Source organism: Physeter macrocephalus, chromosome 11, assembly GCF_002837175.3.
Source record: "Physeter macrocephalus isolate SW-GA chromosome 11, ASM283717v5, whole genome shotgun sequence".
Taxonomy (NCBI): domain Eukaryota; kingdom Metazoa; phylum Chordata; class Mammalia; order Artiodactyla; family Physeteridae; genus Physeter; species Physeter macrocephalus.
In genome coordinates this window covers 29,173,505-29,243,359 of record NC_041224.1, presented here as the reverse complement: position 1 = coordinate 29,243,359, position 69,855 = coordinate 29,173,505, and the positions used below count along the sequence as shown (strand labels likewise).

Sequence of the window (69,855 nt, the reverse complement as noted above, 5' to 3'; positions counted from 1 at the left end):
CAGGTGGAGTGTCGGTAAATATTTTTGTGATGAAAAATATATGAAGCTTCCCCTCCCTCCCTGTTTTTAGTACTAACATGTAAAATGTTCAGGCTTTTTGTGAAATACCTTATATTTTTTAAGAAAAAGGTTTCTATCATGTCCTGTTGGCTTTTGTGCAAATTATTTCTGTTGACTCTCACCTATTTTCTGTCTCTGTTGCCTCCCGACTTTGCCCATTTCTCTAAACTGCTGGTGTTCTTCTCACAGCTTATCCATTTCATCAACTTGTATAAAAACTCTTCAGACCAGAAGATCTCCCCTAATGTAAATAATAAATATTTATGAAGTAGTTATTTTAAAAAATTTTTTTATCGTGTTTAATTCTGGCTTTCTCTGAAATCTGCTGTGATTTCAGCCATGTCTGTAATTATTGCTGTACATAAGCAAAGAAGGCTAGAAAAAAAGAGCCACGCATAGTTCAAAGTTACCTACCTTGAGCTGAACCCATGCAGTACCCAAAACACTGGGGGAAAGGACCCGAGCAGTTGGAAGGAAAACAAGGCAATTTAAATCTATGGTTTATGATTTGAAATTGTTTTGTTATCTCTTGTTTCTGTAAATTTCTTTGACTTCCTTTTGTTTCAAAGGACATGTAGATTCCCCGAAAGTTAAAAAAAAAAAGAAATATATATATATATATATATATATATATATATATATATATACTGTAGCATTTTGTGTTTATATTGTTTTATTTCTGCAAATCTGTTCATTGATATTGTGGTTTAAGGCTGAAATGAAGTATATTATGAAATTTTTTTTTAAAGAAAACTCATCAAATTTCAGGGTATCACAAAACTTTATTATATTACTATACTGCCCACTATTTATTATATGTTATAGATGTCTGAGAGATAAACCAAATATTTTATTTTTAATGTAAAACATCAAATTTAATTTTATTAGCATATTTTAGCAACTTTGGAATAAATATGGACTTTTACTTGATTTTGAAGTAATCCCAACTTGGGCCAGTGTAATGGATATCTTGAATACTAGAATATGGGCTTTGAACCTAATACAAATATATTAATAGAAATTTGTGATTTATTTTAATGGCAAGTAAATTGATTAGTGTATGAATCATATTTTAAAACGTATTATGTGGTTAGAGAAATGAGGCTTTCTGCCATGAATGTTAAATTGCAAATCAGTGGAAATGGAGTCACCCTTTCAAGACTGCAGTATTTCATTGCCCTCCTTGTTCTAGAAGTCAAAGTTTTTCTATCCCTACAAAGAAACAAAGCATCTATGTTGAGACACGTGTTTTTTGTTCTATTAATTTGAGATCACCCTAAATACTTTATACAATATTTTCACATGCACAAATCTACCCATTAGTGCTTTTTGGAGAGGGATGGGGGTGGGGAAGTGCAAAATAAAGATTATTGGCTATTTCATAGTTTGCTTTTCCATTTTCTTTATTTAGGATTTAGTTCCTCGAGGCATGGTCAGTGTATCTGACGTTGCCATGTCTAAGTGACCTGGTCATGCCACTGAAATAAGAATGGAGGTGCCGATATATAACCTTCCCCCAATCCTACTGTCTGAGAGACTTCAGCCCAAATGACATTGAAGGAATTTCAATCAGTTTGTTGTCCCTTGCTATTTCATGGTTGCTTTCCTAAATCCAGTTCATGATTTTATAAATGGCCTTTGCAATAATAAAACCAAAGAATCATTTTCAGGGGGCTGGAGAGCTCAAGGGATTAGTAATGGAATACAGAGCCTTTCACCTCTAGGTCAGTGAGTTGAATCCAGTTCAGGTCACCAGAGACCCAAAGTTGTTACCATCTTCTGACTGTTCAGTGGCCTGTATGAAACGGGCTGGTGGTCTCAGTCCCTACTGGATGCCTGTCCGTACACCAACCAAAGGAAGTCCGAGAAACTGCAAAAGGAAATGTGGATTAGAAAATGAAACCCTGGTGTTCCAAAGCAAAGTTAGAAAGTTGGGCAGAATCATCCTCCATAAAGTCACACTGAAGAAAAAGAGAGTAATCACAGATGCCACAGACATCACAAAGAGACTGGAGATCAATTCACTTGGCCTAATGAAGTTGAACTAAACAGGGAAAGGAGAAACCTGTATTGGACCAGAGGGGAGAGGGTTACATTGGGAAAGATGACAGTCTAATTGGGAGAAAACCTTGAGGGGACCCACGCAAGAAGAAGAAAGTGGGTTTTGACTTTTGAGGGAGAAGGAAATCATAGAGCAGCAGACATTTGAGGAGCTACCGGAACTGAGAAAATTCGATGCAGAGGCACCAGGAGAGTATTTCCCTAGGGAGCATGAGGAGTCTCCCAGGGGTCGGGAGGCTGGTGGACCATTGTCATTTATGCCAGCACTACCATCTGACCTCAGCACTGATGATGCTTCATGAAGAGAAGTAGTCTGGAAAAAAATTGGCCAGGCTAGCGATTTAATTGGAGGGGTTGGTATTGAAGAGAGAGAGAGAGACCCCTCCCTCCCAGGAACCCCATTCCTCGGGTGAGCTGATCTGCCCGCGGAGCCCTGACGAGCTGGCCAAGCGCGATTTCTGTGACTGGCACACTGTTTGTCTTCTAAAAGGTGTCTGCACTGAAGCACAGTGAGGGGCTCTATCCTCCAGCTGATTTGTGGCTCCAAATGTCCTGCAGAAAATCAGAGGGCATCAGAGCATTCTGGCTCTGTCGGGCTTTTTGCAAAGATAAAATATAGTGCCTTGCCCTACTGTGTCACCTAAACCTCCTTTGTTCTCCTTTGAATAGGACGATTCAACAAAGACCTGGTAACCAAACTAAAGTATAAAATGAACACAGATATGGAAACCTGGCCAGTGAGAATGCTAATGAATTAAGTTCACTAAAGGCACACGGGCTAAGTTTTCAATACAAATAGTTTTATGGCCAATCTCTTCAGATCATAGCCGTTTTCTTTAGAAGTTCAAGTCTAGAAGTAGATAGTCGCCCCCCAACTGAAGAATGAAACAGATAATGTTCTGAATAACGTTCTCTCCACAATAGTATCAGTCATTCTCTTAGGAAACCGTTTCTTTGAGAATCTTGCATTCGTTGTGGCCTAAAAAGTCTAAAGTAACTATTAATCCCCGCGTGCCGGCCAGTGGTGACACTGGAGATGAGATATTTAGGTGGACAGCTGAACGTTTTCTTCTTCCTATCAGGGAAACATAACATTTAGTTTATGTGCGAAGTATTAAAACCACTGCTGGTTACCTTTTTCATCCCGGACAACTCAGCTTTTAGTTTAGTTTATAGAAGGACAGTTTTAAAACACTTTGATTCGTTCATTCAACGTTGGCTGGACACACTGCATGAAAATGGCAAAAGTGCATTAGCTCCAAGTTGAGTTTTCCTGCAGTCTGGCCTCCACCGTTTTGTACTTGTTCCCACCGTATTCTGGTATGAATGTGCATTTCATCGAAATCTAAGCCCCTTCCTTACTAGTTTCTTCTCCATTTTTCTCCACACCATCTTTCTATCCACCTTAGACTGCAGTGGTTTTTAATGTGGATATAGCTTTATATAGTTGAAGGGTTTATATTTACAACAAAATATTGAAAAGCTTAGCGAACGGTTACATTAACTATCCTGGGAAGTAGCAGAGTTGACAGTATATGAAAAAATGCATTTATACGTAAACGGATGGATGCCACAAGATGTAAATGTGCTGGGCTTTCAGAACAGAAGTATATTGGGACTTCCCTGGTGGTCCAATGGTTAAGACTCCATGCTTCCACTGCAGGGGGCACAGGTTCGATCTCTGGTCAGGGAGCTAAGATCCCACATCCTGCATGCCGCACGGCATGGCCAAAAAATAAAAATAAAAAAGAACAGAAGCATATTTTAGGTACTCTGTCCTAAGCAATCATCTCCTACTGTATCCTTGGAACCTAGTCAGGATTTTGTTAACCTTCTGAAGTTTTGTGGGAATTTTTTTTTTCTTTGTGGTTTTTTTTTTTGGCTCGGTCTTGTATTTGATTAGTGAGACGCTTCGGATGGGATCATCTTAAGCGAAACAACACAAAACTGAACACTGTCATGTTACTGTTCTTCATGAGTTAACTATTGCCCAGTTCAATGGTTTGAAGCAAATGTCTGTGCTGCTTCTAGGACCTCATTTAAACCTCTAATAAAAGTAGTCATCAGAGGGAGTTCAAATCATCCAAAAATATCATCAGGTTATATTCTGATTATTTCTTTTCTTATGCCATTTGGAACGTTGACTAAGCTTTTTTGGCTAGCTTTTAAAAAGTGAATTCTCTAGAAGAAGCTTTCTAAATGCCCAATTCCTCTTCTCTCCACTTCATTCTATTACTTTTTGACATGGCTAATTTACAACATTCACAAAAACAAAGAAGAGGCCCAGAATGTTCTGCACTTAACCACATCCACGCGCTTCCCAAAAAAACCATTAGGCATCTTCCCAGGCCACGGGGATGCAAAGATGACCTGAGACACGTCCCCAGTGTCACAGAGAGATGACAGAGAATGACATGAGAGACGTCCACATCTCAGAATGGATCCAAGCCAGAGTGCATGGAAAGATGATCAGTTCTGACTCCTGTCTGACCAGTTTTCAATGTTAGGTCCATGAGACCAAGGGACAGCTTACCACAAAACGCTGTAAACCAATACAGACATCAGAATATATGTAGTTTGATTCCTTGTATATAAAGTCCAAAAAGGGCAAAACTACACCACGTGTTTCAGGATGCATACAAAGGTGGGAAAGCAAGGAGGGACCCTCATAAAAGTAAGGATGGCGGCTTCCTCTGTGGGGAGAGAGGGGAGCGTGGATGTGAAAGACGCAGCATAAGCAAGCTCGGGCTGCTTCCAGGTACAGGCAAAGTCCGATTTCCTGACCTGGGAGGTGGTTATACAGACACCACTTGATAGCCATTTGTTTAAACTGTATATATAAGTTTTAGCTATTTTTGTGCTTGTTCTTTCCTACAATTAAATCTTAATTTCTTTAAAAAAAGCAGTAAGTTGACAAAATTGTAACATTCCCAGGAAGAAAGATTGGATCTGAAACTGAATAAAATCAAAAAATTGAGCCTTTCTAGAAAGATCAATCTACTGAAATAAATGTATTCCTGATGCAATAGGTGTAAATCAAATTTTTGTTAATCCTGTCATGTTAAATGCCAGAGGAGAGTTTTGCTTAAAGGAAAAATATGGTGAATTCTCACTAAGGAAGTAAGGTAAGAGGGGAAAAAGCATTTATAAACACCTGTAGGTTTAAAAAAAAAAAGTATGAGGAAAAACTTTTATTTTACTCTGAAGGCTCAGTGAGGCCATCAGAGCTTCCCAGGAAGGCTGCTGCGGAACACGACCTTCTAGAAGCTCAGCTGACACCCTCTCAAACGTCATTTTCCACAAAGACCCCACAGGGAAAAAGGCCTGTGGGTGAAGTTGCTTTGTTGTTTGGTTTCATTTTGGGGAGAGTGTAGCACAGGGCTGTAAAAATTTTGAATCTGAAAACCTCTAGGCAGACCACACGGTGGCCTTCCTTGTGACACGGGTGGGTTACCTGCCTGACTCCTAGGGTTGCTGTGCCCAGGAATCACGCCCGCTTCCAGTAAGTGCGCGTCAAGCCAAATATTGTTTGAAGTGTGATAAAAATATTTTTGGCTTACCATATTCTCACCAATTAAAAAAAAATTGAATTGGCCAGACCTAGGCCCCCGTTAAAGTGCATACAGGGCGTTTGATGAGCTTCATGCATTAGATTGATATTTTCTGCTTTATAGGTCTTCTTTTCACATTGCATTTAGATCTTTAACTAAATTTTAAGGAATCTAGACAGCAAGATAGTAGCCAAGAGCACACTTTCTTTTAGTCACAACCTGGATCTGACTCCTGACTGTGTCGCTCAACTGCTGAATGAACTTCAATACAGAATTTAATTTCTCTAAATCTCAGCTTCCTTCTCTGTAAAAGGAGAATAGGACTGTCTTCTTTGGGTAATTGTAAAAATTGAATAAGATCATATGTAAAGCATTTAACACATGGTAGGAGCTCAACAAATGGGAGCCATAGTATCTATTGTGGTTTTTTTTTTTTTTTACTTTAATTTGTTAATAGGTACTATCTTGCTCTTCCAATAATTTTTCAGTGCTCTATAAATTCTGAATTTTCTATGAGACTCAGATTCTGGATTTCGACACCCCATCAAAACAGCGACCTTGGCCAGCAATCCCACTCCTGGGTATATATCCTAAAAGGTTGAAGGCTCTAATTCAAAAAGATACATGCACCCCAGTGTTCATAGCAGCACTATTTACAACAGCCAAGACATGGAAGCAACCTAAATGTCCACTGACAGATGACTAGATGAAGAAGATGTATATATATACAATGGAATACTACTCAGCCATAAAAAAGGAATGAAGTAATGCCATTGCAGCAACATAGATGGACCTAGAGATTATCATACTATATGAAGTAAGTCAGAGAAAGATAAATATATAATATCACTTATATGTGGAGTCTAAAAAATAGTACAGACGAACTTGTTTACAAAACAGAAACAGACAAACATAGAAAACAAATTTATGGTTACCAAAGGAGAGGGGAGGGGAGGACTAAAATAGGAATTTGGGAGTAACATATACACACTACTATATATATAAAATAAACAACAAGGACCTACTATATAGCACAGGGAAATCTACTGAATATCCTGTAATAAACTACAATGGAAATTGTAAAAAAGAATCTAGATAAATACATGTATATGTATAACTGAATCACTTTGCTGTACACCTGAAACTAACACAATATTGTAAATCAACTATACTTCAATTAAAAAAATGTTTTTTCATTTAAAAATGAGCAATGCTCTTTTGATGCTACAGTCGAGGCTGGAAAGATGGACAAGACATTAGCCAGGCGATTTTATTATCAGGCTATTTGATTACTGGACACAGAAGGTCACCAGGAGAAAGACTTCCTCCCAGTGCCTATTTTCTCCAGCTCAATTTTACATCCGTCTGTATGGTACCCAATGGTGGAGAGTGGAGGGAGAGGTATGCCGCCGTCAGCAGGCCTGGATGACCGATGTTAATATGCAGCAAGTCGAAGTGCAATGGATTTGACATTGGCACTTTCTGATTCTTATGCTGAACAATCTCAGACAACTAGATGAAACAGTAAATCATGGAGGGCAAGCCCTTGCTGGGCTTCACCCACATTCAGCAGGCACATGGTTGCCTGTCCATTCCTGAACAACCTCAGGCCTCAGTGCAGGAAAGGGATCAGATAAAGGAAGGAAACCTAATTTACGCTTAAAACAAGGAGGAATTTCTCAAAGCCTTCTGAATGTAGTCCAGCTGGAGGGATGCACTGGAGTCTAGAGCACCCCCTAGTGGAGGAGCTGCCACTGCACCACCACCCCTTCCCTATGTGCTTAGGAATCCCTTCCACACACAAGCCTGTGTGCTCTGGAGTCACTGCATTCATCTCTGGGCTCAGGCCATGAGGATGGAAATGTCCCGTCACTTCTGCTCCGGCCAATACCGGGGCCACGGCCACATGGACTATGGAGCACTTGAGATGCGGCTACTGCAGCTAAGAAGCTGAATTTTAAATTTTGTTTTTTAACTAACTGAAAAATTTTTTTAAATAGTAATTTAAACTAATTGAAAATGTTAAAAATGATAATTTTAACTAATTGAAATGTAAATATCCACAGGTGGCTAGTAGCTAGCACATCATTGCAGTTCTAGGACAGACACAACTGTAGATGTTCTTTGCTCCTTCGCTGTAGCTCTGACCAGGAAGCACTGACATCACAGCCTCACTTCCTAACTGTCTGCCCAACTCTCCCAAGGGCCTCAGCCCCTTCGTTTTGAAACAAAGAGGTCCCATGAGATCTACATGCTTCTTGTAGCTCTCACATTCTGTGCGCGAGACTTCAAACGTTATAAATAAATTAGTTCCGTTTCAGAGGTAGCGACACGTCAAATCTATCCGATGCCTGTTAGGATGTCAGGTCCATAGGTGAAGGGATATGTGTGTGTTGTGTGAAAGGAACCCAATCAGAAATGACTCACCCTCAACATTTTTAAAGCATGGATTTCATTGAAAATAACGTTAAAAAATAGGCTTAAAGTTAAAAAATTGAAATAAAATCAGGATACGAAAAGTAGGCACATCCTTTTCCGGTTGTTTACCTCTTGTAAGAGCACATTTTTAGGAAGAACAGCAGAAAGGCATCTCTCCACCAGGTACAATGTCTGTAGCAGTGGTGGGGTGGCGGAGAGCTGCTGACGGGGTTGATACATTCCCTAACATTTCCTGCATGGGAGGGTATCTTTAACAGCATAGAGGCATTTATATTGCCTTATTGTCAATAGATGGAAGAAGGCAAGAAAACACAAAGAGTTTAATGTTTTCAACTTACTAACAGTTTTTCATTAAGTCCACATTTTGTATATCCAGGAGTCTGCCCCTATCAGTTATCAGTGGTTTGTATGAGATTGTAGTGAAATTTTTCGACTGCACTGATTCAACCATTAATAGGAACACACGATGTACTCGTTCATATACATACACTGAATCTATGGACTTGTGAACCGCTTCCATGCCTTTTCTAGCATCTTGGATATAATATAAACCCTTTCAACATCTGCTTCATTTCTTGGATGGTTAGTTATTTGTTCAAATGTTTTTATAGACAAATCATTGTCACTGAACTTTGTTTCAAATCACTAAAAACAACAGAGAAGCTCTGCTTATTGATTACAAAATACCAAGCCCTTACTGGAGGGCTTCAAATTACCAGACCGCCCAAACTAAGCTAGCCCACGTTTCAGTTTGTAGTCACGGACAATACAGCAATTTAATGCAGCAGAAATCCTGACCGAATTCAAAAGATGGTATTTCTGCCAGAAGAAGTGTATTCACCTCCTTTCCCAAGCAACTGGTTAACGCTGACATCTGACCGTGGCCCACTTTGTCTCTGAGAAGTTTGTGGACACAGATTCAGCTGAAGGATGTTTATATAAAAATACATGGTGTAATCAAGACCTTCAGCTCACAGCATTCCCTAAGTATATGTTCATGTATAATTTGTGCAGTTATGCAGTTTACAGACACAAAAGTCACATCACATGGCTATTATTTTTAATACGTATCATGCACTTAGAAACAAGAATCTGGCTTCATTTAAGCTGTTAATCATGTTTCATTGGTGCTCAAAGATCAGAAGGAAAACAGAAGGTTTGGAGAAATAGTAAGGAAGGGCCCAGGTGAGCTGTCTCTGCCCCAGTCACTGCTCAGGTGTGATGACAGCCCATGTCGCTAAGACAAACAAACCTCAACCCTGCCGTTCGATGGTCTTGGCTGGCATTGTCTGAATTTTTTTTTTTCCCCACAAGAAAAGCTGGTCTTTCATATTAAGTGGAGTCATGTCAGAAATTGGACAAACAGTATATTCAGAGCTCAAGTGGAGACAGTGCCCTTTATGTAAAGAAGCGGCGCAAGGTTTAAAAAGCGTGCTAGGGTTTCAGTAACTTGATTGTTTAGACTCAGGTGAGAGCACCGACGCTTTGAGCCAAAAAAAAAACAAAAAAAAGGAAAGAAAGAAAGATTAATCACGTTGTACCTAAGCCAATCCACTAATCACGAATACAAAATATGGTGCTAAGATATGAAGGCGCTACAGACATGCCACCAAGAGCTGGATGTGAAAGTAAACATTCCTAATTCCCTACCGCCCCCCACCCCCCACAGCTAATCTGATGGAGCCACCCAATGGCTTTCCACCAGGGTAAAGGGAGCCGGCTGCCTCTGAGTCTAGGCAGGCTTTGAAATGGCCATCTATTAGAAACCCGGTAGAAGCATCTCCTGGGATTGCTGCGGTGCTCGGTTGCCGTCCGTCAGGTCGCCGCAGCCACCCCGCAGCAAAGCCCATGGAAATGGAAAGCACCACGTGACTACCCAGGTCCACCCCCGTCTCTGTTTTCAAGGTCTTTCCTGAAAGTTGGCCACACAGATAACCTGGTTTCCATGCTATTTATTGCCCAGGAAGGAGGAAGGGTTGAGCCCAACCCCTTGGAGATGTGAACTTGCGGTTCCAGGGAGTCTAGGGGATCAAATCTGATGCTTTCAGGACTGAGCTGCCCCAGAGAGTGAATCCAACCGCAGCTTTCTCTTAGAACCAAAAGGGGAACCGAATTACAATAGCTCTTTCTTATTTGTGACACATGGTGGTGGGGGGGGCGGGGAAGAAAAGAAAAGAAAAGAAAGCTTTCGCTAGTACTTTAGGACATATGTAACCTGTGGCTTTTGCAAATAGTCGTTTTCCTACATTGAGAATGAATTCCTCTTAAAGTTCTTTTTATTAACGGAAACATCATTTCACCCTAGATCCCCACTTACTGGTGGCAAATCTGGGTCACTTTAGAGACCCAGGATCACTTCTCCCATCAAAATTACTTAGTCTGCCAGTTAGGGAAGATTCTATGCTTGGGTCAAACTCCTGTCCTCCTCCTTAGCGTTTTAGCAAAGATAAAATTCAGATGATGTTTTTAGTAAAAAATGATTGCCTTCTTGTAAAAGATTGCACTAAAGACAACAGCGGAATGATCTTTTTTTTTTTTTCCAGCAGCGCACAAATTTGGTCTTTGGAACTGGATTTATGAAACAGCTGCCTTTGATGTACTTTGAGGCTTTCGTTTTGGGTGAGTTCTGGACATAGCCTGACCTGGGGACCCATCTAGGTAAAGGATGATGTATCTCACCAGGCAAGACATCGGTAAAGACAGTGAAAAACTAACCTCCTCAGCTTTGAAAAATAAACGTTTATTCAGCCATCAGTTTTGGATAAGACTCTGCAACTTCCAACATGTTGACGGGTTGGTCATCTCTGGCCACCGTATTCCTCACAAGTACTGAAAAGCACATTTTTACCTGTTTGCAGCCGCTCAAAAGATGTTTGTGTTGCTTCTCCAAGGTTCTGCCACTCTTCTGAAGACAAGATTTCACTCTGTAAAATCCAGTTCCTCAGACCTGCTCGGCTTTTGTGTGGTTGGAACAGCACACCCTGAAAAAGTATCGAGGGTCAGCTTGGTTCAGATGTTCGGCTGACGGTTTAAAGTTATTTAGAGAAAATCGGGCACTGATGTGCTATGCCATAGATGTACTCACACACAGAAAATACCTCCTCCTCATTCAAAGGAGCTAAAAATGTAGGCCCCATTTCTGGCACGTTAAATAAAGTTCCCTGTTGCAGGATTATTTATCATGGTTAGAGGTTGCCATCAGTCATGAAAAGTTAACGAAGACCTATTGGGTTTATCTATAGGCAGCTAAACAAACATATCTTGCTCTTCTGTTATCTTCTTGTTAACAAAGCCCTATCAGGGTGTTCTCAACATCAGCATTTACTGCACAGGGGCCCTTTATCTGGGATGATATATAGGGAGACCATCAATTAGTGTGAGAGTTTGTAGATACCTGCCATATATTCATGAGGGCGCGCGGCTTCCCCGTCTCTTGCTGTCACAGGCACGGCACGGTGCAGCGCGGTTTTCTAGGTGGTGTCACTGCTCGCCTTCTGGGCTTTGGCTGATTCCTGTCGCGGCCATGAAACTGTCAGAGTGCCTTTGGTCCAGGCAGAGCTGTGACTGCAGCAGAGCCAGCGACCACGGCTGCTGTTCTCAACACACTCTCAACACACAAGCCCAGAGGACCAAGGTCCCATGCAGCGATAGTGAGAAAACACACAGAGAAACAGGAGCCTTGGTGTAAGTGTTGCTTTCGCCTAAGCAATTTTAAAAAACTGTTATTACCCAGTCGCTTGATACAATTGGAAGTGTTGAAGCAGACACTTTAGTTCTGGGTGTGTAGCTGAGGGAAAAGGGGAGACTGGTCACCTGAATGGCATCTAGAATCTCTAACTTCACTCATTCTGACCCCGCTGTTCCTCTGCATAAAGACCATCGCTGGTTCCCCAGTGCCCACAGGACAAGGCCACGTAGCTTGACTCCATGACACTTCACTGCCCTGTGTCCCTACCTCTCCCACTCCGCCCCTGCTCGGGGAACTGCCTTTCTCATCCTTTATCGAACTCTCCGGACCCTTTCCCCACCCCAGTGCCATCGAACTTGCCTGTTCACTTCTGGAATACCTCTTGCCCCCTGCACCACTCTGTGAGCTCATAAGCATCTGGAGAGTCAGATCAAGCTTCACAATCTGGTAAACATTCGAAGACACTCCCAAGCATTCTGTCCTCTGGGCTCACACAGCAGGCATTTCACAGAGTGTTTATTGCATCTGAATGATTTATTTGTTTGTCCTTCTCCCCATTCTACCTGTGCACAGAGACAGCTTCCTCCTTTGTGGTCTCAGAGCTTAGCAGGGTGCCCATTATGGGGACACAGTGTTAAAGGAAGGAAGGAGGGATGAATGAAGAAATAGAAATGCCGGGTAACCTCACTGATAATCCGCAGCGCACACTGAGGTCTTCTGGAAGGAAAGAAGTCCCAGGAGCAGGGATGAGGGCTGGTCACGGCCAGACAGGATGCGTCACCTGTAAAACAGGGATAAACCTATCTTACAGGGTGTTCTGAGTTTAATGAGCATTATCCTGTGACTGATATATTTTATGATGGATGCAGTCACTGTTATAATATAACCAGGTTGTTATTGTTACGGCCTTTGGTGTAAGTGCCCCAGCTTCCTGTAACCTGGACGGCCCTTTCCTTAGAACAGCGTTTCATCAGTTTGGTTTCCCCAAGATAACTCAGCTGCCTGATGAGTTGTGTGACACGTGGTGCCCTACAACACAGGGATGGCAGATTGTCACACCTAAAGCTGACCCTCAGCAAAGACTCCCAGGGCCACCGAGTGTGCTAGTACTATTGTCACCTCCACTTACCAGCCCGATTGCACAGGGAGCAGGCCCCTGAGGCCCCCTGCGGCCTTTCTCCTCCCATTCCTCGGATGCCCCCGAAACCACGGTCAGCCCCCCACCCCGAGCCAGGCGTGTTCCCGAGGCGGCAGGCCGTGTCACCTCCGTGGCTGAGCAAAGCACCCCTCGCTCTGGGGACAGGAAGGAGCAGGGGTCACCCGAGCAAACGGCATCCCCTCTGGCCTTCAGTATCGCCGGTGGGGTCGTGACAGGCCGTGGGCAATTCCGGGCGCGGGGAGGGAAGTTGACCCCTCGCAGCCCCCTGGAGCACCTACACCTGCTGACCTGAGAGCCCCCGACCTTTGCCCCGCCGCTGCACGGCTCTGCGTCCCGCTGGCGTCTTCAGAGCAGCGAGCCATCTCAGGCCTGGTCCTGACGGGAGGGGGCGGAAGGGGGGAACGCGACAGGCCGCAGTGGGGGCGACCCTGGCTGTGGGTGAGGCAAGCGCGTCCCCGGGGGTCCCCAGGGTGCAGGGGTGGCGAAGGCAGGGCCTGGGGCCTGGGGCTGGTGGAGGCCAGGTATTCCCGGGTCAAGGTCACAGAGACCGCTCCGGAGCCCGAGACTCACTCCCTGAGGCCCCAGGGGGTCCTCCCATGAAAAACAAAGACTGGGAGGGGCGAAAGGGAAGAAAAAGTTAGGAAGGAAGGGAGGGAGGAACTGGGAGAAGATGGGAAATAGAGGCCACGCCGTCCTAGGCCCTCACAACCGCCCTTGGCTTGGGGGGCCTTGCAGGCTGCGAAGACAGATGTTTGCCGTGCTTGCTCTAACGGAGACCGTTCTCGGGGTCGTGTTCTTGACTCACCGCCCCAGACGGTCGGGTGCTTCCACTCCCCACCTGCCAGCCCCAGCCCCAGGCCGCCGCCGCCGCCGCCGCCGGAAGCCTGGGGACCAAATCCATCCATCTCCGAGCCTGCGCCCCCCTCTGGCCCTTTTCCCGGCCAAACTGGGAACCGAAACCTAAGACCCGTGCGCTCCCGGCAGGTGGCTTCTCGGGAGCCAGGGCGGCCAGCGCGCCCGGAGGGGCCGGCGGGCTCAGGTCCCCAGCAGGGGAGGAGAAAAGGGGTGTCGCCGAGGGAACACTCCGAGAGAGGGGACAGCGGGTGACTATACATAGGAGGGTAGACAACGAAGGGGCCTGGAAAGCCGGTTCCCCTCTGCACTCAGATGCTGCCCCCGCTTCCTATCCCCGAGGTCCCAGAGGTAGCGTCACAGAAGACCTCAAAGGGCAGATGGGGAAGGGGGGGGACCTCTGGCCCCCGCGCGACGGTGGAGGGTGAGGCGTGTCCGCGCGGGGCCCACGCACCTGAGAGCAGTTAGCGCCAACACGGAGCAGGCCGACGATTCCCCCCCCCCACCCCCGTACAAGTGCAAACTAGTTTCTGTGTTGGGGGAAAAAAGCGAATAAAAGTTTAATAAACGTGTGCTGTGTTGTGAACGACTTTGTGACGACCTCTGTTGCCAATGGCCTATGCACGCGGAATAATGGTCTCCTTGCAGAGAGGGAAATAGCTTAGCGCTATCATCGTTGCCTCGGTAACCATCAGAGTCCCCATCTAGCAAGAGAGAAATGAGTTATGAAAAGGCTTGAGTGAAGAAGGGATTAACACATGATCCCAGGGACAGTATGTCAATCAAAATCAACTGAGAAATTACACTGCTCTATTTGAGAATTTCTCCGGAACCCGCACGGTAGTGGAGTTGGGTGCGTATTTTCTCTCTCTCTCTCTTTTTTTTTTTTTTAATTTGAGAAAGAAGGGGGAAAGTAGCCTCGCGATTAGTCTTCGCGACTATCGCTGAGAATTACAGAGGAGAGGGAAAGACTCACCAAAAGGAGGGTTAAGTAGGCCCCCCCCGCCAGCCCACCCGGCACGTCCGGGCACCTGGCTCGTGTGTTCCGGCCCCCGCGCTCCTCCTGTACGCGGCACTCACCCCCCACTCCGCAGGCACCGGACCGGAAGGCTAGAAGCCCGCGGGCCAGGCGCTCGGCCTCGGACGGACCCCGAGCTGCGCCCGGGGAGGCGGGGGTGGGGAGCGGGGGACTGGGAGGGGCAGGGCAGGAAAGACAGTGCGGACCTGGCTCCCGGTCCTGGAGCCTGAGCGGCAGCCTCCGAAGCACCCTCTTGCCGGCTGCCGACTGGCTCGACTTGATTTTCGACTCAGCGTTCGGCGAAATGAATCGTCGAGTCTGGTGCACACACCACCACCACCCCCCTCGCCGACCCGTCCGGTAGCCGCCAGCCCTCAGCTCCCACCCCCAACCCCCCAGCTCCTGAGGCTGGCGGCTGAGACGCCCACAGATCAGGGCGCGTGCAAACACAACCCCCCCCACCTTGCTTGCGCACAGGGACCTGGGTCTCAAAAATTAAAAAAAAAAAAAAAAAAAAAAAAAAAAAAGACACCGTGAAGTCCTAAGGAGCGGCCTTGGGTTAATCGAGTTCTAACCCCGCGCGCGGTGCGCCTGCAGCTCCGCTTCGCGCCCAAAGGCTGCGTCCGCTTGGGCTTCCGCTCTGGCTCCGGAGTCGGGAATTTTGAAGGAAACCTCAATCCGCACCCCCTCCCCTCCCCAAAAGAGGATGCTCTCTTTGGGAAACACTTGAGAGGCACAAGACTGCGGGAGAGAGAGCGCCTAAAGAGTCTGGGTGGGCTGGAGCAGGGCACGCGGGACTTCCCTAGACGGCGACCCCGAGAATAATCGAGAATAACCGCCGTTGCTCCTGGAGGCCGAGCCCGGGGCGGGGCAGGGGTGCGGAGGGGGAGAACCCTGCAGGCTGGACTGGGGGAGTTTGAAGCTCTCGCTGCTGGAAGTCTGGCCAGCGCCTGTGGCCCAGATCGGGGTGTGGGGGGGTACCGGGATCCCCAGGGCGCATTTCGGCTGCAGAGCTGGTCACCTCGGGGACGTCCCCCTCCTTATAAACCGCTCTGGGCCCGCAGCCTGCTTTTTCCGCAAGAAGAAGGGACCTTGGCCATCCTCTGGTCCTACGCCCTCAATTAGCAGGTGGGGAAACTGAAGCCTTGAGGCAATACAATGACAAAAGGTACCCGTTGAAGCGCTGGAGAAGCGCCCAATTTCTTACCTTCGCTTTAGAAAATTGGCCTCATTATATAAAAATAAAAGTTTTAAGGAACTTTCCTCCAACTGAGAGCCTTGCTTTGCCCTGCGGGGGCGAGGAGGTGCGTGGAGGCGCTCTCAGCCCACGTGTGTCTGGGCGTTCATTCCTCATTCATTCATTCATGCATCATTCATTCACTGGCCTTTCCTCCACCCGCCTTACTCCCCCGCGAGTCCCACACAAGTTTCAAGTCCCGAGCGCCCTGCGCGGTTAACTAAATCGCCTTGACCCCGGCGCTATTTGATATTTGCCTCCTTGACACTCATTTAGGGGCCTGGAGCAGCGACGCAGACATTGGACAACTCCAGCCTGAAACCGAAGCCTTACGGAAGGGGGGGACGGGGAGAACCTGATAGCTGGAAACTCGTTTTCTCCAAAGGCTTTCGGGACATTTTAGCCCGGCTCCAGGTCCTCGGAGCGCCAGGGCGCCGCCAGTGCGGGTGTAAACGTTAAATGTTAGCTATTTGTTCCGATGATTGGCATGGAAATCGACCCTTTCTTGTCTTCTTTTTTTCCTTCTTCTGCCTCTTTCCTTTCCTTTCTCTCTCTCCCCTCCGGATTCCCACAAATACTAATTCAACCAGTGGCTCCTCTAATCCGCCTTCCCTCCCGGCCCCGCCGCCACCCAAGTCAGAAGACTCCCGATTTGGGGAAAACTAACACAACAATAACAACCCAGGCGAGGCAAGGGGCCACTTTTCTGGTTTCGCTCCACTTCTGGAGGCGACACTATTCAGTGCGACGGACTCCTCGTCTCCTTTTTCTTAGTCCCTTGTATCTTTTTTTCTTCTCCTTTTTTTAAAAAAAAAAAATTTTTTTTGGCCTTTCATTTCTTTTAAACAGCGCTGGAGGGAATAAAGTGTTGGTGGCATATTAGAAATTCAGGAGCGCTGTGGTCTCTATTAACAGAGACAAACAGATGACCAGATAAGGGAGTCGCCTGGTTTCAAAACTTGCAGTTTCTGCTAGAAGGGAGCAACCCCACAGAGCATCTTACTCGGACCCCGACCCGGCAATGACCGGATGCCCAGAAAGGGAGGAAGGGCCACACAGTTGAGGCTGGGTGCCAACGGCGCTCCCCCAGCCCATCCACGTCCCAGATCTCAGCCCAATCCCCCCTACCCCACCCCCTAATTCTCTAAATAAACCCATTCATGCCAGACTGCCCCATTTCCAGAGGCTCGTCCTACCCCTCCCACCCCCTCCCCATCATAATTCTCCATTTCTCTTATTTGTTCTGTCACTACCTATACCTTCTGCCATCATAACCTTTTCAAACTCTGATTAGTGAGGCTTTATTCGCCTCACTCACCCTTTCCCCCCCGCACCCCTCTCTCCCCTTCTCCCTCCTTCTTAAAAGATTTTGGAGCTGAGAAGATAAGATATGCAATCCTCTATCGGGAATCCTGTAATATTAAAGATCAAACGTGACATCAATGGAAGACCAAATGCAGAGAGAAACAAAAGGGAGAGGCTAGGAGATGCTCATCAGCTAATTACAGCTGCAAATATTATGCAAATTTATCTTGGCACAGAAATGGAGAAAGCGAGTTTAAGTGTGGAGATAATGCCGGAAAATTGAATGTTCATCTGGGCATGGGAATTGGCCCAGCAGGCTCCATTGGTCTGTTTCATCTAGGGAAGCACCGTTTTTATACTCCTATCAGATCATCTGCTCTTCACCGGTTGGGGCTGAGAAATTAATATTACTTATAATTGATACTTGAAATTCTTGGAGTGATGTGTCCTAAAGAGCGGGAAAAGAGAGGAAAAGGGAGAGGGGGAAGGGATGAAAAGGAGGCGGGAAGGGAGAGAAAGAGAGGGGAAGGAGAGGCAAGTCCTACAATATTGGACCCAGAACTGGAACTAGACATCTTAAGTCCACTGAACTAAGGCCAAAGTGAACAGAAAGAGAAAATGTCCCAGAAAATCAGGTCTCTCTCTCTCTCTCTCTCTCGACCACCCCCTAACACCTGAAATAGCTTTATAATCAAGATTCAAGCTTTTAAAATCTATAATGATTTGGCTGCCTACTTGGCTTGAGAGAGTGAAGGCAGGATCAGGAGTGGAGACTTGAACTCCAGTTAGCTGGGAACCTACGGTGGTCTCAGGAGAGGCTGCAAGATGGGTAGAAGTGACCTAGTGGGACTCTTTGCAGATCTAAGCAGAGGGAGGAAAGTAGATCTGGCTCTATAGACCCTCACCCTTGCTTCTGCCCCAACTGTTCCGCCATTTCCTCCATCTTTACCGGCCTGTATTCAACTTTCTTCAACTTACTCAAAAACTGCCTGGGAAATTATATTCCCAGGAAACAAACTCCATATCCTTACACTTCATAAGTTAATGTTCTTAAGCGTAGGGGAGGAAGGGAGATAATAGAAACTACAGTGAACAGAAAAGAATTCTTAAAAAAAGAATCAAGTCCTCCTTCCCCCTCCCAGTACAAAGTCTACTACAACCTAGAGCAAACGTAGAGAATGTCAGATGAGCATTATTCGGGTGCAAGCCATCCAATTACCAAGAAATTATGATCTGACGTCAGGAGGAACAATTGGAGAGCGAATATGTATGAATCGCCTTTCACTGGTTTGCATATTTGCAACGATTGTTTAATCCACGCAACAAGAAAGAAATCAACAGGCACAAAAAGCTTGAAGAGCAAATTACTAGTGACTCCTGCCCCTTCTATTTCCTGAAGCCAGGAGGTGGCTAGTGCTGTCAGGGGTAGGGAGGGGACTACAGGTGTAGCCTTGGATTCTGAAATCCACCCTGAAAGAGGCAGAGAGGAAAGCCTGTTGCGTTTAGATGACTTTTGTTCCATGGGCGTTAGGGCAAAAGACAAAAGAAACAAAAATGCCAATTATTGTAACTAATTAACCATTAAATGAGATGTGTGTCCTCTTCTCTCTAACTCTAAAGGAGGGAAGATGATGAGGGTAGGTGGGTGGGGGGCTCTGGGAGAACAGGCGGATCCACCCACCACTCTGCTCTGGGGGAAGGAAACCTGTACAATTCTGCATGTGTTAATAGACAAAGCCAGAGGAGCTGAATATATATAAAAATATATACACTTTAAAAAAGAGAGCAATGAATACCAAAGAGGAACCTGGAATTGATTTTTTTTTTTTCTTGTGTACTTGGAATGGGGCTGGAGTGGGCAGCCGGCAGGGTGGGAGCTGTGTTGGGGCAGGAGATGGTGAGGAGAGAAGAAATCTCAGAAAAATTAACATTATTGGTATCTTTCTATATAAAGATGCAAATGGCATTTTATCTCAACTTGGCTCTGTGCTTTCGTCAGTGTTTATGATTAATTATCTCTTTTTTCATAAAAATAAATCATGTTAAAAATTGGGATCTTGGTGCTGGGGAGAAACTAAGCGCTGGTTTCAGGTCGATCTTGTTAATTTCAGCCTGAAATTGACACACTAATTAAAGAGCAGAGCGGTAAAGCACGAGCAGGCAAGATTATACCCAGCTCTTTTTTTTTTTTTTATCAGATCTACCTTATATTTTCCCAATTAAAAACTGCAAAAAGCAGTTTCATTGCCCCGGGATAAAAAATAAGGGCCCCCTTTCACAACGTTGGCCATCACTTTCTACCATCAGATTCATTGTGATGTATTAGATGCAATAAATTATCCCATGTAACAAAACATTGGGAGCTGAAAGGCAGATAATCTGGAAAGCGGAGATAAGGATTCATTATTCCAAATCATTATGAATCCAACGTTGCCTCTGACTTCTTTCTTAATCAGCTCCTCTGATCCTGGATATGTGAGCAGTACAGATAAGGAGAGAGTCGTTTATAATTCTCCACCTCGTCTAATATTTTAAAATAAAGTCAGAGGCAAGAAAACGCCATAAAACACTGGTGAGCAGGCAAGCGCCGAATGAAAAATCACTTCCATGTTATTATATCCACAGTAAGATTTAATTAAAATTCTCCACGTCCACGTGCTTTATTTTCAGATAGGATTTTTTCCCATCACGTAATAATTGATAGGAATTTGCAAACGGGGCTACTTATTTAGGGCGCCTGGGTGGAATAGGTCTGATTTTTTTTTTTTTTTAATTTCCAGTCATTGCTTTGTGAAACTTTCATTTGAGACATCCATGGTTCCACACCACCCAGCCCCCCCCCGCCCCGCCCCCCGCCCCGCAGTTTTGGTTAGAGAAACACAGGCAAAGTACCAGACCAGAAACTTGAGTTTAATAAAAATGTTCTGTTAAAAAGAAAAAAAAAAAGAAAAATGAAAGAACTGTCCCCACCCTAGAGGGCCGTTTACTCCCTCTCAACACACCACCCCCCCTACACATTTATAATAAAATAAATCTCGGTGAGTGTGCTTGAAAGATTGGAACTTTTAAACCAAGGCTAATCTGAGTGTGCGTTTTCGTCTGGCAGAGAGTGAATTTAGACGAACTAAGCCAATCTGAGGGTATATAAAGGACGGTAGAAAAATGGACACGAGGAATGACGCTGTAGACCGATGCACAGGAGAAAAAAATATTACCTGTGTTTTACCGAAAACAAACGGGATGTGGGAAACCCGGAAGAATAAATAGACGGTTCCCCCCACCCCAGCCCTGCTTAGAACAACGCTAAGTGGCGGCACACTCTTAGTAAGATTGGAGATTCTGCCAGCGATTATTCCTTCCTACGGGGTCTCCTTTTTCTTTATCCAACAGGTGAAATTCCTATCTGCGCGGCCATCGCAGAGATCCAGGGACACCGTGTTTCTATTATTATCTGTTAGTCATTTACTGATCCATCTTCTACCTCACATGCCCAGCGACTTCCCTTTATAGTTAAAAGCCAATCAAACGCCTTAGCTTGTGGCACTGCGGTCAGACGCACCACGGGGTTGAAAGCAGTCGATGCTGGTGCCAATTAGGATGGTGTGGTTGCCTCCAGGAAGAACCCAAACCCAGCTCAGTCCCCAGGCCCTGGAGCCTCAGAACAGTCCTCTACGTGGTTCAGCCTCTGAATCCAACTCGGGGAAGGAGGATCGTCTGCCCAGGGTTAAGGCATTGAAAGGCCTGTGGTTGGTGCTGGGGGTGGGGATGGGGAGAGTCCGGGGTGTGGGAACAGGTGGGCCGCACCTGAGTGTCCTCCGTTGAGTGGTGGGGAGCTGGGTCCCTGCCTTCTGGCACTGGTGCTTCAGGCGCTCACCAAGCAAGGATTCCTCAATGAAAAGGCTCACTGGAGAGTCCTGAAACCTTGGGGGTGAAGTCACCCTCTCCCCGTCGGACTTGTTAGGACGGGGCAGCTCTGAGCACCCTGGAATCCGTGGCCCCTCAGCGTTTAACATAGTCGCCCCCGAATAAGAGAGGGTCTTTTTTTGCTGTCTCTCACGCTCAAGTACACACACGCGCACACACACGCGCAGGGACCTGAACCACGAATCAGCGAGCCAGGGTGGTAGCTTTTAAAATTCAGAAAGCGACTTGTAGCTTCATAAGTAGCTTCGTAAAAGCAACGTCTTTACCGTGTGCATGGGCCGGTGTCTGCGAATCTCGAATAAATCTTTGGCCCGTCTGGCTAAGCGACCAGCGTCTTTCCTTCACTTTGTTTACTTCTCAGGATAAATTCTCTCCTTTCTTCACCCCCCCTTCCCACCCCACCCCCCCCCATCAAATCTCCCCCAACCCTCCTGGGATAATTCGCTCCTGGACCCTAATTAGTAGCACTTTCCACCGCTAAGTCCATCAAGATAACAAGAAATGCCCAGCTGGCATTTCTTCTCTGAATCTTACCCCTTTCTGGCCATTAAATTCAAAATCAGTTATATTTTAATTAAGTCCTTTGGATTTTTTTTTTTTAAGCCCGAGTGTCTTTGGCAGTCGAATTTCCTTAACCTAAGCCTTCCTTTACTAAAGGTAGAATTGGGCGATGGGGGAGCTGCGTGCACGCGATCAGATTTCTCAGTCCCTTAACCAAGGAGTCACTTTAGACCCAGAGACAAGCAAGTGCCCGCGTCAGCAGAAAAGGAACGGGGACAGGGGCCGCCAGACCGGCCGGAACCGGGCGGAGGGTCGCGGGCGCGCGCTGGGGACAGGGTGGCGAGGGTGGTGGGGGGAGGGGTGGCGGAGAGGGAACCGGCCTGGGGTTCCAGGGGGTGCAGGGCAGGATCCTGATTCTACGGGGAAAGGGCTTTCAGGTTGGAGGTGACTCTGTGGTGGGGGAGGGAGGAGGGGGAGGGGGGGAGGGATGGGAACCTCCAAAGGGCCCAGAAGCCGGAGGGCAGCTGGAGAAAGAGGCAAATGGCCCCACGGGCCTGGTGGACCGCGAGGCGGGGGTACTGCTAATATCCAGTTGAAGGAGACAACTACCGCCATCTGGGTGATGGATGACCCCTCCCGGGCCCCGGGGTCCTACTCTCCACGAGGCAGCGAGCGAGGAGAAGCGAGGCAGCCTAGGGACCCCGAAAGGCCCGGAATCCCCGCGGCCCGACCCTTGGCGGCCCTCCCGGCACAGCCCACAGCTCCCCGAGATGCGCCAGGGCAACAGGTTGGGGGAAAACTGTCAAAAGAGTGACCTTCTCCCCTGAGATCTCGAAACGCGCGGCCCTGCGGACTCTGCGCCCTGGCGCCGAAGAACTTGGCTCTGCCACTTGGTGGCGGAAGGCGGGGGCAGAGGGCAGCAGGGCAGAGGAGGGGCTGAGTCGGAACGCGAGGTGGACTTTGGGGCTTCCTCGGGGGCAGGGAGACCCCCTTTCCTGTCCTGGCCAGGTCGGCAAACGATATAAGCCCCTTTCTCCAGCGGCTCTCGGCTTAAACCTGGACCTGGAGGATGCTGAGCAGGGCGCAAAGCTGTCGGTGCTGTGTCTGGGTTCAGGGGCCTTGAGCGGCTGCAGGCGGGCTGGGCTCCAGGGCGGGAGCAGCAACCCATCCCCGATCTGGATGCCCGCCACCTGGGCAGCGCTGGGTACCTGCTCTCCTCGACCCTCCCCCACTTCCCTCCGCGTCGCCGCCCCACCTCTGCCCACTCGCTCTGACCCCGCTGACCAATGGCCTCGTCCTCCCCCCAGGGGACAACCACCCCTGAACGCTTGGCACCGTCAAATCGGGCCACTCCTTCCTACCGAACTGGTTCCAGCACAAGAAACTTGTTGACTTCCTGGCGCAGCGTTGGACACATTTTATTTCTCCCCGAAGATTGATTTATTTTTAAAGTCAGTCTCCATATTCTTATTGTATAAATATTGTGAAGGGAAAACTCTACCTGTCAAAACAAATGGATGCTGACCTTTCTACCCCAATGTTTATGGAGTTTCATTTTACTCTTGCCAAATTTATTCATGGCAGAGTCCCTCCTTGAATTATTTTGACCTCCCACCAGCAGAAGTAGGGATGGTACAGGAGAGGGGGGTTTCGAAGGGGAGGGCTGGAGTTTGTTGGGTCCAGTGGGTAGAAGAATAGGATCATTTTCTTTCTGACATTTTATCTTCAGAGTGACCTCTGATTCTTGCTCCCTTATCTCGCTCTCCTAGAAGGTCAATTTCCCCTAGAAGTCTTCCTGAAAGAGCTTGGGAACCCTAGAGAGCCCATCCCCAAACCTCTACTTAGTGGGTGCACAGGTATCGCTACCTCCAAATGTTTTTATGGTGACCAGGAGGAGAGCCAAAGAGTAGCAAGCAAGCCCAGAGCTGTCACTGGCCACCCTACTTTTCCTAACTTTCACTGGCCAGCCGTGGATGCAAGTACCGGAAGGTAGCGTGTAATCATTTTTGAAGCGTCAGCATATACAGAAACGGGTGGAACAGTCAGATGGGGGGGAGGACCTGAGGGGCAGAGACCCTGCTAATGGTGGCCGAGAGTTTTATTTCTAGATGCTCCCACTGGGTCCCCACTTCCTCCCCAAATGGGAGGGAAACTCTGCAAAAGCTTTTATATCTATGGTAGCTAATGACCCAGTCAACATTACTGGTGACATTTATAGTGTTAATTCCAGCCCTGCTAGAGACAGTGGACTTTGTAGGTGCCAGGGGCCTGGTCACATTTCAGGCAGTCTTTCCCCATCCCTCAACTCTGCCAGTGTCACACACTCCTGATGTGCGGTTTGCCTGTTTGCAAAAAGGGGTGAAATTCATTCCTCCCTCAGTCTTCCTCCCTCCCTCCCTCCCTCCCTCCCTTTCCCCCTTCGCAACCCGGAAGAGCTCCGCTCTCTACAGTGAGCAGGCCGGGGAGGGTGTTCCTAGGAAGGATGCACATGACCCAGGTTTTACTTCTCGCTGGAAGCCCGCGTGAGATGCCGTAAGCAGCTGGGGCGGTGAGGACCGCAGCGGCGACAACAGTGGCTAAGTCTGCCTGTCATTTCTGCCTTCAGACCTCCAGCAAGTCAGGAAAAAATAAAAAACAGCTGGCCGCCGAGAGCAGGCTACCCAGGTCAGTGAATATCACTATCTTCTGTCTCTAACTCTGCAATGGCTTTCCCTGCTCCACGTGGAGAGAATTAAGAGGAGGTCTCCACTCCAGAGAGACAGCTGCCCCTGGAGGAAAGTGAACTAGACCCCAGTCCTTATTGTTCTTTCTGGTCCCTGGAAATCTTTGGCTTTCTGCAATGACCTTGGGCGGCGCGCGTGGTGTGTGCGTGTGTGTATGTCCTTGTTTGGAGGAAAGAGCCAGTAGAACTAGGCATGCAAAGAAAAACTAAACAGAAAAATAAGAGATGGTGGGAATGCTTGGGAAGGGCCGGACATACATTTTCCACTTCAGGGAGGGCAGAGGGTTGGGGAATAGAACCAGTTTGAAGGAGCATCTCAGCCTTCTCCCCATGGTGGCTGCAGGGTCCAGTGTCAATTTCATGTTTATTTCCCTCTGCCTACAAGTGACTGTTTAGGCTCATTGTCTCTGCATATAATTAAAGAAACAGCTGTGCACTGTGGGTTGAAAGTTGGAGCCCAGATGTGTGGGCATCTGGCATCCCATGGGGAGCTGGTGGCTGGCAGGCGCCTTTGCTTGCAGGAGCACCCTGAGGTGGGTGAGAAAACCGCAGCCTGGGAGGGAGGGTGTCCAGCATCCTGGGGAGTGGGAGGGGGACAGGAAACAAGAACTCTACTTTCTCCCGGGACATTGGACCAACAGACCTCCAAGAAGTCACTCAATGAGAAGCAGTTCCCAACAAAGACAGATAACACTAAAATGCAAGGGAAGTTGAGTGACTCTGAGTAGGAGAGTTGTTTTTACTCACCTTTCCTTCCTCTCAGACACCGCAGGGTGCTTTGAGGAAGTGGACATGAGTCTGTCCAGGGCAGGGGATGGAAAGGAGTCTAACTCGGAGGATCTCTCCTCTGCTTGGTTCCCAGTTCACCTGTGCTTTTCTCTTGCTCTGTCACCCACATTCACCAGGGCACTGGGGTTGTGGGTGGAGGATGAAGAAGTTTAAAGGGACAGATAATAATAAAGTAACATTTGCAGCCCTCCCATCCATTAGCGGTTGTGGTAGAAAAGGTGTGTATGTGGCGGGGGGGCTGTTGGTTGTGTGACAGGCTTGGGGCAGGGAGGTCCCAATCAGACTGGTAGAGTCAATCGAGGTGGAGTCCTGGATAGGAGATGCTTGCAGGGCCCCAGTGGCTGGTTGTGAGGAGGGGGCCTACCATTAAACCTTTGAAATGTGTGATTCTGAGGGAAGGACTTGCTGCCCATTTGAATCTGGGGTGGCATACGGCGGCATCCAGGTCAGACAAACCAAGACCCAGGTGGGTGTAGACCCAGGGTCTTAGGGGCTCCCATATCGATTTTGCCTGGGACCAGGCAGGAGGCCCAGCTCCCAGCAGAAGCCCTACCAGGCCTAAAGTTCCTGGCTGGAGAAGGCAGCTGGGGTCTGAGGAACCGGGTGAGTGTTGCTCCCTACACAAGCCCCGCACCCCACGGGCCCCCCTCCCTTCTACACAGAATCTCCACCCACCCCGCCCTCCCCCCCACCCCCGCGAATCAGGATCGGGGTTGGTCTTTCCTGCCAAAAGCCCGGAGACAGAGGAAGCTGCATTTTGCTTTATTTGTTATGTTCATCCTGCCTTTTTGCCAAGGATACAGGAGGTGGGGGTGAGTCGGGGGATGCAGTGAAGGGGTGGGAGTGGGCGCCCCTGGGTGGACGCCCAGCAGCGCCGGGCCACCCTGAGAGACTTGGGAAAAGGGCAGGTACGCGGGAGCCGGGTGGCTGAGGACCCCTCTTCTGAGGTTAAGGCAATTTGTGCCAGGAACCGAGGGAGGTAGCAGGGAATTAGAGATGCAGATAAGGTAGTGGGGGCAGAGTCCGAAGGCCCAGTGCTCTCTGGCAGCCGGTTATTCTAACCATTTCGGCTGCGCTCAGGTGTGGTCCCCTTCTCGGTGTTCCAGCCCTTTCGCATAGAAAAGTGCATTCCTTTTGTGGTGTGTCTTTGTGTGAGAACCAAATATTTCTGATCACCTCTTTTTCTTAATGGTGGGAGTAACCGAGCGAGCGGGCCAAGGAAACTCCGGATCTGGAGTCCGAAGCCCGCTTTTTGTTCCTGGCCGCTGGGCAGCCGGGACTAGAGGTGGTGACGGGGTGCGGCGGTTGGAAGGAGGAGAAAGAAACGTGGCCCAGGGCGCTCGAGCGGAGCTCTCCCTGGGTGTGCGTCGCTGCGGGTGTGCAGACACACGTGTGTGGTTGCTGTTTTGTTTTATATAACAAATTGCTTGGGGTCCGCGAGGTGGCAGGCGGCGGAGAGCCGGGCGCGAGCCGGGGCCGCCGGGGAGAGGCGGCGGCCGGGCGCAGTCCTGGAGGGAGGGAAGGGCGAAGGGTGGGCGCCTCGGAGCCGGGCAGATCCACGGATTTTACCGTGCGCTCTCCAGCGTGTCCAAGGAAGACACAAACACTTCGTGCCTCTGCTGTCTGCTGATCGGAACGGAATTACCTTCCCCCATTTCCCTCTCCCGGTCGTGAAGTCCCCTGCCCTCGAAGCTCACTGTCATTGTCCAGCAATCGACACCCCAGGTTTTCAGGCTACTCTAGAGGAGTAAAAACACAGTAGCCCCAAGAGAAAAGCCCTCCTTCTCCTGAAATGCCAAAATGAAGTGGCCGGCGGAGAGTCGGCCTCGGCGAGCGCTGGGGCTCGGGGCTGGCCAGGGGCCTCTAGAGGTGCGCGGCAGTGAGGCGGCGGGCGACGAGCCGGGGGCGCTGGGGGGCTAGGGGAGAGTGGAGCCGGTGCCCCACGTGCACCCCTCCTGCCCCCCAAACGCGAGGGCCTGTTGTTCACGTGGGTGAATCCCGCACTGCTGACTCCTTTCCTGGCTGCGGTGGCCGCTCCCTTCCCTGGGCGTCCCGGAGGCTTCAGCGGGGCGGCCTGAGGCCCCCCCAGGACGAGAGCCTGGGGTGAGGCGCGGCTAGCCGCTTCCTACGACAGTGGTGCCGCTGGGGCGGGACAGATGGCCTGTGGCCGCGGAGACGCCTCGGGGACCCGCTGGAGCACCTCCATCCCTTCCCTTCTCTCGCGGCTCCACCTGTCCCCCAGGCCCCCAAAGCCAGGAGGGAGGGAGAGCTCGGAGGGGCCCCCTTCCTCCAGGGTGACTCGCATTCCTTTCAACTGGCCCTCACGGGGAAATCTTTCTCCCCTATCCAACCCCGGGGCTCCCCCCATGGCCAACCCTCTGACATGTGCATTGTTAAACTCGAAAACAGAAATCCCCTGTCGTCTCCCTCCCCCTCCCTCTTTCCGCTATACCCTTACCTACCCAATTTTTATCTCGCTACCATCAGGGTTTTTCTCTACGGGGGAGAAAAGGGTAGCGGCAAAGGGAGGGCCAGGATCCCTTGATGCTGGCGGGCCCGGCCGGGCGGTAGGGGCGGATTGGGAGGGGGTAATCTCCGAGGGCATCTCCTCTCCGACGTCTCTCGCCGCTCTTCCTGGCCCGAGCGGGTTTCCTTCCGAGTTTTAACCGGTGATAGATGAATAAGCGAAAAAAAAAAAAAAAAAGTAAATCAAACCACATACCACCCCCAAAGTGCTGGCTCATTTTCCAGGGCAGGTGACCCTGGGCCTGGGCTGTTGGGCGTGGGAGCCGGGAGGGTCTGGGCGCGTGCCGAGAGCGCTTTTCGACTGAGTTCCCGCGGGTTTCCCCCTTGCCGTTTCCACCTCTAGCATCTTCCCTTTGCCTGTGAATTTTGGAGTCCCCTTTATTCTGCGTCACACCCCCCCCCCAAGTTCCCTGCTCGCTGTATTTCCTTTGAACAGAACAGTCAGCACTGCCCACTGCCTGCTTCTCTCTCCTCAGCTTGTGATTCCGCTCTCCATTTTCGGCATTTCAACTCATGAGGGAAAGAGAAAGGGGGCTTGGGTGGGAACTGCAGAGATACAGTAGAATATGTGTGTAGCCTGCGCTGTGCCGGGACGCCGCGCCCGAGCGGGATCCCCCGCCGTTTCGCTCGCGCAGCCGGGGCCTGGCGGTGGCGCCTCCGGCCGTGTCCCCGGCGTAACCCTCTCGCCCGGCTGCCAGCGAGCTGTTTATACAGCTTTACCTGTGCTATTCTCGTAGCCAGTAAAAATCCTCGCCCTGCCACGGTAACATAATCCGAGGGCCGAGGCAGAGGAGGGGGTAGCGAGGCTGGCTCGGTGGAGAGGGAGGTGTGTACGCGCCAGAAGGGGGTTCTCTCCTTTGCCCCTCCTCCCCCAATGGGAAAGGAAATCGGGACGGTTAGGGTGATCGAGGTGGGGGACCCAGGGCTAAGGAGGAAGGAGGCCGGTTTCCACGTCCCTGTCCTCTCTGCTTTTCTCCCTCTAACAGGCACTGGGGACCGGCGCGGTGGCCGCAGCTCGGACGCGTGCTGCCTGCAGGCGCGGCGGTTCCGGGGGCGCCCCGCGGGGCTAGCGAGGCCCAGGACGGGTTTCCCCCCCGTCCAGGACCAGGACCTGGTTGCTCTCACCCCGCTTTCAGCTTGCCCCTTGAGAACTCCCACACCTAAGACAAAACCGGCAAGGCAGGGATCCGACACTTAACCAGGTCCTCCCTCCCGGGCCAGCCACTTCTTCCAGAGCCTCCTCGTCCCGGCCGCAGCCGGCGCATGGAATCGAATTAAACGCTTCTTGGCGCTTATTGTCTCTCGCTAATTGCTCCAACAATGGCCACTATAAAAATGGAGACACCCAATTAAAGGCCCCGCCGGGCCGCGCTCTGCTCCCGGCGACTAACTGGCTGCCGGCCTGAGGCTTGCAGACCGCCCGCGCGCGAACCGGGCTGGTGCGGGGCGCCGGCGCCGGCCTCGGCACCTCTGGCCTCCACTTCCTCCCCAGACACACAGCGACCGCGGTCGGTTCACACCATTTTTATTGACCGATCGCAGCCAAGGAAGATTGATCGAGCTGGAATGGGAAGGGACTTCTCCTCCAGCCCCAGCTCGCCAGAGCCTCGGGGCCGCGCTCCAATTTCTGGCCTTTGCTGTGGCTCTGCGCCCTCCCCGCCCCCAGCCCCGCAGGTCCCTGGCTTCATTTCTGTCTTTAACTGCGCGGCCGGGTACGCCCAGGCCGGCGCCGCGGCTCCGGTGGGAGGGACGCGGCGGCGCGGCCCGGCTCCGCTTCTTTCTCCCGCCTGCAAATATTTGCTGCCTCGCTGGAAATCCGACTATTTCGCGCGCGCTCCGCTTGCAAAGTCCTTAAGTAAACACGCTCAAATGACCGCCCCAGGCGGCCCGAGGCACGCTCACTCCCCCTGCGCTGGATTAGTAACTTTATGACTTCGACCCCGAGGCTCGGCTTTTCTGGTTACCCTCGGCGGGCAGCGCGCGGGCGCCCGGGGCCGCTCTCCCGGCACCTCGGCCCCGCGGAGCTCGCCTGGACGCGTCTGTCGCCAGGCTCGGGTGGGTGACGCTGGCCGCGTGGATCTCCGCTCTCTGGGTCCTGAGACCCCAGGGGTGAGCCTGGGGGTACACTCCTCCCCTCTTCACCGCGGGCTCCGGTTCCTTTGCGGGACTGGGTTCCCCACTTGCATCCGAAGAGAGCGTCTGAGCTCCGGGGAGGGCGGGTGGGAGGGACCTGAACAGGGGGGCATGTGTTTGGGGTGTGTGTGTGTGGGTCCCAGCTTACCCCAACCCAGGAGAGAAAGTAAGGCTCCATTTCTTACCCTTTCCCCAAGAGGGCACACACACCCCGCTCAACTTGACGCCTGAAGCAGCCGCCTCGAGGCCTGGCGTTTCAGATAGGCCAACCCGCTCCCGCCGCCCCACGCACAGCCCAGGTACCAGCTCCAGGCGGCGGGGGATGGGCGGTGGCTGCGCTGTCGCCTGCTCGGCTCCGGGATGCTTGCCCCCAGGGTCCCAGGCATCCAGACCTCGGCCAGCCCCTTACCCTGGTGAGGGAGGCCTCGCACTCTGCAGGAGCCCGGGGCCCTGCAGCGGTGGTGGCGGCGGCGGCGGCGGCTGCGGCGGCGGCGGCATCCTCCCAGGTCTCCACCTCTCCTCCTCCACTGGAGCTCCGCCGGCCGCTCCCGGGGAGAAGAGGGGACTCGCTAGACCAGGCCCGGCCCGGGGTCCTGGGTAGGGGGCCCTTCAGGTCTGCAGGAGGGCGCTGAGGCGTCTCCGCAGGAGGCCAGGATTAGCTTTGCGAGCTAAGGCTGAGGGGGGCTCAGGACCACCTTTCCCCCCCTTTCGCCGGGCCTCGAGCCCCCTCCCCTCCCCCGCCCTCCCTCGGAGGAGGAAGCCCGGCCTGCATTCGCCGGCGAGGCGGGTCAGGCCGGCGCCTGGCCTGGCCCAGACCCCCGCGGCCAGGCTCTCAGCCTCAGGCCACGCGCCGCAGCCTCTCTCCGGCCTGGCTCCCTTCCCCCTTCCTTCCCCCTGGGTCCCGGGGCCGAGCTCGGCCCTCCCTCCCCGGTATCCCCCTCCTCTCCTTTTCCCTCCCCCCCTGCTCTGTGCTCCTGGCTCTGGGGCTGGGCCCGTGACGTCAAACCCAGTGTGGCGTCGGCGAGACTGGCCGGCGCGGGCCATCAAAAGAGCAACGTCCTCTTTCCCAATTACCCACTGTCAGTCCGGGAACAGGGGCGGACCGGCTGGGAATTAAATGTTAAATACCCCCTACAGGCTGGCTCTATTACATGGGGCATCCAGCCGCAGCCCCCCACCCTTCCCTGCCAGTTCCAAACCACCCAGACCAAGAAGGGCTTCGAGATCTTTTATTTTTCCAAGGGTTGGGGGTGAATCTTGAGCCTACTGCAGCCCGACTCGGCGCTTGCGATTTAATTAAAATGAATAATGCCCCCCCCCCAAAAAAAGTTTTGCGTGTTATCAGAGAGGCGCCGCTACACCGGAAGGCCTCCTTCTCATAGATATTTTTCTCTTTGTCTTTTAAAATCGGTCTTAGCCTCGGGAGTTAACATTTTCAAGTCCTGGCGTCAGCAGTTTCTCTCCGAAGCTGGGTCCCTTTTATTTCCCGGGCTTTCAGGTCTCGGCGTAGAGGACCAAAGAGCTACGTTTGGGATTTTCCGCGTGGCTTTGAACTGGGGTCCGGCTAGTGTTGCCTGGTTTTAGACCGACGCGTAAAGATGCTCTTTTATTTTTTTCGCCTCTGCTGCCATCCTTAATCTTAATCTCGGGGACTTTAGCAAAAATGTGTATGCGTTCGTCTGTCCTTGTTTATGGAGCGGTTTCCGGTGAATGTTAGAAACTAAATAATTAAAAGGTTTGCAGAGCGCCGTGAGCAGGAGAGGCTGGCAGCTTGACTGGCCCTAGAGAGACGTGGTCGGAATGAAGGAAAATCGATGCTCTTTTACTGGGCCGCCCTAATAAACAAGGACTAAACGGGCTCAGGAGAAACATGAGGGAGGGGGGTTAATTTAGGGATTTTCTTCCTGTTCCGTATCTAGAAACTCAACCCTGGTTTCTAACGAACATCAGATTTATGAAGACGGGAACTCAAGAGAAACTCCAATTCCAAGTTGGGAGAACCCAAGTTTCCACCATTTCTTCCAAATAAAATTTACTAGTCTTTCTACGAGGATTGTATATTAAAGCAGGACACACACCCCAGACCAAGTAAGGCTGAGTATTGATGTTTTTACTTCACCGCACGAAAGGAATCCTCCAGAACTTACTTTTAGGGACGGTCTCTTCTATGTCGACTTTTCTGTGTGTGTATTTGTAGGGAATTTTTATGGGGCAGAGAAGCGAAGAGGGAATAATGCCTTCAAATAAAACCCGAAATCAAGCTCTTAGTACCGTCCGTGGGAAAGCCTGCGGGAGAACCCACACTCTCTCCTCGCACACATTGCCCTGGGGTGAGCCACGGGTGGAACCTGAGTCTTCGCTTCCCGCCGGTCACTTGCACACCCGGGCCGCGCGTTCTGGGGCCGGGCGGCTGCAGGAGCCTGAGCGCCGCTAGGGGATGCAGTGGCTCAAAGCACCGAGAGAGGCCGGGGAGGTTGGAGCCTGCGGGGCCGACCAATCGCGGCCCGGCCGCAGCCTCGCGCGCTGATTGGCCCCTTCCCGGCCACGCCCCGTGCGCCCCGCCCCCCCTCGCGGGGCTGTCTCTGAGACCCGCTCCGTCCGCTCCGGGCTGCGGGGCCGGACCCGGCGAGTCCCGCGTTCACCGGGGCCCGGGGGAGGCCGCCGCTGTCCTGCCAGGCGGCCGGGGTGGGGGTCGGAGGAGGGGGCTGGGGAAAAACGCCGGGAGCGGGAGTAAGTAGGGCCCTGGGCGGGGAGAAGTGAAAAAGTTGGGTAACCGGAGTGAAGACCCGAGCGCTTTCTCCCCACCCGCTCTCTCTGTGCTGGGGGAGACAGAGCCTCTCGCCCCTTCTCCTTTTCATCCATCACTATTGTCACTCAAGTCAAAAAGCACACATTGATTACAAATATTAGGTCTGGAAAGGACAGCTGCAACAGCTGAAACATTCGAGAGGCTTGTTAACGCAAGAGGCTGGGATAATGTTGACCACGACCACCAAAGTATCACCGACATTTCAATCAAAGACAGATTTTTTTTCCCCCAATTTCTCAATCTCTTAGGTGAGAGAGGCACATCTCCAGGTACTTTGACATTACATTTTTTTTTCCAGATCACTTTTACTTGCACAGAGACCCCACATCAATAAACTACCCCATACCCTGGACTGAATGCAAAAAATGTTTGCTCATTTAAAAAGTCTGAAAAAGAAAGGCCCCCTGTAGAAATAAACTTTATGAATGGGGCAGGCCGGTTTCCTCGGCACGGAATAACCTACCGAGCCGGAATGAATTGGCAGGAGCTGGAGCCACATTTAAAGGGCCAGAGCGCGAATTCCCTCCTGCCCGCCCCCTCCGCCCCGAACCCGGGTGCGCCTCGCCCACCCGCCCAGCCGCCCCTCTGCCCTAGCCGCTCTCCGCGGCGCCCCTTTCCGGTCAGTGGAGGGGCGGGAGGAGAGGAGGGGGGGGCGGTGAAGTCCTGAGCGGGTTTGGGTTGCAGTTTCCTTGTGCTGGTGATCCTGTCCCCTCCTCGCCAGAGCCAGGCTCCTCCCCCGTCGGCGCGGATGACACTAGAACCTCCTTAAGTTCCGTCGCGCCACAGCTGTCTGCGAACACTGAGCTGCCTGGCGCCGTCTTGATACTTTCAGAAAGAATGCATTCCCTGTAAAAAAAAAAAAAAATACTGAGAGAGGGAGAGAGAGAGAGAGAGAGAGAGAGAGAGAGAGAGAGAGAGGAAAAGAGAGAGAGACGGAGAGAGCGCGAGACAGAGCGAGCCACGCAATCTGACCGGGCAGTTTCTGCTCTCCCAGGTCACACGCCTCCTCCTCCTCCTCTCTGCTCCTCGCTACCCAGGTTGGTACCGGCGACTTTTTTTTTTTTTAAAGTTTGATTTGTTTTATCTCTCCATTTGGGAGGACTTTAAAACATAGGAAACTCAACCCTCCTCTTGGAGAGTTTCTGGAGGCTGGAAAGTAGGTCCTGGGACCTGGGTCCCTGGAGGGAGGGAGTTGTCGTCCAAGTTGGAACCGCTCAGTCAATCCCGGGTTCCCGGGAGAGCCGGGCTGCTGGGGATGTATTTGGGAGTCATTCAGTCCCCCGCTGCCTCCCGGTTTTCCGACCTCCGGAGGGGGCGTGCGCGTGTGCGCGTCCTGTGTGCGTGTCCCGGGGGCGCGGGCGCGGGGACGGGCGGCTCGGGGGGAGGTGGTGCCACTTCATAAACTCAGGTGCTAAGCACTTAGGACCTCATCCAGGTCTCCCCTTCTCTCCTTTGCAGGTGACCCGGGAGAGAGACTCAGTCTTGGAGCCGCCGAGTAGCCCCCGGTGCAGAGGCGCCTCACTTGCAGAATTCCAGCCAGTCTTCGCCCCCCTTTTACAATTTGGTCCCCCTTTATACTTCCATACCTAATTTTTGGAATTTCTTTTTTCTTCCTCTTCTTTTCGCTGAACTACCCCGCAAAGATTAAAAAAAAATCTCATTTGCTCACCTTTCCTTCCTAGCTTTCCCATTTCCCAACTGAAAACAAATCTTTGAACGACCCCCGCCCCTCCGACGGCAGGAGCACCTGCAGAGCCTCGTAGCCCCCGACCTCCCAGCCCGACCGCCCTCCCTCTCAGCGCGCGGGTTCCGGGCCCGGCGAGAGGGCGAGAGCGCAGCCGGGGCCATGGAGGTGACGGCGGACCAGCCGCGCTGGGTGAGCCATCACCACCCCGCGGTCCTCAACGGGCAGCATCCGGACACGCACCACCCGGGCCTCGGCCACTCCTACATGGACCCGGCGCAGTACCCCCTGCCGGAGGAGGTGGATGTACTTTTTAACATCGACGGTCAAGGGAACCACGTTCCGTCCTACTACGGAAACTCGGTGAGGGCCACCGTGCAGAGGTACCCTCCGACCCACCACGGTGAGTCCGCCCCGGGTGCGGGGACCTCCGCCCAGCTGTCCCGGGTCTCTCGGGTCGGAGAGGCAGGGAGGGACCAGGGGGTGGGGATACCCGGCCAAAGCCCCCAAGTGCCGTTGCTGCTTCATTAAAAAAAAAACACACACACACAACAACAAAAAAAAAAACTGGGGATATAACAAATTGCTTGGGGTCCGCGAGGTGGCAGGCGGCGGAGAGCCGGGCGCGAGCCGGGGCCGCCGGGGAGAGGCGGCGGCCGGGCGCAGTCCTGGAGGGAGGGAAGGGCGAAGGGTGGGCGCCTCGGAGCCGGGCAGATCCACGGATTTTACCGTGCGCTCTCCAGCGTGTCCAAGGAAGACACAAACACTTCGTGCCTCTGCTGTCTGCTGATCGGAACGGAATTACCTTCCCCCATTTCCCTCTCCCGGTCGTGAAGTCCCCTGCCCTCGAAGCTCACTGTCATTGTCCAGCAATCGACACCCCAGGTTTTCAGGCTACTCTAGAGGAGTAAAAACACAGTAGCCCCAAGAGAAAAGCCCTCCTTCTCCTGAAATGCCAAAATGAAGTGGCCGGCGGAGAGTCGGCCTCGGCGAGCGCTGGGGCTCGGGGCTGGCCAGGGGCCTCTAGAGGTGCGCGGCAGTGAGGCGGCGGGCGGCGGGCCGGGGGCGCTGGGGGGCTGGGGGCGCGGGGCGCCGGTGCCCCACGTGCACCCCTCCTGCCCCCCAAACGCGAGGGCCTGTTGTTCACGTGGGTGAATCCCGCACTGCTGACTCCTTTCCTGGCTGCGGTGGCCGCTCCCTTCCCTGGGCGTCCCGGAGGCTTCAGCGGGGCGGCCTGAGGCCCCCCCAGGACGAGAGCCTGGGGTGAGGCGCGGCTAGCCGCTTCCTACGACAGTGGTGCCGCTGGGGCGGGACAGATGGCCTGTGGCCGCGGAGACGCCTCGGGGACCCGCTGGAGCACCTCCATCCCTTCCCTTCTCTCGCGGCTCCACCTGTCCCCCAGGCCCCCAAAGCCAGGAGGGAGGGAGAGCTCGGAGGGGCCCCCTTCCTCCAGGGTGACTCGCATTCCTTTCAACTGGCCCTCACGGGGAAATCTTTCTCCCCTATCCAACCCCGGGGCTCCCCCCATGGCCAACCCTCTGACATGTGCATTGTTAAACTCGAAAACAGAAATCCCCTGTCGTCTCCCTCCCCCTCCCTCTTTCCGCTATACCCTTACCTACCCAATTTTTATCTCGCTACCATCAGGGTTTTTCTCTACGGGGGAGAAAAGGGTAGCGGCAAAGGGAGGGCCAGGATCCCTTGATGCTGGCGGGCCCGGCCGGGCGGTAGGGGCGGATTGGGAGGGGGTAATCTCCGAGGGCATCTCCTCTCCGACGTCTCTCGCCGCTCTTCCTGGCCCGAGCGGGTTTCCTTCCGAGTTTTAACCGGTGATAGATGAATAAGCGAAAAAAAAAAAAAAAAAGTAAATCAAACCACATACCACCCCCAAAGTGCTGGCTCATTTTCCAGGGCAGGTGACCCTGGGCCTGGGCTGTTGGGCGTGGGAGCCGGGAGGGTCTGGGCGCGTGCCGAGAGCGCTTTTCGACTGAGTTCCCGCGGGTTTCCCCCTTGCCGTTTCCACCTCTAGCATCTTCCCTTTGCCTGTGAATTTTGGAGTCCCCTTTATTCTGCGTCACACCCCCCCCCCAAGTTCCCTGCTCGCTGTATTTCCTTTGAACAGAACAGTCAGCACTGCCCACTGCCTGCTTCTCTCTCCTCAGCTTGTGATTCCGCTCTCCATTTTCGGCATTTCAACTCATGAGGGAAAGAGAAAGGGGGCTTGGGTGGGAACTGCAGAGATACAGTAGAATATGTGTGTAGCCTGCGCTGTGCCGGGACGCCGCGCCCGAGCGGGATCCCCCGCCGTTTCGCTCGCGCAGCCGGGGCCTGGCGGTGGCGCCTCCGGCCGTGTCCCCGGCGTAACCCTCTCGCCCGGCTGCCAGCGAGCTGTTTATACAGCTTTACCTGTGCTATTCTCGTAGCCAGTAAAAATCCTCGCCCTGCCACGGTAACATAATCCGAGGGCCGAGGCAGAGGAGGGGGTAGCGAGGCTGGCTCGGTGGAGAGGGAGGTGTGTACGCGCCAGAAGGGGGTTCTCTCCTTTGCCCCTCCTCCCCCAATGGGAAAGGAAATCGGGACGGTTAGGGTGATCGAGGTGGGGGACCCAGGGCTAAGGAGGAAGGAGGCCGGTTTCCACGTCCCTGTCCTCTCTGCTTTTCTCCCTCTAACAGGCACTGGGGACCGGCGCGGTGGCCGCAGCTCGGACGCGTGCTGCCTGCAGGCGCGGCGGTTCCGGGGGCGCCCCGCGGGGCTAGCGAGGCCCAGGACGGGTTTCCCCCCCGTCCAGGACCAGGACCTGGTTGCTCTCACCCCGCTTTCAGCTTGCCCCTTGAGAACTCCCACACCTAAGACAAAACCGGCAAGGCAGGGATCCGACACTTAACCAGGTCCTCCCTCCCGGGCCAGCCACTTCTTCCAGAGCCTCCTCGTCCCGGCCGCAGCCGGCGCATGGAATCGAATTAAACGCTTCTTGGCGCTTATTGTCTCTCGCTAATTGCTCCAACAATGGCCACTATAAAAATGGAGACACCCAATTAAAGGCCCCGCCGGGCCGCGCTCTGCTCCCGGCGACTAACTGGCTGCCGGCCTGAGGCTTGCAGACCGCCCGCGCGCGAACCGGGCTGGTGCGGGGCGCCGGCGCCGGCCTCGGCACCTCTGGCCTCCACTTCCTCCCCAGACACACAGCGACCGCGGTCGGTTCACACCATTTTTATTGACCGATCGCAGCCAAGGAAGATTGATCGAGCTGGAATGGGAAGGGACTTCTCCTCCAGCCCCAGCTCGCCAGAGCCTCGGGGCCGCGCTCCAATTTCTGGCCTTTGCTGTGGCTCTGCGCCCTCCCCGCCCCCAGCCCCGCAGGTCCCTGGCTTCATTTCTGTCTTTAACTGCGCGGCCGGGTACGCCCAGGCCGGCGCCGCGGCTCCGGTGGGAGGGACGCGGCGGCGCGGCCCGGCTCCGCTTCTTTCTCCCGCCTGCAAATATTTGCTGCCTCGCTGGAAATCCGACTATTTCGCGCGCGCTCCGCTTGCAAAGTCCTTAAGTAAACACGCTCAAATGACCGCCCCAGGCGGCCCGAGGCACGCTCACTCCCCCTGCGCTGGATTAGTAACTTTATGACTTCGACCCCGAGGCTCGGCTTTTCTGGTTACCCTCGGCGGGCAGCGCGCGGGCGCCCGGGGCCGCTCTCCCGGCACCTCGGCCCCGCGGAGCCCGCCTGGACGCGTCTGTCGCCAGGCTCGGGTGGGTGACGCTGGCCGCGTGGATCTCCGCTCTCTGGGTCCTGAGACCCCAGGGGTGAGCCTGGGGGTACACTCCTCCCCTCTTCACCGCGGGCTCCGGTTCCTTTGCGGGACTGGGTTCCCCACTTGCATCCGAAGAGAGCGTCTGAGCTCCGGGGAGGGCGGGTGGGAGGGACCTGAACAGGGGGGCATGTGTTTGGGGTGTGTGTGTGTGGGTCCCAGCTTACCCCAACCCAGGAGAGAAAGTAAGGCTCCATTTCTTACCCTTTCCCCAAGAGGGCACACACACCCCGCTCAACTTGACGCCTGAAGCAGCCGCCTCGAGGCCTGGCGTTTCAGATAGGCCAACCCGCTCCCGCCGCCCCACGCACAGCCCAGGTACCAGCTCCAGGCGGCGGGGGATGGGCGGTGGCTGCGCTGTCGCCTGCTCGGCTCCGGGATGCTTGCCCCCAGGGTCCCAGGCATCCAGACCTCGGCCAGCCCCTTACCCTGGTGAGGGAGGCCTCGCACTCTGCAGGAGCCCGGGGCCCTGCAGCGGGGGTGGCGGCGGCGGCGGCGGCTGCGGCGGCGGCGGCATCCTCCCAGGTCTCCACCTCTCCTCCTCCACTGGAGCTCCGCCGGCCGCTCCCGGGGAGAAGAGGGGACTCGCTAGACCAGGCCCGGCCCGGGGTCCTGGGTAGGGGGCCCTTCAGGTCTGCAGGAGGGCGCTGAGGCGTCTCCGCAGGAGGCCAGGATTAGCTTTGCGAGCTAAGGCTGAGGGGGGCTCAGGACCACCTTTCCCCCCCTTTCGCCGGGCCTCGAGCCCCCTCCCCTCCCCCGCCCTCCCTCGGAGGAGGAAGCCCGGCCTGCATTCGCCGGCGAGGCGGGTCAGGCCGGCGCCTGGCCTGGCCCAGACCCCCGCGGCCAGGCTCTCAGCCTCAGGCCACGCGCCGCAGCCTCTCTCCGGCCTGGCTCCCTTCCCCCTTCCTTCCCCCTGGGTCCCGGGGCCGAGCTCGGCCCTCCCTCCCCGGTATCCCCCTCCTCTCCTTTTCCCTCCCCCCCTGCTCTGTGCTCCTGGCTCTGGGGCTGGGCCCGTGACGTCAAACCCAGTGTGGCGTCGGCGAGACTGGCCGGCGCGGGCCATCAAAAGAGCAACGTCCTCTTTCCCAATTACCCACTGTCAGTCCGGGAACAGGGGCGGACCGGCTGGGAATTAAATGTTAAATACCCCCTACAGGCTGGCTCTATTACATGGGGCATCCAGCCGCAGCCCCCCACCCTTCCCTGCCAGTTCCAAACCACCCAGACCAAGAAGGGCTTCGAGATCTTTTATTTTTCCAAGGGTTGGGGGTGAATCTTGAGCCTACTGCAGCCCGACTCGGCGCTTGCGATTTAATTAAAATGAATAATGCCCCCCCCCCAAAAAAAGTTTTGCGTGTTATCAGAGAGGCGCCGCTACACCGGAAGGCCTCCTTCTCATAGATATTTTTCTCTTTGTCTTTTAAAATCGGTCTTAGCCTCGGGAGTTAACATTTTCAAGTCCTGGCGTCAGCAGTTTCTCTCCGAAGCTGGGTCCCTTTTATTTCCCGGGCTTTCAGGTCTCGGCGTAGAGGACCAAAGAGCTACGTTTGGGATTTTCCGCGTGGCTTTGAACTGGGGTCCGGCTAGTGTTGCCTGGTTTTAGACCGACGCGTAAAGATGCTCTTTTATTTTTTTCGCCTCTGCTGCCATCCTTAATCTTAATCTCGGGGACTTTAGCAAAAATGTGTATGCGTTCGTCTGTCCTTGTTTATGGAGCGGTTTCCGGTGAATGTTAGAAACTAAATAATTAAAAGGTTTGCAGAGCGCCGTGAGCAGGAGAGGCTGGCAGCTTGACTGGCCCTAGAGAGACGTGGTCGGAATGAAGGAAAATCGATGCTCTTTTACTGGGCCGCCCTAATAAACAAGGACTAAACGGGCTCAGGAGAAACATGAGGGAGGGGGGTTAATTTAGGGATTTTCTTCCTGTTCCGTATCTAGAAACTCAACCCTGGTTTCTAACGAACATCAGATTTATGAAGACGGGAACTCAAGAGAAACTCCAATTCCAAGTTGGGAGAACCCAAGTTTCCACCATTTCTTCCAAATAAAATTTACTAGTCTTTCTACGAGGATTGTATATTAAAGCAGGACACACACCCCAGACCAAGTAAGGCTGAGTATTGATGTTTTTACTTCACCGCACGAAAGGAATCCTCCAGAACTTACTTTTAGGGACGGTCTCTTCTATGTCGACTTTTCTGTGTGTGTATTTGTAGGGAATTTTTATGGGGCAGAGAAGCGAAGAGGGAATAATGCCTTCAAATAAAACCCGAAATCAAGCTCTTAGTACCGTCCGTGGGAAAGCCTGCGGGAGAACCCACACTCTCTCCTCGCACACATTGCCCTGGGGTGAGCCACGGGTGGAACCTGAGTCTTCGCTTCCCGCCGGTCACTTGCACACCCGGGCCGCGCGTTCTGGGGCCGGGCGGCTGCAGGAGCCTGAGCGCCGCTAGGGGATGCAGTGGCTCAAAGCACCGAGAGAGGCCGGGGAGGTTGGAGCCTGCGGGGCCGACCAATCGCGGCCCGGCCGCAGCCTCGCGCGCTGATTGGCCCCTTCCCGGCCACGCCCCGTGCGCCCCGCCCCCCCTCGCGGGGCTGTCTCTGAGACCCGCTCCGTCCGCTCCGGGCTGCGGGGCCGGACCCGGCGAGTCCCGCGTTCACCGGGGCCCGGGGGAGGCCGCCGCTGTCCTGCCAGGCGGCCGGGGTGGGGGTCGGAGGAGGGGGCTGGGGAAAAACGCCGGGAGCGGGAGTAAGTAGGGCCCTGGGCGGGGAGAAGTGAAAAAGTTGGGTAACCGGAGTGAAGACCCGAGCGCTTTCTCCCCACCCGCTCTCTCTGTGCTGGGGGAGACAGAGCCTCTCGCCCCTTCTCCTTTTCATCCATCACTATTGTCACTCAAGTCAAAAAGCACACATTGATTACAAATATTAGGTCTGGAAAGGACAGCTGCAACAGCTGAAACATTCGAGAGGCTTGTTAACGCAAGAGGCTGGGATAATGTTGACCACGACCACCAAAGTATCACCGACATTTCAATCAAAGACAGATTTTTTTTCCCCCAATTTCTCAATCTCTTAGGTGAGAGAGGCACATCTCCAGGTACTTTGACATTACATTTTTTTTTCCAGATCACTTTTACTTGCACAGAGACCCCACATCAATAAACTACCCCATACCCTGGACTGAATGCAAAAAATGTTTGCTCATTTAAAAAGTCTGAAAAAGAAAGGCCCCCTGTAGAAATAAACTTTATGAATGGGGCAGGCCGGTTTCCTCGGCACGGAATAACCTACCGAGCCGGAATGAATTGGCAGGAGCTGGAGCCACATTTAAAGGGCCAGAGCGCGAATTCCCTCCTGCCCGCCCCCTCCGCCCCGAACCCGGGTGCGCCTCGCCCACCCGCCCAGCCGCCCCTCTGCCCTAGCCGCTCTCCGCGGCGCCCCTTTCCGGTCAGTGGAGGGGCGGGAGGAGAGGAGGGGGGGGGCGGTGAAGTCCTGAGCGGGTTTGGGTTGCAGTTTCCTTGTGCTGGTGATCCTGTCCCCTCCTCGCCAGAGCCAGGCTCCTCCCCCGTCGGCGCGGATGACACTAGAACCTCCTTAAGTTCCGTCGCGCCACAGCTGTCTGCGAACACTGAGCTGCCTGGCGCCGTCTTGATACTTTCAGAAAGAATGCATTCCCTGTAAAAAAAAAAAAAAATACTGAGAGAGGGAGAGAGAGAGAGAGAGAGAGAGAGAGAGAGAGAGAGAGAGGAAAAGAGAGAGAGACGGAGAGAGCGCGAGACAGAGCGAGCCACGCAATCTGACCGGGCAGTTTCTGCTCTCCCAGGTCACACGCCTCCTCCTCCTCCTCTCTGCTCCTCGCTACCCAGGTTGGTACCGGCGACTTTTTTTTTTTTTAAAGTTTGATTTGTTTTATCTCTCCATTTGGGAGGACTTTAAAACATAGAAAACTCAACCCTCCTCTTGGAGAGTTTCTGGAGGCTGGAAAGTAGGTCCTGGGACCTGGGTCCCTGGAGGGAGGGAGTTGTCGTCCAAGTTGGAACCGCTCAGTCAATCCCGGGTTCCCGGGAGAGCCGGGCTGCTGGGGATGTATTTGGGAGTCATTCAGTCCCCCGCTGCCTCCCGGTTTTCCGACCTCCGGAGGGGGCGTGCGCGTGTGCGCGTCCTGTGTGCGTGTCCCGGGGGCGCGGGCGCGGGGACGGGCGGCTCGGGGGGAGGTGGTGCCACTTCATAAACTCAGGTGCTAAGCACTTAGGACCTCATCCAGGTCTCCCCTTCTCTCCTTTGCAGGTGACCCGGGAGAGAGACTCAGTCTTGGAGCCGCCGAGTAGCCCCCGGTGCAGAGGCGCCTCACTTGCAGAATTCCAGCCAGTCTTCGCCCCCCTTTTACAATTTGGTCCCCCTTTATACTTCCATACCTAATTTTTGGAATTTCTTTTTTCTTCCTCTTCTTTTCGCTGAACTACCCCGCAAAGATTAAAAAAAAATCTCATTTGCTCACCTTTCCTTCCTAGCTTTCCCATTTCCCAACTGAAAACAAATCTTTGAACGACCCCCGCCCCTCCGACGGCAGGAGCACCTGCAGAGCCTCGTAGCCCCCGACCTCCCAGCCCGACCGCCCTCCCTCTCAGCGCGCGGGTTCCGGGCCCGGCGAGAGGGCGAGAGCGCAGCCGGGGCCATGGAGGTGACGGCGGACCAGCCGCGCTGGGTGAGCCATCACCACCCCGCGGTCCTCAACGGGCAGCATCCGGACACGCACCACCCGGGCCTCGGCCACTCCTACATGGACCCGGCGCAGTACCCCCTGCCGGAGGAGGTGGATGTACTTTTTAACATCGACGGTCAAGGGAACCACGTTCCGTCCTACTACGGAAACTCGGTGAGGGCCACCGTGCAGAGGTACCCTCCGACCCACCACGGTGAGTCCGCCCCGGGTGCGGGGACCTCCGCCCAGCTGTCCCGGGTCTCTCGGGTCGGAGAGGCAGGGAGGGACCAGGGGGTGGGGATACCCGGCCAAAGCCCCCAAGTGCCGTTGCTGCTTCATTAAAAAAAAAACACACACACACAACAACAAAAAAAAAAACTGGGGCCCGGAAATGGGCAAGGAAGGCGTCTCGATCGTCGCGAGAGTCTGTTTTTCAAAACAGTCGCAGCAGGCGCCTCTGCGCGGCTGCGGTCCCCTGGGCCTGGCGCTCACCTGGCGGGCGCCGCGCTGCAGCCCTCTCTCCCCGGGCGGCCGCTGGTTCGGGGGCCTCCGAGATCCCGGGAGCCGGGAGCCGAGCCTCTGCCTCCACCGGCCACCGCTCCCCCGACCGGGCATCCGGTGCCGGCCAAACCTGGCTGGGGCTGGGTTCTTTCTAGGGGCTTCGCTCCCCCCGGTTATCCCCTGGTTCTCTCTCTGGGGCTTCTGCCGGCGTGCCTCGGTATGTTTCTCCGGCACATTTCCAGAAAGGCCCGAGAAACGTATTTATTCCCACCGCTGTGTTTCGGCCTTTCCCCAAGCTAGTGCATTTGGTTTTTAGGCACATCTCCTCCCTCTAGGCTCTGAGGAAGGGAAGTCTGGTGCTTGACCGGGTTTTGGTGGAAAGACTCCCGTCTTAAGTTCGAGACATTTGGGGTTTTTCCTAGATTCCCGGCTGCACGGAATTTTCCTCCGTCTACACTTTTTGGTTGCCTCATTGCCTGCTCCCCGCAACTCTTGCCTTGCTCTCTCTTTCGGCCCTACAACAGACCCATTAGGCTCCCAAAGAAGATTTGGGATCCATCAGGGTTTCCTCTTATGGAGGAGCGATTCCAGTTGCCTTTTCTTTTCTTTCTTTCTTTTCTTTTTTTCTTTCTCTTTCACCTTGAGGAATTCAGGAGAGTTCTGAAATGGTAGAGAGAAACCCAGCCCTATGTAGTTGAGGGGTAAAAGCTCCTAAGGCTTTCCATCTGTAAAGCGTGTTCCCAAAGAAGAAATTGCAACATTTCAGGCGCAGGGACTGTGAGGGGATCTTACTTGAGGTCTGCCCTGGTTCCCCGACTTAGATCCCGGGGCTGGGGCCGATGACAGAGCCCCTAGGGCAGCAGGCGTTCTCCTCCCTGCTGTCACCAGGTTTCAAACAATTGTTTCTGCGGATGGGGCGCTCTTTGCCCTTGTTCTGTGCAGATCAGCAGTTAAGTGGAAATGCGGTAGATGCAGCCTTAATATTATTTACTATACTACTTCCTGCATAATGTGAAGCTTGACCCTTGGTGTTCAGAGAGCTCTCCTTCCCCCTCTACTCCCCTCCCCTTCCTTTCTCTTAAGATTTTAGTTTCGGTATTGTTCTTAATGGTTAAATAGAATGTCAAACGCTGAGACAGGTACTGGATTAAAAGATCAATAAGTGTGTGGATTTGTTCTTGCGGTTTAAACTTACCCCTCTCAGAGCCTCTTCTGGTCTGAGTTACAGCTGCCTTAAAACTCTGCATTTCAAACGACAGCTCTGTTTACTGTGTGTGTGAGTGAAATAGACGCAGAAACTGGAATTTTTTGTGTCTCAGGGGCTCAGGTGAAAATTCAGATATTGCACTGGTGGAGTCACAACTCTGGGGGCATATGGGCCTGTTTTATTTTTTTCCAGTAGGATTTGGGAGGGTGAGAATGGCAGATAAAAGTGCCATCCCAGAGTCCAGGCTTGGAAACTTTCTCCGACAGCCTGAGTGGTTCACTTCCCTACAAATCCCATTCCAGGCCTGGCCAGTTTCGAGCAAGCAGTTAAGTGGGGTTACGTGCAAGTAACCCTAAAATGCTCCCTCTCCTCTCTTGCCAGCCCTCTCCCTGCTCTGGGCTTGGGGAGCTGGCTCTGCAGCTGGGCCTCTCTTAGGGTCTGTGTGTTCTCCTGGCTTTGAACGGTTGTGTGGCTCACCCCTTCAGGCCTCATCCTTCCCAGCCCACCCTCTTATCAGGCTGCCTGGGATTAGGTCTGGGCTGGGGGCCGCTGGGCCATTGAAGGAAACCAATAAATCAAGTCAGGTTCCAGAGAGGGACCTCAGGGCTGTGATTCAGAAAGTGTATCTGGAGAGGCCAAGGAAGCCAGGGCCCTTCTTGCTCCGTGGCAGCACCTCTTGGGTGTCAGACACAGGCCCTTAATTCCCTGGATTTGATGGGACATTGGTGGGGAGATAGGGGTGAACGGGGCGTGCTGGCCCAGGTACTGCTGGGGCCCCCAGGATCAGGGAGTGTGAGGTCCGGTCTGTGTGGGGATTGTCTTGCCAGGGAGACTGGGGTGGAGGGGGAGGATGCCCAGGTGCCTTCAGGCCTCTGGGGGCTGCTCTCACTCGCCTGTCTCTCTCCCGGGCCTTCCCCTTTACCCACGCAGGGAGCCAGGTGTGCCGGCCGCCCCTGCTGCACGGATCCCTGCCCTGGCTGGACGGCGGCAAGGCGCTGGGCAGCCACCACACCGCTTCGCCCTGGAACCTCAGCCCCTTCTCCAAGACGTCCATCCACCACGGCTCCCCGGGGCCCCTGTCGGTCTACCCCCCAGCCTCGTCCTCGTCCCTGTCGGCGGGCCACTCCAGCCCGCACCTCTTCACCTTTCCGCCCACCCCGCCGAAGGACGTCTCCCCGGACCCGTCCCTGTCCACCCCGGGCTCAGCCGGCTCGGGCCGCCAGGACGAGAAGGAGTGCATCAAGTACCAGGTGCCTCTGCCTGACAGCATGAAGCTCGAGTCGGCGCATCCCCGCAGCAGCATGACCACCCTGGGAGGGGCGGCCGCCTCAGCCCACCACCCCATTACCACCTACCCGCCCTACGTTCCCGAGTACAGCTCCGGACTCTTCCCGCCCAGCAGCCTGCTCGGGGGCTCCCCCACCGGCTTCGGATGCAAGTCGAGGCCCAAGGCCAGATCCAGCACAGGTAGGAACCTCCTCTCCCCTCGAGACCTTTCCCCTCGCCCCCCTCCCTGCTCCAAAATCCGGGACAGGGACTAGAGCGTGCCCTCCGGCCCCTCCCGGGGGCTGGGTGGCCCTTCAGACCCTTCAAAGATTTAATATCTTCCCATTCTTCCAGCGGGGAAAGAATGAGGTGTGTCCTCTCTCATTCCTGTCTTCAGAGCAGAGGGCAAGTGAGATCTGATTTAAAAGCCACCCCCAAGAGCTGGGGAAGGAAAAAAGACAAACAAAAACAAACCCCCATCTCCTGCCTGTCCTGCCAAGGAACTTCTGGGTGCTGGCAGTAACCTTTAGTCAGTTTCCAAGCGCAAATGGAAGGGGAGAGAATACATCTTTACTGTTTAGTGCTAAAACGAAACCTCCTGAAACCCAAACAAACACAGGTCCCTCCTCTGACCCCCCTGGCCTCTACGTCCTGACCGTTCTCCTCCGCTCAGCTCAGAGGGGGTCATACAGTCACCAGGGGACAGCCCTTTACACAGACATGTATAAATAAAGCGTGTGTATATTTTTCGCCGGGGGCGGGACCGTGGCAAAGATAGGACACACATTCTCTGCGTCGAAAAGAAGTCTCCCATCCTGACTTCTGGGTAGAGAGGTGGGCTCTGCCCTGGGGAGGCCGTTCAATGGAAGTCAGAAGGGCTAGTTAACTGCAGTATCTTCTAGTGCTGGGAGCTCAGGCAGGGAAGGAAGGCGTCTTATGACCTACTCCCCGACTGATCTGAAGCCAGAGGGGTTAGGAAGGATGGAGAAAGAGTCCCCAGGTGTGTCTCTGCTTCCTCTCTCAGAAAAGCACGCCCCAGCTAAAAGCGAGCCACATTTTTATTCTCTTGGTGTAGAGGCTGGCATGAAAAGAAACAGTAAAGCCCACACAGAGTATTTCTGCTTTAAAAATAAAATAATCCACCACCAATGTCGAAGCAGCTGAAACAGAGTCGGGGAGTCTCTGAGATGAGATTTCACTGTATTTGTTGGGATGGTTTTGGGGAAGATTGGCACTTCTCCTTGGGGGTGTCCATTTCAGGGTGGGCGCCTCTGTCCTGATCTGTCCCAACTGGGTACCCTCTGCTCTCTCTCTGTAGAGACTCTGTATACACAGAAGTGGTGGAAATCACTTGTCCTTGCTGGATGAGACAGCCAGTCTTGAAAGAGAGCCTGCAAAACCAGGGTTTAGAAAACTTCCGAGGGAGGGCTCTGGGTGCCCTGTGACCATGAGATCAGTTTCCAGGGTTTTTTTCCAGGGTGACATTCGCTCCGACTGCCTGGGCAGGACTGTCTCTATTTAGTTGATATGTTTTAGCTAATCCAATTATTTTCAGACTGCTGCACGCGACAGTTGCATTGTTTATCCCGAGCCAGGAACTTTAATAGAGCCCGGATGCGGTTAGGCTGACAGAAAACTCAGACCTGCGTGTTCAGTACATGAAAGTCCGCAGAGGGAGAGGGAGGTGGGCTCGCTGGTGGAGCCGAAGAGAAAGCAAGAGGAAGGGAGAACAGGGCAGGAAAGTGGCCTGGCTGCCTGGGCGAGTGGAGGGTCCCCGGGAGGCGGGGTACAGATCTGCTCACAAAAGCGGGGGCGGGGCGGAGGGGGCTCGATCAAGGCTCCGAGGCTGATGGCAGTAAGAGAACAACCTGTCCATTTTGAAGTCGGGGTGGGATTTTTTTTGGAAAGTTCTCTTTTCTGGTAGGGCTAAGAGGTTGGGGGCCAGATGATGGTCTCTGAGGCTGGGGTGGTGGTTTTGTGTAGGGAGGGGACAGAGTGACTTTTCCAAATGCCTCTCGTCCTCTGCCCTCATTTCCGCATTTGATCTCTCCCCCTCCGTCGTGCACACCTTCTGTCTTCGGGTTTGCCTGGCTTTTCTGTCTCTTCCCTGGGACATTTGGGGAGGGGGAGGGCGAGGGCTGCGGTTTCCCTAAACCAGAGCCAGGGGTACCTCTATACCTATTTTCTTTTAGTTTTTTGGAGAGGAGAGGAGCCGGTTTAAATTTGGCTCTTGACTTCCTCCTCCTTATTCCTTTCTCACAGTCAGAAAAACCCAGAGCAGCACACACAACCGGGCAGCGAGGGAGCCGGCACTTTTGGGAACGTGGATCGTGCAGGGCAAGTTTCGAGGCTCCGTGAAGAAGGGTGGAAGGAGTGGGAATTCCTGAGAAGGGGATTCTCTTGGTTTTAGTGGTTGCTTTTCTGTTTTTTTTCTTTAACCTCTTTGCTATCGTCCGAAGGAGGAGCCCAGAGAAGGGAGGGTTGTCGCATTTTGGAGAAACGGTTGAGCTGTGGTTTAGAGCACCTATTGCTTTTTTAACGCCCGGGCTGTCTGGGCTGAGATGTGTCTTTGCAAACAAGACACCAAGCCTTTTGTGTGTGTGTGTGTGTGTGTGTTTGTGTGTGTGTGTGTGTGTGTGTGTGTGTGTGTGTATGTGTGGCAGGGGGGACCATTTCTTAGCTTGCCCCCTTCCTCCACCGTGGGCATCCAGCTCCCCCTTTTTCTCTGCAGCCTCCCTACTCCTTCAGTGCAGCCTCAGTTTCAGGATTTCAGTCGGAGGCCAAGGGGTGTTTGAAAATGGCTGTTGAGTGTTAGGAGGCCTCCTGGCGCTGTGGTTGTCACCTAAGAGCGAGGTGTCTGTCTGAGCAGCTCACAGCAGGCGGTGAGCGAGGAGAAAGAAAGCAGGAGACAGTCAGGGCCTCCGTTAGGAAAACTGCTTGTTTGCTGAAGTCACAGATGAGAGGCAACAAGGAGAGAAAAAAAATAAAATAAAATAAGAAAAAGCCACGCAAGGCAATCACAAACTTGCCGAGTGAATCAAGACAGAAAATTGCTCTAATGTGCAACTGCTGGAGAGGCAACTGTTGCTGGCTTTCAAGGTCCCTCGGAAAAGGAAGCTGTTATCCTCCCCACTGGCTGACAAAGGAAAGGAAATCAGACTAATCGCGTCAGGCAGGGAGACCCCCCGGCCCAGGTGCCCAGGAGCGGGGCCGTCCAGCCCGAGCTGCTGGGGATGGAGGGGACTTGGAGCCCGAGAAACCCCCCAGAGGTCTGGGACAAAACGGCTGGGAGCCCGAGGCCCCTGTCTGCACAGGATGGGGAGCCTGCCAGCCCAGGCCAGTGTCCCCAGAAGAGGCTGACGCAGCGCCCACCGGGGGCACCAGGACTGCGGGACCCTGGCTCTGCCTGCGGCCACACCTCCTCACCCACTCACCCTCTCCTCCTCTCCGTGCCTCTCCCAACTTCAGCAGCCACATCCTGAAGGCTTTTGACCCCAAAGGAGAGGAATCTGGATGTGATTCAGCCCAGAGCCCACTCGGAGCTGCTGGGTGCCTAGCAAATGCTCCTGGCCCATGAGGGCCACGTTTCTGTGGATAATCTCAGGGGCTCTTGGAAGGCACTCTGTAGACCCCGGGTTAAGAACCTTTTGGAATTTGGAGCAAGAAATTGAAATCTCTCAACTCCTTAACTTTTTTTTTTTTTTTTTTTTTGAGAGCCTGTCCCTGGAGAAAAGCCCAGGCTCAGGGGTGTAAATTCCTTGCCACCCTCATACTTGGTCTGGGGGTTTCCTAAATCTGAGCAGGTCCCTGGGCCCTGGGCTGGCCTTGCCCTCCTCGTGGGGAGTCAAGATGCCCAAGCGTCCTGCCTGCGGGTTCCCTTCCTCCACCCCGTCTTCCTGGTAGTTTGGGATCAGCTGATTAACCTCTTAAAACAACTGGTAGGGGCTCATCTTTCTCCCCTACCATCCCCAAGCCCCTTCCCAGCACCCTAAAGACCCTTTCCTGACTCCATTTCTTGGGGGCACCAGCTCTGGTGAAGCCACTGGTCCTGCAGGGTCAGGGGCTCCTCCTGGGTCCCCCTCGGCTGTCAGTGAGGCCGGTGCGTCCTCGCCAGGAGAACGAGGCCCCCCGGGAGCGGGGCAAGTTCTCCCGGAAACCGTCCTGCTCTTCTTCCTCCCGAGGAAGTTGAGAAGAACTCTGTGAGCAAACTCCCCTCCTCCTAAAATGGTATCTGGAGGGCTTCTCTCCGGGGCCTTTCCCTCTGGAGGTGGGTCCCTGTCACTCCCCAGCCCCTGGAGTGAGTGCTGTTTCAACCCGGCCTGGCCGGTTTTTTGTTGATTTTGTTTGTTTGTTTTTTTTGGAAAAAGAGCAACTGCAGGCAAGTCTTGGTTAATGAGCCAACCCAAGGGCCTCCCCCCAGAAACTGGCCTCTTCTCCTGACTCTCCCCCTCCCAACACTTCGCCTGGTTCTGTTTCCCTCCCTCCCCATCTCCAGCTTCCTTGCCTTCAAGACTGCTCTGCGTTTCCCTCCGACCTTCAGACTGGGGTCTCAGTGGCTGCAAAACCACAGAAAACCTTGTTTTTTTCTAGAGAGTAAAAAAGATATGGGGGAATGAATGAGTGGACCCTGCTGGGTCTTCATCTATTCCTTGCCAGCCGGGGACATTTACAGTTTTATTGGAAGTAAAATCTAAGGCCCTCGGTGCTAAAATCAATCAGCCGATCGATCCATCTGTTCATCTGTTGATTATCTGTTTCTCTATCTAGCTATCGATGAATCTCTCCTTTGGCCCCATCCTAATCTTCATTATTTAATCAATCCGCATAGACAGACCTGGTGACGATAATGGATCATCTTTGTTTTCCTCTGAGGGAAGCGAATGGAATGTTGTGCTTTCGCCATCGACCGGGGCTCAGGGTTTTCTCGGGGAACTGTTTCAAGTTGAAATTCGCCTTCCTCCTTGGCTCTGCCTGACCTTCCCCATCAAGTCAGGCAGGCCCAGGACAAGGCTCTGCTGCTACTGATTCCTGTGCTGTTTCCTGGGCTGGGAGCTGTGTGTGTGCGTGTGTGTGTGTGTGTGTGTGTGTGTGTGTGTGTGTGTACACGGGGAATGGTTAGGCCATGAAAGGGTCATACAATAACTCTTTTCCACTCAGGAACCACCTTCAAGGGAGCTGGGAAAGTTCCCCAAAAGAGGAAAAAGAGATAGAGAAAAATCTCCATTTAAAACTTTCATTCCCTAATTCTGCTGGCAGCTTTTCTGTGAGTTTTCCTTCCATAAGTGACTTATGTGTGATCTTGTTTCCAGAAGGCAGGGAGTGTGTGAACTGTGGGGCAACGTCTACCCCACTGTGGCGTCGAGATGGAACAGGGCATTACCTGTGCAATGCCTGTGGGCTCTACCACAAGATGAACGGACAGAACCGGCCCCTCATCAAACCCAAGCGAAGGCTGGTGAGTTGTCCTTGGGAAGCACTGGCCCAACACTCTCCATTTTGTGCCTTTAACTTCCTCTCTTCAGGAAGAAGAGCTTTCCGCTGGAAATTGGCAGGATGGCTCAAAATCAGCTTGCTTGGGATAGTTTTTTTTTTCTTCTTTGTTTTCTTTTTTTCAAATTAGATATACAGAAAGGTGCCCCCGCCCTCGCCTTTCTCCCCCTCCATGGTTCTTAAGTCACTTATCACATTTTTAAGGTTGCTGACTTCCGGGTTATCAAATCTTAAATGTCTTCACTGATAGAATGATTGCTTTAACAGGACCAGGGTGACTGATGTAAGATGCATTGATAGTCACGGTTTCACAGAGGAATTCAGTACGGGGATGGAGTGTCCCAGGTGCCACCCAGAACTTGTTTCTGAAGTCATACAAGTGGGCTCCTAGGAAGTAATTACCGTCTCAGGGTTGCCTTAGTGCCACGGATGAGATCTCATGTGCCAGGGCTTATTAGCTGAATTTCGCAAACAGCAGCCATTGGACTTAGTGGAGTTTTTCTTCTTCCTTGGTCTGAAGAATTGAGGAATTGCCACAGGTAACTCCTGTGGGGAAAACTGTGTGATTCCTGTCCTGCTTCTTGGTCTCCCCTAGTGTCTGGTCTTATTTTCCCTTTGAACTCCTGCGGGTCGGTGATCGTTTCCTCTCTCCCCGCTCTTTGTCCCCTTCTTAAACCTCTTGACCCCTAGGAATACTTGAGAAAACCTGGCACTGGCAAGCATTTATAAGGAAAACTAGCCTGAGAGGTTCATTTGCAAACTTGTCTTTGGAATCTCAGGCCAGATTGAATAGCAAGTGTATGTAACAGACAAATAAAAGCAGGCTTGGCAAATGATAACTGTAACCACAGTCAAGAGATCAAAATGCTTTTTGTGGTGATTCACCCAGTAGAGAGGGGAGGAGGGGAATTTCCCCATGCAAATTAATGGATGAAGCAGCATCCCTCAGATTCTAAGGTGGACCCTTCCCAAATCCTCTGCATTCTTTTTAAAGAATTATTTGTCTTCTCCATCAGATTTTAGTGCAAATCATCACCTTTCACATCCTCTTCAGAAGAAGGAAAATCTTTCTAGGGATGGCAGTGCCCACGTGACTTTAATTTTTGGCAATCCTAGGTCTCTAGGCTTTATTCTTTCTGATCTTTGCCCCCTTCTCCAGCTCTCTCAACCTTCCCCCGACTTGTCCCCATGCTCTTTGGTACTTCTTTTTTTTCCTTTCTCTCATGTGCAAAGCTAACTTCCTAGGAAAAAGCTGCCGGATATCTGAGCTCTGGAGATAACTCATAAACAACAACTCCGCTTCCCCAACCTAAACATCAAGATGTTTGAACGTATCAGAACAAGACGTGTTTGAAAAAAAAAAAAAATGGCTGGAGATGTTAGCACAGAATGAATATGATCGCACCACAAAAGAATGTTCTGAATCACTCAAAACCTGGCCTTAGGAAAAAAAAAAAAAGAGAAAAAAAGAAAAGGAAAGAAAAACAAAAGAAAGAAAACTAACAACAAAAAACTTCTTGTTAAAATAAGTCATGGTACCATTATAATTGGACTTTTTTTTTTTTTTTTTAAGGTAAAAGTAAAGAAGGAAAAAGAGAGCAGTAAAGTGTCAGACCCCGTCGTTGTCTGGTTGATGAGCAAGAGTACATTTGACATTTTCTTGGGGTTTCTTCTGTCTGGGTAGATTGTACAGGAGGGCTGGACTTGCATTTTACATAATTTTGTCTTCATTCACCTTTCATAAGAAATCTCTAGAACTCTGAGTAATAATTACTTTTAATTCTAGAGTTCCTTTGCTATCACATGTGAAGCTGCCTTCTCTTTCTTACTCATCTCTTCTGGGTGTTTTTTAATTTTTAGTTCCATAGAATTCACATGCTCCAGAGAAACACTCGGGGCCCATTCAGGATATATATACGTATATTTTCAGCCCTTAGATGTATTTGACTTCTGAATACCTAGAACTTTCTTTTTGTTCTCTCCTATTATTTCCTGTCCCTCCTTCCCTGCTCTGTCTCTCCAGTTTGCTGCTTTTGCACATTTGCAGACTTGCTGAAGGACCACCCTGCCTGCCCCCTCTGTGTAGTCAGCTCTTCCATAGATGCATATCTAACACTGAATAAACTCGTGCAGGAAATAGAAGGGAAGACCCATAGAATTTTTTTCCTAGTGTTGCAAGATTTTCATAAGTCTCACAACTAGCTTGCTTTATTAATATACTTTGTCTTCTGCTAGTGACCCAAACAGTGTGACTTTTAGAGGTTCTGTATAAATTCTCATAAAGTCTAAGCCCGTTTGGATTCATGTTACCTTCAATACACTGCAAAGGGCTGCGCCATGAGCGTGGTTATTTGGAACTCTTATTTTATCGGTTGGTATCGTGCACTTGTACCATCCCTTCCCAGTTGTTGGGCTGGGAAATCCGGTACTTGAGTAGATATTAGTCTATTATATCCAAGTATTGCTTTTAAAGGGGGAAAACCAGTCCAGGACTATAATAATCATCACATGATAACGTAGTTGTCAAAATCCTTAAGCGCCGATTTCATATTATCATTTTCAAGAGTACACAAGAGCAACGGTTAAGTCTTAAATTATCATGTTTCATGAAGGCAGGTGGACCAGAGGCATATGGGATAAGAGACAGCACTCTTGGACTGCCGTGAATGATTTTCCAAATGGACAACTCAAAAGTAGAACCTTCTCAGTTATGAGGGAGAAGGGCTGTTTTTCCTTTCTAGTTCCTCAGAACACAGAAACTAAGAATTACTAAAAACAAACAAACAAATGGAAAAAAGCCACAGCTCTGCTATTTAAACCTGTGGGAAGGGGCAGCCTCTCTGTGGAACAATTGAGTGGCTTTGAAAGGAAAGGAATCAGCTTGGTTCATTCAGAATTGCCACTGGGTTTTCAATATCTGACCTCTTCGGGTGTTTGGCCCAACTTCTTGCTGGATAAAATACTGATGGAAAAGCACACCCTGATCCCTGTCCTTTTGTTCCGTGCTTTCATAACCATGCCAGAATGTTCTTGATCACAGATAAAGACCAGCCGAATTCTTACTCCTTCTTTTGCCTTTGATAATATTTTTTGAGTCCCAGGGACCGAAATAATTTTGAAGTTGAAATTTTCTTTTTATGTTGCAAGGGGGTGTGAGGAGATGAGAGATATATGGTTACAAGTGACCCAACCTCATTTCCTTTCAAAAGTTTTTGAGCTTAAGTTTTCTTTTTTAACGTATGGACGTAGGAAATAGTTCCCTTATACCTTTAAGTGCGTCAAAAAGCGAAAGAAAAATCTCCCTTTTAAAGGAAATGAAGGCAGTGACACAATCAAATAATGAAAATTCAGCTTGGGGCTGACCTCTGACCTGTAACCATTTTGCTCTGTGAACAGCAGATAGGAAGCACCTACTTTCAAGAGGGTGAAATGAAATGAAGTTAGGAGCGGGGCCAGTGTTCCTGGTGGATTGCAAAATTCCTTGTTCCTCTCAGTTTGTCTCAGTAACTGAAAGCCACCTAAAGAGGATGAAGATGGCTGTCACGAGTGACCAAATCTGAAAGCATGGGCCGTGCACGTTTGGGATGGCTGCAGATTGGCTGGGGTCTTGTTCACGTAGGATGTCTGGCTTGGTGCTTTCTCCGTGGCCCATCCCATGTGTGCCAGCCACACATGCGCAGACGTTCTCTCATTCTGTCAGCACTCTGCCCTCCTTATCATCCTGCGTTTCTTTATTTGGGATCTAGAAAGCGCTTTTGATGCTTGGGTTTGTTCTTCCTTGGCTGTTGATCTATTGTGATGACCAGTATCCTTGTTGAGAACTGCTTTTCTGGGCAGTTGCTCTTGAAAAAGACCTCCTGTAGGCCTGGCGAAGGAAGCCACCGAGAGCCTGGTACCCAAACTAGTCTGGTGAATTCAAAATTGCTACCCATAAAAATGAAACATCTGGCAAACTTTGTGGGGGAGGGAGGGGGACTCGTTATGTCGGTGAGGTGATGTCGGCTTTCTCATCCTCCCGAATCCTTCCCCAGGGGACAGCAGGCTATGTGCTGACCGCTGACCTATGGTCTGACCTGCTCCTATGCCAGTGGATTGGCTTCATTTGTCTTCTTGATGCAGCTTTTGGAGATCTTTATTACTTTCATGTGGGCCACTTGCTAGTTTTGATTTCAGTGATAATTTTTTTTTAAGTCGGTCTCCGTAGTTCTGCAAACCCATTTAACATTTGTTTTGATTATTATCCTCCCCTCTCTTCCCGCTCCCCAGTCAGCAGCAAGGAGGGCAGGTACGTCCTGTGCAAACTGTCAAACCACAACCACGACTCTCTGGAGAAGAAATGCCAATGGAGACCCTGTCTGCAATGCCTGCGGGCTGTACTACAAGCTGCACAATGTAAGTGTCCCGGGACACCCCCCCCCCCCCGCCACCCCGCAGTGGCCCCCTTCGGATGATGCCCAGTGCACAGCATCCCCCTTCCCTGGTCCCGTTTCTGATTTTTTTTTTTTTTTTTTTTTGCGGTACGCGGGCCTCTCACTGTTGTGGCCTCTCCCGCCGCGGAGCACAGGCTCCGGACGCGCAGGCTCAGCGGCCGGCTCCGCGGCATGTGGGATCTTCCCGGACCGGGGCACGAACCCGCGTCCCCTGCATCGGCGGGCGGTCTCTCAACCACTGCGCCACCAGGGAAGCCCCTGGTTTTTTTTAAAAAAAATTTTATTGGAGTGTAGTTGATTTACAGTGTTGTGTTAGTTTCAGGTGTACAGCAAAAGTGGTTCAGTTATACCTATACTATATCTATTCTTTTTTTCCTTTTTCCTTTTTTTTTTTTTTTTTTTGTGGTACGCGGGCCTCTCACTGCTGTGGCCTCTCCCGTTGCGGAGCACAGGCTCCGGACGCGCAGGCTCAGCGGCCATGGCTCACGGGCCCAGCCGCTCCGCGGCACGTGGGACCTTCCCGGACCGGGGCACGAACTCACACCCACCTCATCGGCAGGCGGACTCCCAACCACTGCGCCACCAGGGAAGCCCTATATCTATTCTTTTTCAGATTCTTTATCCATCTAGGTTATTACAGAATACTGAGTAGAGTTCCCTGTGCTCTACAGTAGGTCCTTGTTGGTTATCCATTTGAATCGCCCAGTGACAAGGCTCAGAAAAGGCATTGCAATAGGACCCAGTTTAGGAAAGGACTCGGCACAGCGTGGCCTTGCTGAGATTGAAGGCTTTAAAGCAGATGACCCAGCCCCTTAGTTTGTATTGGAAACAGTACGCGTGGTGGGCCTGGTCTGGGTTTTTAAGGGGAGAAAAATCTTTCTCTTGGAAAAACCAAAGTCACCAGTCATATTTTGATGTTTCCTTGAGTTTTTAAACGTTTTGCAAAAAAAAAAAAAAAAAAAAGAGAGAATGAGCCAGTGAAAAGAGAAAGGTAAATAGGATTGTAATGCATGGCGCAGGAGTTCAGGGCGATTCAGTTACTGAGGGGTAAAGAGGCTTGGTGAATTTTAAACGGATTCTCTGAATAAAAGATACCAGATGAAATGGCTGAGAGATTTCATCTGCTGACTTTGTCCTCACCAGGAGAACTCTTGCAAAGCAGCCGACGGAGGTTATCCTTACCAGGGAAAAGAATGCTTTTCTCCTTCTAGATCACATTAGCAGAATGATAATTGTCAGTTAGTCACATGGGTTTGGCTGTGTCATTTTTAACCTTTCAATTTGGGGGTCCTCCCATTTTGCAATATGTTTACCTTTAAAAAAAAAATTTCAGCTATTTTTTTTTTTTTTTTCCCTGCAGCAACTCTGGCTGACAGGCCATGACCCTTATGAGGCCAGAAGTTTATGTTGATCCCAGAGAAAGAATTTTCTCTCTGTCTGTCTGTCTCTGTCTGTCTTTCCCTGCCTCTCTCACATCATCTCTCTGGCTCTGTCTGGTTCTCCTGAAGTCTCTTGACCAGTCTGATTTTGGTAATGTCTGGGAGTGAACGGGGAAAGGCGGAGGGCTTTGCTCAGAACTATTCTGGCAGTCAACGCGTCTTACCCAGAAACACCTGGGAATTGGGGAGGAAGCTTTTTTGGTTAGAGTTTTTGAATCACAGGAGAACTTCCCAGGGTGACCCCAGCAATCTAGTCCTTTTGTGCTTCTTGGGAATGAGTTGATTTGATTCCCGGGGACCCCCGTAACACTCACCTCCCTGCCCATATGCCGTCCGCTCTCGAGAGGAGGGGCCCGGCGTTGACGGAACTGGGGTCTTACCACAATCCATCGTTTCTCTCCCACACATCCTCAGACTGTGGTCTGTGTACATTTATCAGCAGTGAAACCCCAGGCCCGTTTTCACTTTGGGGAATTTCCTTGCTCACTGCCGTGGAGAGAAGCAGATTTGTGATTAAAATCTGGAAGATTTGGGGCCTTAGGGTTTATGAGCTACCCAGTGGTTGGTACAGCCGATAAAACGATTTTGGGGTTGTAATGTATGGTTTTGCATAGAACTTTCATGTTACTTGATTACATTTGAGCCTCAAAGAGTCCCATGATGTAGACAGGGCAGAAATTATTTTGATTTCCCTTTTACTTGAAGAAATGATGACTCAGAGAAGTAAGGAACGTGGCTGATGAAGTAGAAGGGCCAGGATGGATTTCTGAACTGCGAAAGGCCTTGTGGGGAGATCAGTGACCTCAGAACTAATAGGGAGCAGAGGAGAGTAAGCACCTTCTAATTTTAGAATATACCAAAGTTCTGTCCAAAGTAATGAATTGTGTGTGTATATATACTTCTTTCCTATTTCCACAGAAGTATAGGAATTATGAGAAATGAATCAGCTATAAATTTCTTTGACTACTCAGCCACAGTAAGATAGGCCCTCAATTGTGTCCAGTCTAAAAAAATACCTATTTCTGAGGAATACGAATTTCTCATTAAATCAAAGACAGGTCAAGGAACCTTCTTCACTCCGCACTCCCACCCTATTCTTAATTAGCTCCCGACTTCATGGTTGGGCCCCAGTGGCTGGGAGATAGAAGCGTGCTCATCCACCAGAGTGGTTCTTCTGCCTTCTCTGGTTTAGTAAGACTTCACAGAAGGAGGCGGATTTGTTGTGTATTTAACAATAAGAGATAATAATCTATTAACATTCTCCTCTTGTTGTGTTTTGTTCTGCCCATCGAGATACCATGCACGACCTAAGTTAGTTCCTGTCTTCTTATCTAGGTGTGTAGATAACTACCTATCTCAGTATCAGTGTTGGGACTAGTTATCTGGCTTTGTGTGGCTATCTGTGTAACTAGATATTATATTTAGATACCTGGCTCTGCATATCTAGATATCAGCGTAAAGAGCCGTGTGTCTAGGCAGTATCTTGGGGGAGATTCGATGTGACAGTAGATTCCTATCGCCTCTGTAGGCTGCATCTTTATCTTGATGATGACTTTGAGGAAGGAACCCTGAGACGTTCTTTGGGCAACGACCTTTTAGGTCCTCTATCGTCACTCACGTGGCCTTTCCCGCACAAGGGGGAAAGCAGGTGTCAGTCCCACGGAGTGGTTCTGTACCCCTCTCCTGGTGACCAGCTCAGGCCCAGGAAACTGTGGGTTTGCTGCTCTCAGTAGTGTTGTCGGAGCCTGGCCTTCTTGGCTGCTAGATTCTCTCTTCCTTAACTATCTCTTTCTAGCCTTTGGAGCAAACGGGCAGATCCTAGAGCTGTGAAATCTTCTCTTCCTCCACCCTTAAGGACCCTGGAGGAAGGAGCTGTTTGTTCCCCAAGGAGTCAGGAGTGACCGAGACCCTGACCTTCCCTCTTTGAGTCCCTTTGCCTATTTCCCCAGGAACACGGCCAGACGTGTGGTTGGTTTGCTCTGCGGGGCAGATGGCCGCTATTGAGGTCGATCTGATTCTGACTCCTCGTGGGGAGTGATCTCAGTTTGCTCTGTCAAGTCCCCTCTCTTGATTCTTCTCCCCACCCCGCTAAAACAAATGTGTATTCAAAACAAAACGCATGAGGCTTACCAGAAAGAGAGCGATGGTCTGCTGTCCCGGAGACGGAAGACTAGTGCTTGCCTCCGTCTCTTTATTCAACTTCAGGCCTGGTCTTTGATTTTTAGGAGGAGAGTGCTTTCAGGCTAGCACAGGGCTTTGTACCCCGTAAGTGGATATTAAATTCTTGTGGGTTGGTTGTTTCGCTGTTTGTCTAGTAAGAAGTGGACAGTCAGGACCAGGTAGAAATTGCAACTTTCAATCATCACAGTTGCTGTGGCGTGGGCAAGAGCTTAGGTTTTGGAAAGACGCTTTGTATTAAATTATGACCCCAGAACTTAACACATTTCAGGGGAAGATTTTACAGCACCTCTTGTTTAGAGAAGTTCGTCAGAAGAGAGACGACCAGACATTACTTTGAAGAGGGAAGCAGTCCTAGCTTCTCAAGGCAGAGACAAACAGTACTTGCCCTGCAGTCCTTGCACAGTCCTAACACAGATTTTGGACCAGTAGACGAGATATTATTTCCCCCTTGAAAATCCCTCCATTGCCTCCATGCTCATGAAATAGTCTAAGGTCATTCTAATGGAAGAAAACAAGTTATTATTATATTTTAGTTAGCAGAGAAATACAACCATCTTGGGTGGGTCTCTAGAATATGGTCCTTGGAGACAGAAAGTTCCCTGAGGCAAACTTTCCCCCAAATGATTGGTGCAGATGAACGTAATGCGTAAGCCCTGCTTGGAACACCTTACCTGTGGCCTCTTGGTTTCTGAAATTGATAGAGGCTGACAGACCCCCACCGCAGAACCCTAGCCTGCAGGACTCTGGGTCCCTGGGAAGGAGGCAGGAAGGTGGGGAGGAAGGGGCCCCCTGAAAGCAGATCCCTGATCCGGGGCAGTCAGAGGAACCCGGGTTGGGGTGTGAAAGTCTGCACTATTTCAGAGCCAGCCAAATAAAGTAAAAAAAAAAAAAAAAAAAAAAAACAAAACATTGATCTCTGTTTAGATTAACAGACCCCTGACTATGAAGAAGGAAGGCATCCAGACCAGAAACCGAAAAATGTCTAGCAAATCCAAAAAGTGCAAAAAGGTGCACGACACGCTGGAGGACTTCCCCAAGAGCAGCTCGTTCAACCCCGCCGCCCTCTCCAGACACATGTCTTCCCTCAGTCACATCTCACCCTTCAGCCACTCCAGCCACATGCTGACCACACCCACGCCGATGCACCCGCCCTCCAGCCTCTCCTTCGGACCTCACCACCCTTCCAGTATGGTCACCGCCATGGGTTAGGGTCCCTGCTCGATGCTCAAAGATCTCCAGGCGGGAGTCCCTCCAGCCCCTTCTACGTGCATTTTTGCAGGAGCAGCATCATGAAACCGAAACCCGATGGATCTATATGTTTTTGCAGGCAGAAAGCAACACGATGTTTGCCACTTGGACAGAGGAGCCCACTGTGGTGTCTGTGTTCTCACTCCCTGAATCTGGATACCATTTGTGAATAAGCCATTCAGACTCATATTCCCTATTGAACAGGGTCTCTCTAGTGCTGTGAAAAAAAAAAAAAAAATCGCTAAACATTGCATATAACTTATATTGTAAGAAATACTGTACATTGGAAGAAGAAGACTTTATTGCCTCTGTCAGGAAGGCACGAAGGACACCATGCATTTTAAGGACGATGGAAGAAAATAAAGTGTGGAAATTAAGAAGAAACTAGTTCTGATATCCAAATGGACAAACTGCCAGTTTTGTTTCCTTTTCCTGGTCACAGTTTGATGCATTAAAAGAAAAAAAAAAAAAAAAAAAAAAAAAAAGGAAAAAAAAAAAGAAAAATGTTGTAGGCGAATCATTCGTTCAAAGCTGTGGGCCTCTGTGTAGGAAATTCTATCGCTCCGGGCGACGCGTTACACTCCCAGATTGCCGTGGAGCGTTCAGATTAGACTTTCCTAGGCCTCCATGCTTTGTGAACAAGTCCCTGTAATTGTCGTTTGTATGTATAATTCAAAGCACCAAAATAAGAGAAGTTGTAGATTTATTTCATCATATTATACAGACTGAATTGTTGTACAAATTTATTTCCTGCTAGTGTTAAGAACTGCTCTTTTTTTTGTGTGTGTTTCCGTTTTAATATTTTCCTTCTCTCTCAATTTTTGGTTGAATAAAACTAGATGACATTCAGTTGACCTAAGGTGGTTGTGCGCCACAGGGCTGATTTTGTTTTTCCTTTTTGTTTCTCAATGATATTTATTAAATAGCTTCTAAGGGTACAAGAGCATCTGTCCTTTGTCACTTCTCCTGCAGCCTGTGCTATGAGGGTAGCAGTGTATGAGCTACCCGCGTGCATGTCAGTGGCTCAGGCCCGACAGCCCGGGTTCTGAGAGCAACCTGGCTGAATGTTAGCACCTGTTGTGTTCTGTGTTAGTGATCGCTGCCTTTCATGCAGTCTGTTGGAACAATAATATAAAAAGAGAATAAAAAGTGAAAAGATTGAAAAACAACCACATAACATGGTATCAAGAGTGGTGGCCAAGCTCTTCTAAAATCTGGTAGCTCTAGCTAATTGAAGCAAAAGGAGTTTAAACAAAACAAAACAACATAACAAAGCCCAAACTTGTTCAGTTATTCACTAGGAGATCAGGCAAACCCCAGACAGTCGACATCGATTCATCTGGGCAACTGGGGATCTTTGGGGCTCATGGGATGCAGCCCAGAGGAAGGCATCCCCAGGCTGGAGTAGGTGCTGTGGTCCTCTGAGCTGCCGTTCCCTCCTCCTTGTCTAGCCTCAAGGAGACGATCTTCTAGCAGGAGAAACAGGAAGATTTCCTCGTCGGGATTCTTGGGTGGATTTGCAGGTGATGGATCTCTGCAAGATGGAAAGGAGCTGGGCTTCACCTCTGTTTTGCTTTTCTACTGTTGAATAGCATCACAGTGAAGGGTTGATTGGAATGTTTGCGAAACATGAAATAACCATTTTGTAACCCACGCTGTATAGTTTCCTTTTACTCTGTTGACAGAATGTGTAACGCTGGCACACATTTGAAAAATCTCTGTTAATCGCCTCTCTGCTTTCTTAGCAAATATTTCAAGCCTAAAGCTCAATGTTGAAATAAAGAAGTAGAGGATTACTGAGATGCAAATGAAGATCTGACTGGCTCCTAATTCGGATGTGGTTTCCGGTTACTTGTGAAACACCCAAGGCAGTGGTCGTCTGTTGCCATCTTAAACTTGGGCGCTGTTATTGGAGAGTTCCAATGTTTCAGGATTGGCCACTTTTTTCCTTCATACAGATTTGAGTGAATGCCCTTTCACCTTGAGAACAGGAGTTCAAATTCTTGACATTCTTGGGGGTAGGAGAAGGGCGGGCAGGGGTGGGGGGCACACGTAGCAAAATCCCAAACTCAACACTCCAGCTACATTTTGTTTTAGGTGCTATAGCGATAGTGGCACATTTGATCTTATTCCTGCCTCAGACAAATGTCATTTTATCATTCTGTACACGGATTTTACATTCTAAGATATTTTTGGAGGATGATGCAAAAGATTAAAAAAAAACTACGTAACTATTCTCCAGTTTCTCCTTTCGAATGTTATCATATGTTTTCATGGCTTCAATAGTTTTGTTCTTTCTTTCTTTCTTCACTTAAAAGAAAAAAGACACACTAGAACAGCGACAGGAGAGAGGGTTTCCTCTAGAAAAACAGAACAAGATTGTAGATCTAAAACGCTGCTCCAATATTCTTGAGTAAATTGTACTCCTAATTAATTTTCCATCTCTTCTGCCTCGCTTTTGAAATAGCTGCATTTAGCACATCCATGGGAATATATGTGAAGATTTGGATTATTTCTTAAAAACATTTTAAAAGCCAACATAATGGAAAAAACACAAACTACATAGTTGTTGAACAGTGTCGCCATTTATGAACTCCTCTTACATCTAACAGTGGACGTTCATGATGTAACAATTCTGAATGAAAACACTTCTTTCATTGATTCGACAAATACCTGTTGAGGATCTAGGTTGAAGTCCATTTAAACACTTTTTTTTTTTTTAAATTAAAAAAAAGCAGATTAGGCAATAGAGAAACCAAGTTTCCAGCGTCTCAGTCTGGTGACATTTACAGGTTATTCCCCTTTGAAAAGAACCACGTGAACTGTGGCAAGGTTGGGCCCCTGGGTTGGTCTCCATGCAGGCAGAAGGTGTGGCACAAGTGAGGACACTCAGAACCTGCCTTCTGAGAGCAATGTCTATTTTCTAAACCTTTTTTAAGCGTTTAGAATTATTTTTAAAGCTGACTCCTCATCACAGGACATCATTTTAGTATTTCCGAAGTCCAGAAACTGTGTGAAAGGAGCAAATCCTTCCCAGGTAATGCATGTCGGATCAGAATTCAGTAAAACACCTGTTCACAAAATTCAAGCTCGGAAACTCAAATGCCATCCATTTCCCACGTCTGATGTGTTCCTCACAATGGTGAATTGTCCCACTGACCTTTCAGAGATTTAGAAGCATTGTGGTTCCACGTTCTCTTGTGTACTATTCCCCTGTCCTTAACCCCAAATCCACCCCAAATCCTCAAACCATTTTTGTGATCCTTCCTGGACAGCAGGCATTACTGACTCCCCTGTAGAGAAATTCCCTTCCATTTCCAAGCTAAACAGAGATTAAAGGATTTTTTTTAATTAAAAATTTAAAAATCACAAAAAGGTGCAATGAAAACATTCGAATGATAACAGTTTATCGTTTTATCCACAGAGCATAAATTTTAACCATGATCCAAAACAGCCGAGTAATACACCAACCCCTTTCCGCACTTTCAAATGAAATGAACTTCTGAAAAACATTTTCATTTTCGCTTATTCCATCTTGCTCATATTGGTGTGAACACACCCTCAGACTGGGACTTGTCTGCACTTCTTTGCAAAAACCCGATAAAGGGAAAACCACAGAATTCAGAGAAATTCACTGATCGTCTGAAATGTCTGACCACCGCTGTCTTAGGAGTCTGGGAACTTGGGTTTTTATTCCTGGCTGTGCCACTAACAAACAGGGTTATCTGAGGATTTTTGTTTGATTTCTCTGGGGGTGGGCTCTTCACATCATTAGAAGACATGCTGTCTAAGACCCATGTGAGAAGAAAAATGCCATGATTCCATTGGATTTTTGAACTTCTTTTGGAGAACGTGCTTTATTAGGAAAGACGTCCTCACACCCCTGGTTAGAACCTTGAGCAGGCTGTAATAAGATTCCAGATGGGCTGGGGTGGTCCCACTCTCATCTGCCCTCAGTACTACCTTGCAAAACACAAATTAACTTGTATTTTGTGACTGTCACCCTGGGACAGGAGTTGGTGTCCCAGCCTGCAGATTCCCTGCTCTTTCCAAAATGTGTCCAGGCCCCTCTTGAGCGGAATACACAGGGCTTGCTTGTCTTGCTGATGCTGGCCGTGTGATTCATATTTCACTCATCCATTGTGTAAAGAAAGTCTGCCTGAATTGCTTATAGCCTATTCTAGGGAGATAGCCAGCGTCCAGCCTTTCTTTTTCCTTATGCTCTCTCTCTCTCTCTCTCTCTCTCTCTCTCTCTCTCTCTCTCGGGAGAAGAGGATCCGTAGAGGAAATGGATCAATGTTCCCCCAAAGCTGTTCCTTTTGGGGTGCTCTGTCTGGCTTCTGGTTTCTCTGGGCTGTTCCTCCGTCACCCTTGACCTTCTTTGCAGGGGATCCTGGTACATTAGACACATTGTTTGCAGTGCGCTTTTACAATCCCCTGTCATGTCTGTGTGCACAGTTTGGAGTGGGGATTTGGAGAGCGGACACCCTCCCTGTCCACCCCCCCCACCCCCCCGCCGACCCAGTCTCAGGCTAAACAAAAGACGTGCAGTACAGAGCACTCCGCCCTGCTGCCAGGGCCCAGCAGCAGTCCCGAGGCCTGCAAACACCTGGAGCGGATCTGCTGATTCCTAGGGAAGAAGCTGTGGGTCCAGCCTTGTGCAAATGAAGGATGTAGTGTGGCGACAGGGCAAACCAGCCCCTGGCACCGGCTCCTAATTCAGTGCATTGACCTGATGGGGACCCCCCCCCGCCTCCCCCGCGGAAGGATCCGGACGGGGTTGGCTCGATGCCCAGACTACCAGGTAGTCGACCAAGACATCAGCCAATCTGGTCTAACTTTTTTGGAGGAGAGGCCAGTGGACATTTCCAGAAAAGGAAAGTTTTGCTTTTTTCTTCGTTTTTCTTGTTTGTTTGTTTGCTTTTTTCTGATTATAGAATTAGTTAATACTTCCTAATCAAACTTGTAAAATACCCCTCAAATTTTTAAAGTTAAATTTTACTTTTTTCCCTTTTCTTTTTTTTTCTTTTTTTTTTAAAGAAGCAGAAGAGACAAGATTTGGGGGGATGCTGTCGAATGGGCCATGTGTGGTCTGTCTTTTGGATAGTTGGTCTGGCATCGTTTTTTCAATCTGGTGGCCCCAGGTATGGGGCTGGTGGGGCGGGGGCTTGGGTACAGCATGTGCTTTTTGAGGGTCATTACAGCTCCATCTTATGAACTGGGAGGGGTCGTTAAGTAAAATCCACCCGGTAAATGCGGCCACCCTCTCCTTCTTGGTATTGGGAGGATTTCGCCCCCGCCTTTGCCGGGCTGGCCTCTTGACAGCTGGCCAGGACAGCTGCTGGGCGTCTTGTAAAACAGGCGTCTCTGAACTCAGCAGCTTCCTCGGCCGCAGCCCCGTCCACGGTCACTGCTGGCTCTGCGCTGAAGCTGCCCGGACTCCCTCGTTGACAGCCTGTGACACTGAGTCAGAGGTCCTGCCGAGGTCTCCACGGCAGGCCCAGAGCGGACCTGTCTTCTGTGAACTTGCGAGCTGAGTGCATGAAGCCCCCGGCCCTTCGCCTGGAACTTTTCAGGGCTCCCTGGCGGCCTTAAGCTCGGCCTCCTTCAGAGAATTCCCAGCTTCCCAGCGGTCAACTCATCGCGTTCACCCTTCTGAAGACCCGAGGACCACTGACAGCGGCCTGGAACCATGGGGGGCCTCCCAGAAGGACAGGGGAGCTGGTCACTTGTTCTGTCTGGCCCTCGGGACTCACGTGGGCTGGACAATGAGGGGAATGAGGGTGGGAACGTGGCCTGGAGGCTATAGTACACATTGGCTCCCCACCAAGGCCCGGGGCCCATCAAGCCACGGAGAAGCGAGGGCTGCCTTTGTGTCGCACGCACCCTGTATGGAAGGCACGGCGCTCAGTGCTTCCAAAGCCCGGTTCCCAGAAAAGCCATGTCCAGGGAGAAGAGTATCCTCCTCATTTTATGGAAGAGAAAAAGGTAGGCTGGAGAGGCTGAGGAACGCCCAAGGTCACACGTCCGGTGAGGGGGTTTGCTGAGACGGAACCCCCTGGGTGCACAGCTGGCCCCTGGATGGGGGCTTAGCCCCGTGAGCGGCGGCCAGCCCCCCCGTACTCAGCTCTGTGCCGGGCACGTAACACACGAGCGACACATTTCGTTTGATTCACAAACGACCGTGCGATGAGCTGCTTTGAACCTAGGTGGGTCCCTTCCTCAGAGGAGAAATTGAAATCCCTCACTGGACACAGTGGCCTCCAATCTGACCGAGTTCTGGGCGGGGAGCAGGGGTTGGGGGGTGTGTGAGGCCGACAGGATGCGTTTGACGTTCCTCCAAGGCCTGGTAACAGGTCCGCAGCAACGGCGACACAGCTTTGTCTCTCAGGCAAATTCTTGGGGAACCTCAGGTCCGGTGCCTCTAGGAAGCCAGCATCCGTATCGTTTTCTTCCTGCTGCGGTAACACACTACGGCAGGCTTGCTGGTTTACGACTCACGGAAGCAGGTCAGAAGTCTGAAGTCAGTTTCACAGGCTTAAGTTACAGGATCACGGGGTCACGGGGTCACGGGGTGGGCTCCTTGTTGGTGGCTCTAGGGGAGGATCTGTTCTCTTGCCTTTTTGAGCTTCAAGAGGCCTCCCGCCTTCCTTGGCTCGTGGCCCCTTCCTAGTTTCACTCCACCCCCTTGTTTTCACCATCACGTCTCCTGCTCCTCTTTTGTCAAAAAATAGCAGCCGTCTGTCCCCCCGGAGGAGGATACGGCTTGCGGGGGGGTGGGGGGGGGAGGGTCCCGTCCCCTCCCTCTCCAGGGTTAGCCCTGCTATGTGAAGCTGGGGTCTCTGATCTTGTCTTTATCGGCATCAGGCCCTTAATCGACTGCGTTTGGTCTCACTGGCTGCTGTACACTGGGTACTGATGAAGAAAGAAGGGAGTGAAGAAATTCTTTACCCAAGCCCAGGGCAGTCTTAGCCACGGCCCCTAATCTCACAGGGTGACTTGGGTTTCTTGGACTCCAAGGTGCAGTGGGAGTAAGTTTTTCACTTTATGATGCGTGTATTGAGACAGGTGGACGAGATGGCTTCCTGTGAGCAGGGCAGGGACGGAGCCCTTTTTCCACCTTCTTGCTCCTTAGGACCTTTCCGTGATGGTGGAGTTTAAGGCAATGAGGCGGACCCTGTGAGTCTGCCCTTCTTAACTGGGTATAAATGAGGGCATTTCCAGGACAGCATTTTACCCACGTGACAGTGTTTTGGAATGGAATTTCAGAGACTCTAGCTGGTGAGTAGCAGGACGTATCTGGGCGAGAAACAGCCCTCTCTCAGCTTCCCCCAAATTATACCAAGCAAGTGAGCATCTAATCCAACTATAAGTGAAGTCAACCCTTCCCTTAAGAGGTTTACAGCCTCTCTGGGGAGATGAGAGGGCCTGAGAACAATTAAATTGGGAATGCAGATCTGGTTCACTGGTGGGGCAGGTTCTGAGGCTCAATCCTCTGCTTGTAACCGGGAGAAGAGAGGACCTTACTGTCTTAATTGGATCGGGGGCCTGGAGCTGCCACTCGGGCTCCCGACCTGGGATGGGTGGTGATGTTAAGGCATGGAACTTGGAGCTTAATTCACTGCACCCCTGATTCCATCCGAGGCTGACGCTCCGGTTTGGGGATTAGACTTTGTGCAGTGTTTCTTTAGCGATTCCAGAGCAAGCCCTCTCCTCTGCTCCTTAGGTCACCCATTCAAAGATGGGGAAGAGGAAGCAAAACATCTCTGCCGGCCTGCTGCACTCGTCACCAGCAGCTCTGAGGAAGGTACAGGTTTTCAGCAGAGTCTAAGATGAGGGTTGGGGATTAGGTGTCTGCTTTCCATTACGGCAGATAGAAGAGCTGGCAGGATGTCCACTCTCATAGCCAGCTGGCTGGACCGAGGTGAAAGGAGAGGAGGAAAGAAAGAGGCATGTATCAATCCACTTTTTCCATCTCCGAGGTCCTCGGAGGTACACAGCTGGCCCGTGTTTCCTCACTGTCACGACCTGGGAAACAGAAGATGGAGGGGCGTATCTGAGTTACCCAAAGACACAGAGAAGCTTGTCCCCAAGGGCCCGTCCTAGACCGTGTGAGTGCTGGCGTGTCTGTTCTCAGCCTTGACAGTAAAAGACAGAAAAGCCTACACTGTAAGTCTTAACACGTAAGGGAACTGCTGCTTTGGTTTACTTACTGCTGAGAAAACAAGGTTTGATATGCAGAAAAAGATACCTCTGATGGAAGATGTCACCCTGATTTCACATCTTAAACGAAAAGTCCCATTCCTGTCCATGGACGTCTTAGCACCGTGCTTTGCTCCCATCAGCCACTGAATTGAATGTCTGTGACACGTGACAAAGAGAGAGTCCTGGCTTGACCCTTTGAGTCTCCATGGAGCCTCACGGAAGACAGACAGCCGGAGTTTAGTGAGAAAAGATGCTCACTGTGGGCTGAAGTTTGCAAATCAATACAATGTGTTGGCTTGCTCGGAACTTCCCCATTTTGTTAAGGATTACGTTTCTACATGGTTTGCAGACTAGATGTTAATCAGTGGCTGTTGGCCAGAGAGGGCCAACCCCACCAGCAAATAAATACATTTAAGATGCTGAGAGTGATCGACCGAGGAATATGTACGTGGAGACCTGGAGAATATGAAACCAGTTAAGAACTCAAAGGTCATTTTGTTCAGGGCAAAATTCTTGTGCATATGGTGCTGACAGTTTGCCCTCTGGGTGTTTTCGGAGCTTAAAAGATCAAGCTCGTCCACATGAAATATGGAATGCCTAATACGGAAGCCTCATGCACGCCTTCAGCCCAACCTTTTGGCCCTGTAATTAACACGGCTCCAGCTTCCTGGTGGATACCACCCTGCCTAGAGCTCTAGGTAGGCATGGCCTCGCTGAACTCACGGGCTGGTACCTCCAGAGGATGTTTAAAGTAGGCTTAGGTCATACAACAACATGGCAAACTGCACCGTCCACAGCTTCCTGTAGGCTCTGTGCAGGAGGGGGAGGGGGAGGGGTCTCTTTCTCCATGTCTGAGATCAGTTTCCAGCAATCAAGGAGCTTCTTTGCGCAAGTCCCACCTAGGCTGGCCTGAGAATGTCACTGTCAA

The 69,855-nt window shown here is 51.3% G+C and overlaps 2 protein-coding genes across 4 annotated transcripts in view; both read left to right on the top strand.

Moving 5' to 3' along the window:
* Positions 1-702, top strand: part of TAF3 (TATA-box binding protein associated factor 3) — a 158,051-nt gene extending 157,349 nt beyond the window's left edge. The window contains exon 7 of one of the 2 annotated variants that reach the window (XM_055087840.1): positions 1-702. This exon is cut by the window's left edge and continues 554 nt beyond it. The gene's annotated coding sequence lies outside the window, so the exon portion shown is untranslated. The other variant, XM_024129702.3, reaches the window with a different exon arrangement.
* Positions 703-41,868: 41,166 nt separating this feature from the next.
* GATA3 (GATA binding protein 3) lies at positions 41,869-62,682 on the top strand. 2 transcript variants are annotated; one of them, XM_007104103.3, is made up of 6 exons: positions 41,869-42,124; positions 42,546-43,174; positions 45,599-46,135; positions 51,244-51,389; positions 55,691-55,816; positions 60,399-62,680. In XM_007104103.3, the coding sequence occupies exons 2-6, from the start codon at positions 42,934-42,936 to the stop codon at positions 60,681-60,683; spliced, it is 1,335 nt and encodes a 444-aa protein (XP_007104165.1). In that variant the 5' UTR covers positions 41,869-42,124; positions 42,546-42,933; the 3' UTR covers positions 60,684-62,680. The 2 variants fall into 2 exon arrangements, with proteins under 2 accessions (XP_007104165.1, XP_007104167.1); XM_007104105.3 differs by having other exon boundaries at positions 41,876-42,124; positions 51,247-51,389; positions 60,399-62,682.
* The last annotated feature ends 7,173 nt before the right edge of the window (positions 62,683-69,855 follow it).

Excerpts from the sequence above, each read along its gene's own strand:
- GATA3 (XM_007104103.3), top strand. The coding sequence starts at position 42,934 with ATGGAGGTGACGGCGGACCAGCCGCGCTGGGTGAGCCATCACCACCCC. Across the intron at positions 51,390-55,690 it reads TCAAACCCAAGCGAAGGCTG|TCAGCAGCAAGGAGGGCAGG; the intron begins GTGAGTTGTCCT and ends CCCGCTCCCCAG. Across the intron at positions 55,817-60,398 it reads TGTACTACAAGCTGCACAAT|ATTAACAGACCCCTGACTAT; the intron begins GTAAGTGTCCCG and ends ATCTCTGTTTAG.